The 67,381-nt window shown below is 37.3% G+C and overlaps 1 pseudogene; it reads right to left on the bottom strand.

Annotated features, from left to right (window-relative positions):
• Positions 1-22,540: 22,540 nt before the first annotated feature.
• LOC113689307 (CYP enzymes assisting alcohol dehydrogenase-like) lies at positions 22,541-62,654 on the bottom strand (annotated as a pseudogene).
• Positions 62,655-67,381: the final 4,727 nt, after the last annotated feature.

The raw sequence follows: 67,381 nt of genomic DNA, 5'->3' as shown, positions 1-67,381 counted from the left end.
TAGTGTGGTGACGTCATGCATTAACAATTCATAGTGAAGCAAATAAAGCATAAATTAAAACAAATAAACACATAAGAGCACGTAACACATAACACGTAAACATAATATTTATATGCCAAAATCCTAAGAAAAGCGGATAAAACACATAACACATAAGCCACATAAACATGCAACCTATCTATTACATCGGGGAACGCCTAACTACAATCTAGGAGGGAAAAATATAATAAAACAAATCTAATTATCCTATCTATTACATTTTTGAGGTATTTAAATACCTCTCGAATCATTATAAAAACTAACTAAAACATATATAAGAAAATTTGAATGAATATTTAAATCAAATAAATAAAGCATATAAAAATATATAAACACATAGGAACACATAGGAGCACATAAGAGCACGTAATTGACATTGAAATAATAAAATAGGAGTAACTCCCGTTTGAAGTGGTGACTAAATGGAGTCAAATTGTCCTAATTATACTCACAATGAACAAAAGGATCATGACACCAATTTAATTGAAAAAGAAAATAATAATACAAGCACTAAATTCACACTAATATGTCAGACGTAAAGAAATTTAAGCAAATCTAAAAATTACAAGTTAAGTATATTCAAAAATAGCATAATTAGCTATTAAAGAAAAGAAACAATCATAATAAAGAGAGTCAAAATTCATCGGGGACTGAATTGCAAAAATTGAAAAATTTTTGGGGATAAAAATATAATTTTTCCAAAGTTTAGGGGCCAAAATTAAATAAAAGATAAAATTCAGGGATCAAAGTGAAATTATTATAAGGACCTACATGAAAGAAATTTAAAATGGTCTGGACCGAAGCGAAACTACTCCAAAGATCAGGGGCTAAAATGCAAGCTTCGGTTTCTGATTTGGGAGGAAAAGGGCATCGTGCCTCCCTTTTTATTTTACTTGGGCCGAACCTACCTAAACCCAACTGAAAACCCAAGCCAAAACACACAGGCCAACCCGTCTTTTATCACTCAAACCCAGCCAAAAATACATAGGCTCCAACCTCCTAACCCAACCGAAACCCAAAAGAAAAATAAACCAAAGCCCATCCCCCAAAACCTAACAAAATAACCACAAACCCACCTAAAAAACTCACATTAGCCCAAACCCCTTTTTTCTTTCTTTCTTTCTTCCCTTCTTTTCTTTTCTTCCTCCACTTCCAGCCGTTTCTTTTTTTCTTCTTCTACGGCCAGCTGAAGAAGCTTCAGGCGGCCATGGCGGCCGCCGGTGGCATCACCGCCGGCGACCTCTTCGGTCACCAAAAATTCTCAAAATACACCTTCTCACTCGATTTTTCGCGCAGACTCCATTTTCGGAGTTAGTTTTTACAAGAGATGATCTGAAAGTGTCCAAAATGTAAAATAAACAGCCCAACTTTTATATTTTTAAAACCTCAAATCTTCACCAAAAATCACAAAATTTATGCCAAAACACTCCTTATAGCTTCTACATGACAATTATAATCTTAGTTAACAAGAACACAACAACAAAATGATGCATTAAGTCAAAACAGCCCTAAAAATAAAGCAAATATTTCAATGCCTTTAAAGGCTCAAAACTTCAAAATACTTAAATAATTCAACACTTTTTCAAACCACGTACTAACTACAACCGTCTATTTCACCAGAAATAAGCACAAAAAGTTCACCAGTTTAATTCATTTTTCGTTTTGTCATTTTCACAAACATTTAACGTGCATTCACAGGCCCATTTCTTTTTCCCTTAATTGCATGCATGGCTCACCCCAAAACTTTAACAACATCAGGAGCCACAACAACAAACGAAAGCAAAGGACAGATAAGCATCAAAACATGCATTTAATCTAATTAATTAAGGAAAAGAAAGCCGGAAAAAAGAAAACAAAATGTACCTCAATGAAGGTTGTAGTCCTTTGGCTAGGAGTTTGATGAAATCGGCAAACTCCAATAACTTAACCCACCACTGCCTTTCTTTCTGTGTTTGAGGTTGTGGAAGAAAAATGGGTAGAAGGAGCCGTGAGCAGAGTGAGGGAATGGGGAGTTAGTTTTTTCTTTCTTTCTTTGTCTGATTTCCCTTGTGTGTGTCTCGAGAGAGTGAATTGAGGGAGTAGTTTTTGTGGTCAGGTTGTTTTTGAGCCCCAAAAAGTGCCGTTCCTTTTTTGTCAATCCTCGAGAATAAGGAGGGAACCAAGGGATTTTTGTCAAATGGGTTTAGTTGTGTGCGTGTGTGTGTGTGTGTTTTTTTTAAGATAAATCTACAAAAATGAGACAAAAATATACTTAAAAAAAATGCAAGAAAATAAATGATTCATCAAATAGAAAATACCCAAGGAAACATAAAATTTGACAAAAATTTGGCAAAAATTTGGTGTCTACACTTAGACTCCATTTCCAATTATTCTATAGATCAAAATTTCTTAATCGAAACATAAAATATTTCTCATTAGTCATTTGAGATTGTAAAAAAATCAATGTCAAAAAATAGATACTCTAGAAAAAAACAGAGAAACATACAAGGAAAAAAGATCTCTTATTTATTTGTATATCTTCATACAAATATCACAAATAAATTTCACAATTACGTGCTTTTTACAAATATGAAGAAATTTAAAAAATGAAAAGAAAAATCCAACTATTTCAATCAAATGAATTTAACTATCTCCAAAATAGAGCTTTTCTCTCTCTCATTGAGCGCCTTTTCGTCCCATTGGTGGGAGCTCAACACTCTTTCAAATTCCAAAAATTCAAACCCTCTTTTACTCGCACTAAATTCCAAGCCAAATTCTCAATCTCAAACATAGATTTTCTTAGCTGATAAGCCCGGACAAGAGTAAATGCAAAGGAGTAACTACAGGAACTAATCTTAACAATAAAGATTATAAATGCTCAGCTGAACTGAAGTAGAAGATGCAAGCCGAAACACAAGATTAAAGAAGTAAAAGCTAGACAGTGGTGGGCTAGATCTTCACAAACACTGTCCAACTTGAGGCCAGTTCATACTCTTTCAACCCTTTGTTTAGCTAGCCTTTTTTTTTTTTTTTTACTTTTTTTCCTTCTTTTTCTTTTATCTCCTAGGTTAGCATTTACCTAGTGGAAAAAAGTTGATTTTCTTTTGGTCTGTTTTAGATTGATTAGCTTCTATTCATTATCAAATAGATTTGCGATTCTTTCATTATTAGCTCATTACTATGGCTGAAGAGCTGACTAAGACATTGTAGAAGTTTGCGTTAAACAACCAAGAGTGCAGTATCACATATCTAGATGTAGAAGATTCTAGTCCTAGTAGACAGGAATGTTTGCTAAGTTTGATGGGGAAAATCTGGGCTGAAAAGATAGCTAACTTTACTGGAGTTAAAAACTTTGTCACTAAAGGATGGCAAATGGGGGGCCATGGATAGTGGATAACTAACTGCTAGTTTTGAACAAATGGTATGAAGGAATTGAGGATGACCAAGATGAATTCAGAATTGCCCCTTTGTGGGTGTAAATGTGGAATTTACCAATCCACTAGGTGTCTAAAGAAGTGGGGAAGAAGAGTGGCAACTCAGTATTTCAAGGAGTGAGAGAAGTTATTATTCCTCAAATAGGAGGTAAAGAAGGAATTCACTTGAAGGTGCAAGTCTTGGTTGATACTTTCCGGCCAATACTTAGGGGCACTATTGTCAAAATGAATGGTTTCATGAGATGGATAAAGTTTAAATATGAGAGATGCCTAGATTTCTGCTACACAAGTGGAGTTATTGGACATAGTGAAAAAGGTTGTAAAACCAGAGTTTAAGTGGGAACTGGACAACAGGAGAACCATTATGGACCTTGGATGAGAGTAAACCTTAGGAAAGGATCCCCACAAAAAGAAAGTAATAACTACAGATCCCCTTCCAAAAGGAGTTACTAGGGAGTGTTAAATGGGGAACTAGTTTGAAAAGAGTCAAGCAAGGAGGAATTAGTTCCCAATCAATCTAACGAAAGGGAGAAGGAAACAAATAGAGGGAGCAACAAGGAAAATACCTCTATGCCAAGCAACTAACTTCGAGACAACTAAGGGAAAACTTCAAGCTAGAAGTGAGGAAACAAGAGCAATGTTGACAAAGATTATAGATACAAATTAGGCTCCAAACACAACCAAATGTAAAAAGGAAGAAAGAGACATGATAAAACCCACTATGACTGAGATGGTGCCAATACAAGAGGTTAAGGAGAAGGAACATATGAATGGTAAGAATCAGGAAAAGATGGAGGAGCTGAAAGAACCTATGAGAGATGGAAAATTAGAATACCAAGAGGAGGACATTGAAATGTGGGACTCACTGCTTCTAGGAAAGAAACAAACTAGTGTCACCTATACTCACGAAGGGAACAAGCAAGAAGAGAAAAGTAACTTGATGCAAGAAATGTCATTAGACCGGTGCCTTAATATCAAACTGAGACGATCTCCATTACATATGAATCTCGTAATCAACAAGGTCGGATCATGATGGTGATATTCAAGCTTAGACACTGGAAGACCTATGACCCAACCTAATTCTCGAGGTACAAACTTCTTGATATTATCTCATTCCATGACCTAATGAGTTAGCAAACCAAGGTTTTGGTAGAAAGGCGCCACAATCAACTGCATTTCTTGATTGATAGGCTAGGACTGAACACTCAAAAGAACCTCTAAAGTATTCAAAAAGGAGCTCACAAAAAGCCAAGAGAGAAACTCTCAATTTTGCTAGAAAATTTGACTTCTTCTTCCTGGAAAAACTTTTAAGCTCTTTTTATAGAGTTTACAAGATAAAAACCCGACTCTAACTAGGAAACTAATTGACTATCTCGGCCCCTAGGATTCCTTTAAGCTTGCTGACCTTAATAACTTCAAAAGTGACTAGGAAAGTCACACATATGACTCAAGAACAGCAACTAAATAAATTGGCACACATCTAAAACTAACCTGGCCAAATGCAACAACTACACTAAATGAATTAATCTAAGGACTAGCTTGCTGGACCATTTGAAGCAACGTAACAATCAAATGCTTTTCTTGATTAAGATCTTCAACCCCTTAAAACCTTCAATTGATTCATGAACAATATGAACAAATGTGTTGAGTTGATCTTTAAACTTCTTGGCGCGAACTCTAATAATCGGTCCAACTAGAACAAGGACTTGATCATTACTTGGCTTGCTCAAACCACTCAAAACTTGATCTCTAACATCTCCAATCTTTCTATCATTCCCTTTCTCTTGAGAAGGTTTTGTTTTCAAATCTAGTGCGTTATTTGAATCAAAAGGACATAAATAAAAAATATTGAATGTAGTACTAACACCATACTCGCCTGGTAGTTCAAGCTCATAGGCGCTATCATTGATACGTTCTAACACTTGAAATGGTCCATCACCACATGATAGCAACTTATTATGGCATTGAACTAGGAATTGCTCCTTGAGCATATGTAACCAGACCCAATCATCAGGTTTAAACACCATCTTTTGATGTCCCTTATTAGCATGTTTGGCATATTAGGCTGTATATTTCTCAATATTGGAACGTACCTTCTCATGTAAGTGACTAACAAAATCAGCTCATTTCTTACCATCTAAGTCAACACACACTCATGCACAGGCAAAGGAACTAAATCTAAAGGTGTCAATGGATTAAAACCATTAACAATTTCAAATGGCGAGAACTAAGTAGTAGAGTGAATAGTATGATTGTAAGCAAACTCAACATGAGGTAGGTACTTCTCCCAATTCCTAAGGTGCTTTTTAAAAATGGCACGCAACAAGGTACACAAAGTGTAATTGACCACCTCTATTTAGCCATCTGTTTGAGGGTGACTAGAAGTAGAGAATAATAACTTGGATCCTAACTTAGACCATAGAACCTTCCAAAAGAAACTAAAGAATTTTGCATCTCAGTTAGAAACTACGGTTCTAGGTATGTTATGCAATCTCACTGTTTCCTTAAAGAATAAGTTAGCTATATGAGATGTATTATCAGTCTTATGATAGACAATAAAATGAGCCATTTTTGAGAAGTGGTCAATAACAATATATGGAATCATTGCCATACCTAGACCTAGGTAAATCAAGAATGAAATCCATAGAGATATCTACCCATAATTCTTGCAGGATAGGTAAAGGTGTATAGAGACCATAAAGGCGTACCTTCAATTTGGCTTACTTATATGTAACGTATCGAACCACTATTCTCTCTACATCGTGCTTCATATGTGACCAATAAAAATGTTCCTGCAAAATATGAAGCATTTTAACAATAACAAAGTGTGCCATTAGACTCCCAATATGTGACTATCATATCAACAATTCTCAAATTAAACTAGAGAGTATTCATAACCTATTCATGTAGTACAAATAGTCATTGGAAAAGTAGAACTTACCTTGAACAGCTTTACTACATGCCACATAGATCTCACCAAAGTCATGGTCATTACCATAAAGTTCTTTAATCATTTCAAATCCAAGTAGCTTAACATATCAAGTAGTAATGAGAAAATACCTACGTGATAGTGAATCAACTACAATATTTGTGATACAGTTCTCGATTAACTCGTTTCGAGACACGTAGCACATTTGCCCAAGGATCTAGTAAGGTTGTCCAACGCTTGGGTTGCAGAACCTAAAACCAACACGGACGACACGAATTAGTAGAAGGTGGTAAAACGACAACTCCAACAGATGTGACTACTCCAGTGGATAGGTCGGTAGAACAATCAAGGACAAAATGCAAGATTGCTCAACACCATTGCCAAAACAAGTTAAAGGCTCGAAATTCTCACAAGGAAAAAAGTCAAAAAAACTAAGCAATTTTATTCATCAAATGTCTACCTCAAAACTTTACAAAGCACGCCCTTTTATAGGCTAAGGGCTAATAAACCCTAAGGGAAATAGGAGAGGGGAGTTCGGCCATCTTGGGATCAAGATGGGCCGGCTCATGCTCTTCTAAAGCAACTAATCTAACTCTAAGTAAACACTAAGGCCTAAAGCCCTATTCGTCCAACTCACTTGGAGGCCGGCTTGACTCTTCATGGGCTTGGATCATGGCGTAGATAATTTGATTGTCTCCTTCCAATCCTTCAATATCTCTATGGACTCCGTGTTGATTTTGGACAATTCGAACAAGGGTTTGGAGAGATTCTTTGAAGAAATTGGCCCGTGCACGTGTGACTGGGCCCAATGGCACTCGGACTGGATCAAGGTCCATGCACACATCAATTTGTCTTGCCACCTTTATACTTAATTATATATGGAAAAGACTCAACGAATGCAATCCAACGTGCATGTTTCTTACTCAAGGATTTGCGTTCAAATCTGGATCCTCCTCGTCAAGAAACGGGATCAAATCCGCGACATTGAAAGTCGCGCTAACATTATACTCCCCAAGTAGCTCCAATTTGTAAGCGTTGTCATTGACTCGTTGGAGCACTCGAAAAGACCTATCACCTCTTGGGGATAACTTGCTTTGACGCTGCTTGGGAAATCTTTCTTTTCTCAAGTGTAGCCAAACCCATTCGCCAGGCTCAAAAATCATCTTACGACGGTGCTTGTTGGCTTGCTGGATGTATTGTTGAGTACGTCTCTTAATGTTTGCTCGAACAACTTCATGTAACCTGCGCACAAAATCAGCTTTTTTTCCCATCTAAGCTTGTGTGCTCAAAGGAAGGTAAGGGTACCAAATCCAAGAGAGTCGAGGGGTTAAAGCCATAGACGATCTCAAACGGTGAGTAGTGTATTGCACTATGAACAGTTCGATTGTAAGCAAATTCAATGTGAAGCAAACACTCTTCCCAAGATTTAAGATTCCTTTTAATCAAAGCCCAAAGTAGAGTACCAAGTGTGCAATTGACAACTTCCGTTTGTCCATCGCTTTGTGGATGACTGATGGTGGAGAATAACAATCTAGTGCCAAGTTTAGACCACAAAGTCTTCCAAAGTAACTCAAGAACTTTACATTTCTATCACTAACAATGATCTTAGGCATGCCATGCAGACGGACAATTTTCTTGAAGAACAAATTAGTAATATGAGATGCATCGTCATTTTTGTGACAGGGGATAAAATGTACCATCTTAGAGAATATATCAACCACGACAAAGATGGAATAATTACCCCTTGGTGACCTAAGTAGTTCTAAGACAAAGTCCATAGACAAGTCTACCCAAAAATAGTGAGGATAGGCAATGGGGTATACAGGCCGTATGAATTTGTTTTAGACTTCGCCTTATGACAAGTGACATATCTACCAACCATGCGGTCGACATCTCTATGCATGTGAGGTCAGTAAAAGTGCTCTTGTAACATGGCTAGAATCTTAGCAATGCCAAAGTGTCCCATGAGACAACCACTATGTGCCTCTCGAATCAAAAGATCATGAATGGAAGAGTTAGGGACACACAACTTATCCACATAAAACAAAAATTCATTATGCAAGAAATACTTTCCATGTGGACTCTTCATACAAGATGCATAGACTTCCCCAAAATCATGGTCATGGGCATATATCTCCTTGAGCATCTCAAACCCTAACAACTTGGCATCAAAAACAGCAAGCAAAGAATGTCTACGAGATAAGGTATCAGCTACCACATTCGTTTTGTCAGTTTTGTACTTAATGATATAGGAGAAGATGTCGATGAAATTTACCCATTTGGCATGGTGTTTGCTTAACTTTGGTTGGCCCTTAAGAAATTTCAAAGATTCGTGATCAGTGTATATCACGAACTCCCTTGGACGGAGGTAACGTTGCCAGGTCTCCAATGTTCTTACAAGTGCGTAAAGCTCTTTGTCGTACGTGGGGTAGTTCAGGGCAGCACCTCCCAATTTCTCACTGAAGAATGCACAAGGCCTCTTGTCTTGCATGAGGACAGCGCCAATACTTACACCAGAAGTATCACATTCAATTTCAAAAGCTTTGTTAAACTTAGATAATACTAGAACATGTGCATGTGTGAGTTTGTCCTTGAGGGTAAGAAATGCTTGTTCTTGGGCTTTCCCCCAATGGAATTTGTCATTTTTCTTGGTCACGGCGGTCAATAGGGCGGTAATGGTGCTGAAATATTTGACAAATCGCCAGTAGAAACCCGCCAATCCATGGAAGCTGCGCACCTCATGGATGGATGTTAGAGTTAGCCATTGCTTGATGGTCTCAATCTTGGATTCGTCTACTTTAATGCCTTGTGAACTCACAACATAGCCTAAAAACATGAGTTCATTAGTACAAAAGGTGCACTTCTTAAGGTTGGCGTATAGACGCGCCTCTCAAAGTATATTAAGAACTAGTTTCAAATGCTCCATGTGTTCATGTTCACTGCGACTATATATTAGAATATCATCAAAGTAAACAATGACAAATTTCCCAATGAAATGCCTCAAGACATGGTTCATTAACCGCATGAATGTACTAGGGGTGTTAATCAACCCAAAAGGCATGACTAGCCACTCATAGAGACCATGTTTGATTTTGAAAGCCGTTTTCCATTCATCACCTTCTTTTATCCTAATTTGATGATAGCCACTCCTTAAATCAATTTTAGTAAATATAATAGCACCATCGAATTCATCAAGCATATCATCTAGTTTAGGAATGGGATGACGATATTTAACAGTAATAGCATTAACGGCCCTACAATCAGTGCACATGCGCCAAGTACCATCCTTTTTTAGGACAAGTATCACAGGCACAGCACAAGAATTTAGACTTTCTTTTACCCAACCCTTACCTAATAGGCCATCAACTTGTCGTTGAAATTCCTTTGTCTCCTTGGGCCCATGCGGTAAGCCGGTTTGTTGGGTAGTGGTGCTTCAGGAATCAGGTCTATTTGGTGCTCAATCCCTCGAATGAGTGGTAAACCGTTAGGAACCTCATCAGGGAACACATCCTTGAATTCTTGTAAAAGAGCAACTATACTCGAAGGCAATGCCTTATTGAGCTCAGCAACATCTAAAAGCACATGTTTGCAAATCATGAGAAGTACAGGTTGGTCAGCATTTACAAGTTTGCGCACATCTTTAGCCTTAATTATCATGTTTTGCTTCCTAGTATTTGGTTTAACCAATGCATGATCACGTGGTACACTAGGTGTGCTCACTTGACCCTTGATCGATTGCTCACTAGTGGACGTAGCAAGTGCCAGGGTCGACCGTCTTTTGCTTTCGCTTTTGAAGGTCTAAGTCACACTCCCTTTGCAATTTTAATTTGTTCTCATAAACTTGTGTAGGTGTGAGTGGTGTGAGGACCATACGTTTGCCATCGTGCAAAAGTGTGTACATATTTGCCCTTCCATCGAATGTGATGTGTTTGTCAAATTGCTAAGATCTCCCCATGATGACATGTGTAGCATGCATAGGCACTACATCACACAGAAATTCATCAACGTAAGTACCAATTGAAAAAGGGACGCGTACCTGTTTGAAGACACGTACCTCTCCATCCTCACTTAGCCATTGGAGACGGTAGGGGTGTGGATGTCTAGTAGTTAGGAGACCCAGTTTCTCAACCATAAGCAAGCTCGCCATATTGGTGTAACTTCCCCCATCAATGATGAGACTACACACCTTGTCACCTACTTTACAGCGAGTGTAAAATAAGTTCTCTATTGCAACTGCTCATCCTCCTTGATTCGGGCGGTTAGCACTCGTCGTGCCACCAAACAACCTACTTCTCCTTGTGTAGGAGAGCAATCTTCCTCAGCCGAGTCTTCTTCCAGGCAGTCACCTTTGATCAATCCAGGCATCTCCTCACAATCGTCATCATCGGACACGATCTCACCATTGTGAGTGATTAACATGACCCGTTGGTTTGGACATTGAGACTGAATATATCCAAACCCTTGGCACTTGAAGCACTTAATGTCTCTACTCCTAGTTTTAGGAGTCTCAAGTGGTACCTTAGAAATAGATCTGGATGCATCAACAGCTTTGTTAGAGGTAAAATTGGTATTGTGGTTAGAGGCATTACCTTGAATTCGGTTGGAAGGGATTGGTGTAGCCGAATTTCCAGTTTCGTGGGTTGTTCTCCGTGGTATGTTTCCCTTCCAGGAAGGTGAGTTGGAAGTTTGGAAGGTACGGGTCCCACGCCTCAATTTCTTTCCCCTCTCGACCTTGATGGCTAATTCAAGAAAGTCATGGATGTCCAAATAGTGTTGGAGCTCCAAGGCTTCTTGAAAGTCGGGGTTGAGACCTCTAAGAAACCTCGCCATGGTCGTTTCACCGTCTTCTTGAATATTCGCCCTCATTATGGCTATCTCGATCTCCTTGTAATAGTTCTTCACACTCATGTTGCCTTGAGTGAGAGTTTGAAGTTTCGAGTGGAGATCGCGGTTATAGTAGTTAGGAACAAATCTCTTGCACATCAAAGCCTTGAGTTCTCGCCAAGTCCGGACTCGCGGTTCTCCCATTCTCCTCCTATAGGTCCTTACTTGGTCCCACCAGACTAGGGCGTAGTCGATGAACTCAACGGTGGCAACTTTTATCTTTTGTTCCTCACTATATTCGTAGCAATCGAAGACTATCTCGATACAACCTTCCCATTCCAAGTAAGCCTCAGGGTCACTCTTGCCTTTGAACGCGGGAACTTGAATCTTAAGTCCCTTGAGTTCGTTCTTAGACGTGTCCCTTTTAGGCCTTTCGGCTCTTTCGTCATCTTCACTCACCGAGTAGTCCTCACTGTTTGCTCCTCTAGGTCCATGGTTATTTCGGTTGTGAGATCTGGATCTAGAGCCCCTCGTGAGACTCTTGGAGAGCTTGTCAAAACTATTGTGCAATTTCTCCATTTGTTGTTCGCTAACTCGTCTAAGTTTGTTCTTCATGGCGGTGAACATCAATGAGTAGTCAGTGGGTGGTTACTCTTTTTCCATGTCTGCAAAATGGTTAGTAACAAGAGAAAACAATGCAAGTATAACCTCACTTCACTCCCTTAATGTATCACTCTCTCTCATGTTTATCACTCAAACACTCTTTAAAGATTTCACCCAATACCTTTACTTGTTGGTTTAGGTAGTTGAGAAATGCCGCTCAGGTCCAATAATCGTCACTTCACTCCCTTAATGTATCACTCTCTCTCATGTTTATCACTCAAATACTCTTTAAAGATCTCACCCAATACCTTTACTTATTAGTTTAGGTAGTTGAGAAATGCCGCTCAGGTCCAATAATCGTCACCAACTTTTTTCACAAGAGTAATCAAGTAGACAAGATACAAATGGTAGTAGAGAATGAAGTAGAAAGGGCAAATTTGTAAAAGATAGGATGACGGACAGCAAGGGAAAAAGGCGCCAATGTGAACACAAAGAGAAAGAAACCCTAGCTTCCCAAAATTTAGGAGTGAGTTCATAAAACGTAGGAGAGAATGTAGGGGAGTATCCTAGTGGAAACAAAGAGTTATCCAAGTGTTTTACTTAGTTTCCTAAAGTGATTTTGGAAAACAAGTTAATTTTGGAAACTCTTTAGAAAACCTTTCTTGAACAACTTTTAGAAACTCCCAAATTCCTCTCCAAGTAGACTTGCAAATCAGATTTGGCATCTTCCTTGTCCATCAAAATTTTTCAGATTTTTTCTCCTTCCAAAATTCCCTCACCAAGGTCGGTTACTCCCTCATAAAAACCCCTCTCACAGCCGCACTCTCCCTCACAATCAATTCGGCCCTTTTACTCTCAAGAAGCAAGCAATTCGGTTCTTCCTCCCTTGCGTAACACACAATCCGCTTCGGCTATGAGGTCCCACCAAGAAGAGGTAGGCGATCTCACACAAATTTCTTCCCCACGGATTGCTCAAGACCCTCCCAAGAAATTTACTCCCACTCCACAGAAGTCCTTCACCACCACAAGAGAGTATAGGAAGTTGTTTATTCGAAGGGAGGTTCAAGTTTTCAAGAAACAAGGTGGTCAAGAAATTCAAAAATCTCGAAGGGTGGTTCAAGTTATCAAGGCTCAAGGTGATCAAGAATTTCAAGAAGAGGTAGGTCAAAACTTTTGAACCTTTGCTTGGAGTTAAATTTCTGTTTTGGAGTAGAACACAATGTAAGAACAGGTTTGGCAATAAAATTCAACTTCCCTTTTCTCTTTCTCGTGTCACCCGAATGCTCTTCTTTCTTTTCTTTTTGTTTCTGTTTTTTTTTGTTTACTTAAAGAGAAACACAATACTTGGCCGAATGGAACAATTCTAGATTCGGTCAGCCTCTCAACTCGCAACAATGCACAACCCAAATCCCTCAAGAATTAGCAAGATACTTTTAAAAATTCCAAGAACTTCAAGATAGTAATCAAGAACTTCAAGAAACCCTAAAATCTTGTAGGTTCTCTTCAAGATTCACAACACCAACAAGTTTAACCACAAATCAGATTAGAAAATCAAATAAAATGACTTGGATGACATCAAACAAGCTTGGACAGATTTGGAAACAAAAACTCTTGCGCATAACAAACCCTAGTCGCAAGTAGGAAACCCTATCTGCCACAATTAGTGATTTTCTTGTGGCTTAGGCGATGACTAACGACCCAAACAAACTTGGAGGCTCAACCAGAATTTTTTTTCACGTTCCAAGTGTACACAAGTCGCGATTGATTGGACACAAACAACGAGCAAGACTATGGCAGGCTTGATGACAACTTCCAACCAAACAATAAGGCACGACTTGCGGACAGATTTGTTTGACAATACAAGGCGTACTATGGACAGACATTTAAGCCAAACGTCATTACACTTTGGTTAGGTTTCACGGCAATAATTGGACACCAAAGACGGACAGAATTCAATGATGCAACATGTGAATCAAGTTACGGCCGGATTTGAACACAACTCTGGACAGATTTGAACCAAACGACGCATACGACAAAGGAAGAAAAGTGCGGACAGATTTGTTTTTTTGTTTTGTTTTGTAATGAGGTACAACAAGAACGGACAGATTAGCAACAAGATTCAATGACACGGACAATTTTTTTTGAATAGGCAGTGGACAAAACACACAAATTCTTATGACACAACTACGAAAAACAAGGATATAACGAAAGATACCTCCACCTAAGCTCTGAAGCCAACTGATACGGTCCTCGATCAACTCGTTTCGAAACACGTAGTACGTTTGCCCAAGGATCTAGTGAGATTGTCCAACGCTTGGGTTGCGGAACTTAAAACCAACACGAACGACACGAATTGGTAGAAGGTGGTAGAACGACGACTCCAACAGAGGTAACTACTCCAATGGATAGGTCGGTAAAACAATCAAGGACAACACGCAAGATTGCTCAACACCCTTGCCAAAGCAAGTTAAAGGCTCGAAATTCTCACAAGGAAGAAAGTCGAAAATACTAAGCAATTTTATTCATCAAACGTCTACCTCAAAACCTTACAAAGCACGCTCTTTTATAGGCTAAGGGCTAATAAACCCTAAGGGAAATAGGAGAGGGGAGTTCGGCTATCTTGGGGTCAAGATGGGCCGGTCCATGCTCTTTTAAAGCAACTAATCTAACTCTAAGTAAACACTAAGGTCTATAGCCCTATTCGGTCAACTCACTTGGAGGCCCACTTGACTCTTCATGGTATTGGATCATGGCATAGATGATTTGATTGTCTCCTTCCAAGCCTTCAATATCTCTATGGACTCCGTGTTGGTCTTGAACAATTCGAACAAGGGTTTGGAGGGTCTTTGAAGAGTTTAGCCCGTGCACGTGTGACTGGGCCCAATGGCACTCGGATTGGGTCATTACGTGGGCTGAGATCCGTGTGTGCACACATCAATTTGTCCTACCACCTTTATACTTAATTACATATGGAAAAGACTCAACGAATACAATCCAATGTGCATGTTTCTTACTCAGGGTGTTTTGCGTTTTTAAATACTTAAGAGACTCATGATCCGTATGAATCACGAATTCCTTAGGTTTTAAGTAATACTGCCACACTTGTATGCGCAAACTAAAGTATAAAGTTCCTTATCATATGTAAAGTAGTTTAAAGTCGTTAAGCTTTTCGTTAAAGTAAGCAATCAGCTTCCCTTCTTGAATCAATACAACACCAATTCCTATACCTGAAGCATCATTCAATTTCAAATGTCTTAGAAAAGTTAAGTAAGGATAATAAAGGTATATGTGTGAGTTTGTGTTTCAAAATTTGAAAAGCCTTCTCTTGTACTTCTTCCCAATGAAAGTTCGGTCAATGGGACAGCCAGGGTACTGAAGTCATTCACAAATCTTTTATAGAATCCAGCAAAGCCATGGAAACTCCTAATATTTGCCAATGGACTTAGGCATTGGTCACTCTTGAATCACCTTAACCTTTTGCTCATTCATCTGCATACCCTGTGCACTAATAACATAGTCTAGAAACATAAGTTTATTAGTGCAAAAATTACACTTTTTAATGTTGATGTAAAGCTTCTCTTTTGAAGCACATCCAAGATACCACGCAAATGCTATAAGTGCTCTTTAATACTCTTACTATATGCTAAAATGTTATCAAAATAAACTATGACGAATTTACATAAGAATGGGTGTAACACATGATTCATTAAATGTATAAAAGTACTTGGTGCGTTAGTTAATTTAAAAGGCATAACCAACTACTCATATAACCTATACTTAGTTTTAAAAGTAATTTTTCATTCATCCCCTTCTTTTATTCTAATTTGAAGATAATCGTTTTTCAAGTCAATTTTAGTGAAAATTACTGCACCATAAAGCTTATCAAGCATGTCATCTAATCTAGAAATTGGATGACGATACTTTAACATAATGACATTGATAGCTCTATAGTCAGTGCACATATGCCACAAACCATCTTTCTTTGGAACTAGGATGACTGGAACTGCACATGAGCTAAGACTTTCACTTGCCCATCCTTTGCTCAAAAGGTCATCAACCTACCTACCTTTAAAGCTCCTTTGTCTCTTCCAGATTACTTTTATAAGCTGGTCGATTTGGCAAAATTGCACCGGGGATGAAGTCTATTTGGTGCTCCATTCCACGAAGAGGTTGCAGTCTGCTTGGTACTTCATCTGGAAACACATCTATGTACTCTTGCAAAAGAGAAACCACCTCCCTAGGCAAGTTAGTATCTAAGCCTTCAAGGGGAAGCTTTGCTTCCTTGCACACAAGTACAAGAAGAAACTATTTAGAACTCACTATTTTTCTCACCTATTTGGCTTTTGTAATCAACACACTTTTACTCTTGTTTGTTATCTCTTTAGCTGAGTTATGAATTGGGTTTTTCCTCTCTTCTTTTGCCTTGACTCTCTCACTTTTTTTCCTTTCCTCATTTTCTAATTTAAACTCTCTTTGGAATCTCACTTGATCTTCATGAACTTGTTTAGGGGTAAGAGGTGCAACGGTTATTTTCCTATCTCTACGTACAAAAAAGTATTTGTTAGATACTCTATCAAAAGAAATTCTCCTATCAAATTGCCATGGTCATCCAAGTATAATGTGACTAGCTTGCATTGGTGCAATGTCACACAACACCTTATCATCATATCGACCAAAGAAATGAGAACTTTCTTACTGATGCATACTTCACCACTATTGTTGAGCTACTGTAACTTATACGGTCATGGATGATCAGTCGTTGGCAACTTTAGTTTATCTACCATGAAGACACTTGCAACGTTGGTGCAACTATCTCCATCAATGATCAAACTAGATAGCTTGTCTTTGACTAGACAGCACGTATAAAATATGTTTTCACGTTGCACTTCCTCATCCTTGATCGTGAGGTCAATACTCTTCGGCTACTAATCCAAACCCCACTTGTCCCTCTAAAGCACATTCTTCTCCAGAATCATCATCCTCCTCAATCAAGGTTAGCATGTCTTCATATTCTTCTTTATCGTCCGTCACAATGTCTCCATGAGGTAAGGCCACCATTGTCCTTTGATTCAGGCATTGGGTAGCAATGTGAACTCATCCTTGGCACTTGAAACGTTGATTATCATGTATTTATCCCTTAGGCAGTTGCTCGTTGGATTTCGCTTGATTACTTCCCTTGGTAGGCTCGAACTTGATCTTATTTGCTCCATCACTCCTCGGTTTTGAAGAGAAAGAGGGAGCTGGAAATTTTGTTTCACTTCTTGCATTCACTTGTCTAGTGTTGGGAGTAGGCACGTTATAATTGGCTCAAGTTTGTCCCCTCCTCTTGAGCCTTTGCTTCACTTTGACAGCTTTATCAAATAACTCATGAACCTCCATGTAGTGCTAAAGCTCTACTCTTTCTGCTATCTCTGATCGCAAACCATTTAAAAATCTAGCCATGGTTGCCTCTTTTCCTCTTTTATGCTTGCTTGAAGCATAAGTACCTCCATCTTCTTGAAGTAGTCATCTATATTCTAGCTTTCTTGTACTAGAGTTTGTAATTTCTAGTACAAGTCTCGATAATAATGTCCCAACACAAATCACGATCTTATGATCCCCTTCAATTCGGTCCAAGTAGAAACTTTTGAAAGTCTACTCCATCTCCTACTTAGACATAGTTGATCCCACCATACCACTGCGTACTCGAAAAACTCGATGACGACAAACTTGACCTTTTGTTCCTCAGTATAATCTTGACATGCAAAAATCATCTCAATTTTTGACTCCTATTCCAAGTAAGCTTCAGGATCGGATCTTCCTTTAAATTTAGGTATTTTCATTTTAATTCCCCTGAATGCATCAGATGTTCGCTCTTGTTTCTTAGTCTTTGGCCTCCTTGGACGTTCTTGCTCATCATTAGAGCTATCAGATACCTCCACGTGCGCTTTGCCCTTGGATGATTTGGAGTGGCTGGTAGTGCTGCAAGTCCTACAAAGTTCCTCTTGGATCGGCTCCAAAGCTTGGTTCAGCATATTTCTAAACTTTGCTTCCAAAAGTTGCAGTGAATAGCACGACATCAAAAGGGTGAGAATCACCTCCATCTCCACTTGACATAATGATTGTACCTGCAAAAATGGTTAGTAACAAAATTGTCCTCATTTCACTCCCTCATGTGTTTACTCTCATACTCGTGTGTCACTCAAATAGATAATCACTCTATTGAGCTCACCAATATATCTCATGACCTTGTTTGCACCTCTTTGAAGAAGTTAGAACCTCCTCAAGTATTTATTGGCTCACTTGGGAATGTCGCACAAGTGTAGCACTTGGTAAGGGAGAGATTTTGACTTGTTAAATACTCAATTTGTGCTTGTGAACCTATTGGACAGATTTGATTCTTTAAGCTGGATGCAAGAGAACATGAGCTGACTCTAACGAATCCTAGAAAAAAATTTACCTACCCGAAGTACGCTTGAACAATTTGGACTTAAATTTGATTCAGTATGACATAAATGAAGCTCGAAAACTGCATACAATAAAGCTGGAATTTGCTGGAAAACAACACAATGAACTATTAGTGACGCAACACAACTAATTGCTGAAAAACCTAACACAAGAACTGGAAATTTGGATTTTATTTCTGGCCTTAAAAAATTTTTTTTATGGTTAAGACTACTGGAAAATGAGTGAAACTAACGACTCAAGAAACTATAAAAGATACGACTCAAGAATGAATACAAAAGAGCTACGCGACACTTGATCATGTTGCAGCAATTAAGAAATTAAAGACCAGCGGAAATTCTTGGAATAATTTGGAATTAAACCCTTTTTCCCAACAAGACAATGATTAAACAAGCTATAGTCAATGGATTTCAAGGAAATCTGGACAGCTTGTTTTTTATTGTACCGGTCTAGTCAAATTCGAATGTGAATTGGAAATGATTGGCAGCTGTTTGCTATTATATGTGCCCAGCCAAGTTTAGATTCCCACAACAGGTTTGATACGTAATTCTGGCTCTTTCAAGAATCAAATTCGTAGCTGTATTGTTGGGTTTTTTTTTTTACAGCAACAGCCAAGAACTTTGTACGATGAACGTTAGATGGCTGGAAATTTTTGTGCAGCTTTGTATCGCACAAGAGTTAGTCCCAAACCCAGAAAATCTTCAAGATTCTTTCAAGAATTCAAGAGGTATTTTCCAAAATTTAAGAAATGAAGAAGCGAAAATTTACCCCAAACAGCCCACTGTTTCAACAAAATAGATTTGAGGTTGAACAAGCTTTAAGAATTCTCAATTAAGGCTTCAAGAACTTCAAGATTGTTGCTTTAAACAATCAAGAACATCAAGAAACCCAAGTTTTGATATCAGATTCCAAGAATTTTTGTAAGGCTAGTCCACTTTTTTTCCTTTTGCAACTCGAACAAACAAGAACTCAAGAAGGCAGCTTAGGTTTTATTTAAGAAACTATGAAAAAACACAAAATATTAGAACAAGAAACGAAGATAAAAAAGATAAATTAAATTTGGATAGCACCCAAAAAGATGAAGCCTTAACGGCTCCACGCAACAAACCCTAGGACTCGAATTTTTTTGGCTGGATTAAAATCGAATAAAAACAAGACTCAAACACAAACTATGAATCAAGAATAAGACTCCAAAGCTAGAATTAAAAGAATATTACCTGAATACCATCAACCTAGGTTTGATGCCAACTGATATGATCTCCGTTGCATACGAATCTCGTAATCAACAAGCCTGGACCATGATAGTGATATTCAAGCTTAGGCAATGGAAAACCTACAACCCAACCTAACTCCCGAGGTGCATATTTCTTGATATTATCTCAACCTACAACCTATTGAGTTAGTGAACTAAGGTTTTGGTAGAAGGTCATCACAATCAAGTGTGTTTCTTGCTTGATAAGCCAAGATTGAACGCTCAAGAGAACTTCTAAAGTGTTCAAAAGGAGCTCATGAAAAGCCAAGACAAAAACTCTCAATTTGCTGGAAAATTCGACCTCTTTTTCTTGGAAAAACGTTTAAGCTCTCTTTATAGAGTTTACAAGACACACAACCGACTCTAACTAGGAAACTAATTGACTATCAGCCCCTAGGTTTCCCTTAAGCTGGCCAACCTTAATAACTTCAAAAGTGACTAGGAAAGTCACACAAATGACTCGAAAACAGCAACTAAATAATTCGGCACTCATCTAAGACTAAGCTGGCCGAATACAACAACTACACTAAACGAATGAATCTAAGGACTAACTTGCTGGACACTTGAAACAACACAACAATTGAATGTTTTTTTTATTAAGATCTTCAACCACCTTAAAACCTTCAATTAATTCACGAACAACATGAACAAATGTGTTGAGTTGATCTTTAAGTTTCTTGGCGCAAGCTCTAGTAATTGGTCTAATAAGAATTTGATCATTGCTCGCCTTGCTCGAACCACTCAAAACTTGATCTCCAAAGTCTCTAATCTTTCTATAAAAAATCCCAAGGTATATTTTCCATACATTTTCATGCTTCACCCATATGTGCTGAAAGGATGTTAAAAACAGATTCTTGCAGTGTAGACTCAGATTCAGATACATTTTTATATGGCTATAAAATCTTGCTCAAAAACTTAAAAATCTCAAGGCATATTTCTATACAGTTTCATGCTTCATCCACTTGTGCTAAAAGGATGTTAAAGACATAGATTCTTGTAGTGTAGACTCAGATTCAGATACATTTATATTGCCAGATGTCCCACACAAAATCGAGTTCACAAAATCTCAATTGCCTGAAGCGACGAGGATAAGTCGACCGACATGAAGGGCATCCTGTATCATATGAGCGACATTAAGAATTTAGTGAAATGGGATGTTGTAAATAGTTTTAAGGAGTTGGATCCATGGTATGTGAAGCAAATAAAAAAAGTTACAAAAATTTCTGGTGCACTGGCCCTACTTGTTTTTGCAAGAGAAGTTTGAAAAGGGCAAGAAAACATATTTTCCTAATGATAGTTGCTTAAAATGGCTTGATTCAATGGGAAACAATTCGGTGATGGCAGCCTCAGTCATCTATCATTCAAACAACTACAAGAAATTGGTTCTAGGTTGGAAGCCTCAAGCCGACCATTCATTTGGATCATCAGAGAATTGGCTTATTCACAAGAACTTGAAAAATGGTTAATAGATGAGAAGTTTGAGGAGAGAGTTCAAGGTTTAATTTTCTAAGGTTGGGCTCCATAGGTCGAAATCTTGTCCCATCCATCCACTGGAGGATTCTTGATTCACTATGTGTGGAGTTCGAGCGTGGAAGAAATATGTTCTAGTGTAACAATGATAAGATATCTGCTGTTTGTTGAGCAATTTTTCAATGAAAAGTTGGTGGTTAAGGAATTGGTGTTAGGATTGAACTTGAGATGTGCATGGAATCGGGGAGGTTGAGAATATTTTAGTGACAAGAGAAAATGTAAAAGTTACAATTGATAAGCTATTTGATGAAGGAGAAGAGGTAGAGGAAAGGAGAAACTGGGCAAAGAAATTGAGTGAGTTGACAAAACATGCAGTTCAAGAAGAGGGTCCTTCTTACAAGAATATCAAATTGTTGATTGAAGATGCATTGCAAGAAGCCCTGAAAGGACCTGAATTTCAATCGCATGATCTGCTGTGATTGTTGCTGTTGGTTGTATAATAACATTTTATCTTTTATCAAGGATATGATCATAGATATGTGTACTGGTGACCTTTAGACATTTTGGTCAGGATTATTTAGGTCTTGAATGAATTTACCATGGCTTTAAAGTACAAGAATATACCAAAACAAAGATGTATGTGCAAAAATCTAAAATTGAGCAATTATGTGCAAGTTGCCAATATGGAATCTAATAAAGGATTGTAGAAACTTTTCTTTCCCCAGATCATAATGCTACTATCTGTACTCACCTTTCACTCAACAAATACAGATTATCAAGATGTCACAAAGTTCGTCTTTGTCAACTAGTTAGCCCGCTATTAATTTCTTGATTCTGCACGATAGAAGACCTTTATATCATAGTTCAAAAATAACGTGGAATTACAAATTTCTTAGGATTCAAAATGATGAGACAATAAACATATACAGATCTTGGAAGCTGGATATCTTTGCCTAAAACAACACAAATATCACCTTAGACACATAAGCTAACCCATAGTCTTGTATGGCTTTTAGTTCTTTAAGTAGAAGCTTTGTGACTTTTCCGAACAATCTTTTTCAAATAATAAATGCAAGACCCATAAGGTGGGGATAAGTACTTTATTATCCAATCTTTTCCCTAGAAAAGGTGCAAAATAAGCACCCAATGAGAGATACCAGCCTTTGCCTTGTATCTATATTTACTTGCAGTTTCGTGAACTCGCAAATGGCATCAACCAATTAGTTATGGAAACTCTGGCTATTCCATTTTTAAACTGACTAGTTTTATCCATTTGTTGAAAAAAAAAAGAGTAACAGAGAAGTAAAAAAGTTGTCTCAAAAGTGGCTATGTTTTTTCTAGAAATGGTACACTCATTCTAATTACGATATTCAATTGATCATCGGAAAAGTGTGTTTGACAAGATAAGCATTGATTTTACTAGCCATTGGGATTTTAAAACGTTCAAGAATTAGAGGGTGAAACTCAAGATCTCTTTTATTGCTCCTTTTTTTTTCTAGACTACAATTAGATAAGATTGACAACCCAAAAAGACCAAAAGTCATATTGAAAATTCTTGTTTAGCAATCACAACTGTATGGGAATCTTTATGCAGTCAGGTTCCTTCAGTAGATCAAAGACTTGGTGTATGTCCTTTAGTTGAAGTTCATGCGTTAAAAGAAGGTCGAGTTTCTGTATCTCCTGCAAGGAAGATAGGAAATTTTCATCTAATTTCCCTGGTCAATGCAGAAAGTTTTTGTTTTCTCATCTATCCTCTGTGGGATGGTGGAGACTGGAAAGTTCAATTATTTCAGTTAAGGTTTGTGCTTTTGAATAGGAAAGTATCTATAACTTTTGAAGAAAAAGCTATGCTGAAGATATATGGAATTCCAGTACATTTTTCTTGAAGACGACTCTACCTTGTTGATGCATTTGTCAATCATAACAGGAAGGTCGGACTGGACTTTAAACCCACAAAAAAATTGTATTTGATTGTTCTATGACAAGTATATAGTTTACGTGTTTTTAGTTTGTTTTATTAGTTAGGTTTGGTGTATTTTAACTAGTTTTATAACTAATTAACTAGGGTTTTGGTAAAGATATGCATTTTATGGTTTAAATGGCAAACATTACATTTCTATGAATTTTTATGATAAAAACTTCATATTTTTGTAGATTCAATGAGTCAATCATCAAATGGCATGAATTGAGAAGACAATTGGATGATAATTGGTGATTGGAAGAGGGTTTAAGAAGACATGAAGTGCAAAACATTCAAATGAAGAAATGCAAGTGAAGATAATTTTGACACATCTTTTTATTTCGGCAATATCTTGCACTTCAATGATTGGATTGAGGTGATCTTTTATCATTTTAAAGCTAAGAGATAGATCTACATTTGGTATGAAAACATCGAAATCCAATTCAGTTGTTTTCCTAGTCAAAATGTCGAAGTATAGAAGCACATGTGCATGGTCGAGTGCTGGAACAAGGCTCTGACCAGGTGATGATATTTTGATCATATCTTGGTCCACAGAGCTCTAAATTGGATGATTTTTCAAGCATTGGAAAGTTAACTCAAAGGCCTAACTTTCTGTTTTGCCTAAGAGCTAGTTTGGCCTCTATCATTGAAAGAATAGCAGTTGATGTGGAGTCAGTGCACAGAATTGAATACGCAACTTGGCAATACGCGGGTTGTAGTCGCGTATTCTCAAGTCGCGTATTGTAGCCTGATTTCAACAACTTGCTCAGCCACTGGACTTGTTTTCATACTACTTTCCAGCTATAGTTGGAGAGAAAATTTCGGCTGCACATGCTTCTGATGCAAAAAAGAAGAGGAAAAGAGCTTTATGTCTTGTCAAAAGCCCATCCTTTTGACTCTCTTAACAATTAGATGTTAGAATCATTAGAAGAAGAGAGTAAAAGATATTAGAAGTAGTTCATATGAGATTTTACTAGGAGAACTTAGAAGTTAGTCTTGTCTTGTTCTCTCTAGCTAGCGACTTTTGTGAGAACAATTGGAGGTTTCATTGTACACCATTTTGTTGAAAAAATTGAAGATCATTGGGAGATTCTTTATTAACCTTGGCTAAGCTTTCTTTAGTCTATCTTTTACTTGTGATTCATGATGTGTTTATGCGATGAAGTTATGAGCTTACTTGTTATATCTTATATGAGTAGCTAAATTTCTAAATCTAGGGAGTAAATGAAACTTATGGCTACTTGATATGTAGTGGATATGATTTATACCTGTTACATTTTGTATTAAATTGTTTACTTGTGCATGTTTATCACTTGTTGCTTGATCACCAATAGCAAGCTCTTAGTTGTTATTATCAATGAAAGTTAGTAATAATGATGGAACAACATGAGTAAAGCTTGATATGTAGACTCATGAGAATAGAGGTATACTTAAGTGGATTAACTTGCATTTCATGAAGGAAACAAGAGTAGATCTACTTATTCACCATGAGAATAGGGAAAACTAGACTACATCTAGGCCATTTTATTATGAGAATGAGATTTGGTAATATTGGAAATGAATCCTTAGTTAAACAAGGGTTGTAATAAGAGATAAATCTATTCATTTGTGTTGTTTATACCATAAGTGGAATCTACATCCCTAAACATAAGTATTTAGTGAATTTTCTCCATTTGTTAACTTGCAATTGTCTAGTTAAGATTTGTAGGTAGTAGTAATTATAGATTCTCTTGCTTAAATTGATTGTAGTCTAAATAATAAAGTAAGTGAGGACCTAGTACTTGAAACATCGCTCTCTGTGGGACCAATTCGATATTTGTCCAAAACTATTAAATTGACCTGTATACTTGCAATCCGAACGGGTAAAATTTCGAATTAAACTTGTACTTATATAAAAGAAAACTTTCAAGTTTTTGGCACCGTTACCGGGGAGCGGCAATATTAGGGCCTAATTAACTATATTAATTTAGACATTTTTTATATTTACTAGTTAAATTGTTTATAGTTAAATTAGGATTTTTATCAGTTTTTGTTAATTAATTCTACATAATCTCTTTTATTTTTGTTTGTAGTATATGCACCGAATTCTACGGGTAGTAGCGCCTTTTGATCCGAAAATTGAAAGGACACTACGTAGACAAAAAAGGCGTACACCATAACAAGAAAAAGAAGAGGTTTGGCAACCAATAGAGAAAATTGCAATAAAGCTACCTTTTGAAAAAGAAATGGCAGAAAACGAAGCAAATAGGCGAGTTCTAAGGGATTTCGCTCTACCGGGAACTCAAGGATCCCAAACAAGTATAGTGCAGCCGACAGTAAACGCTAACAATTTTGAAATTAAACCATTATTAATTCAAATTGTGCAACAATCTCAATTTGAAGTGAATGCCGTAGAGGATCCAAATGCACATTTAGCCATATTTTTGGAGATATGTGATACGATCAAAATGAATGGAAGTAGTGAAGATGTAATAAGGTTAAGGTTGTTTCCATTTTCATTGAGGGATAAGGCTAAAATTTGGCTATATTCTCATGCTCCTAATACCTTCACTACTTAAGATGATTTATCTAGGGCATTTTTGAATAAATACTTCCCACTGGGTAAAATGGCTAAGTTTAGAATAGATATCACTAATTTTAGTCAATTTGATAGTGAATTGTTGTATGAATCTTGGGAACGGTTTAGAAAGTTGTTTCAGAGGTATCAACATCATGGACTTTCCGATTGGCTCATTGTATAAACTTTCTATAATGGTTTATCTTTCACAACTAAAACTACTATTGATGCTGCAGCAGGTGGTGCTTTAATGGGTAAATCACCCGAAAAAATTCAAAATTTGATAGAAGAAATGGTAGCTAACAACTACCAATGAACTAATGAAAGAGGTAATCCAATGCGACAAGCATGTATAATTGAAATTGATGCTATCAATATATTTAGTGCGCAAATGAATAACATGATGCAAATATTACGTCGTCAAATTAAATGTAGTCCAAGTTCTTCCTCTAATGTGCATGTTGCTTATTGTTCTATATGTGGAGGAGAACATGACTCTAACGAGTGTGTTGATGTTGAGCAGGATCAATTTGTTAATAATTATAATAGGAATACTCAAAATAATCCATACTCGAATACATATAATTCAGGATGGAGGAATCATCCAAATTTCAGATGGAAGGAGCAACGCAACCCACAAAGGCCCAATAATCCGCTGAGATTCCAACCAAGGCACAACCAGCGAACACTAAGCCGGATTGGGAGATTGCGATGGAAAAATTGGCAAAAGGAATTTCGGTGAGATTCGAACGAATAGAGAGACGGTTGGATCAATTGACCGGAATGTACAGAAATGTGGAGATCCATATTGGTCAAATCGCCAATTCTATTAACAACCGAAATTAAGGAGAATTGTCAAGTAAAACAAAGGTTAATCTCAAGGAACATGTCAAGACCATTACTTTTCGTAGTGGTAAACAACTAGGGCCCTCCGGTGTTAGAAAACAAGGGGAATGAAGAGAGTGTTAGTGGAGGAGATGAATCATTAGAGAAAAACATAAGTGTGAGGGAAGGTGATGAGGAGAAAGTGGAAGAAGAGCAATCAACATCCTTCAATACCGTTCCAATACCTTTGGTAGTGCCATTTCCTCAACGACTCAAGCCAATTAAACTTAACAAAGATTTTGATAAATTTGTAAAAATTTTTAAACAATTGCATATTAATATTCCTTTTATTGATGCTATTTCGCAGATTCCTTCGTATGCCAAGTTCCTCAAGGAGATCATGACACGAAAAAAGAAATTACAGGACCGTAAAACAACAGCATTAATTGAGGAGTGTAGTGCCATCATACAAAACAAGCTGCCACCGAAATTGAAAGATCCGAGGAGTTTTTCTATGCCTTACACTATCGGTAACATTGAATTTTCAAAAGTATTATGTGAGAACCTGAGAAAATTATGTGTATGCCCTAAATTTATTTCATTTTAATTACATTGGTATTAGAAATATTATATATAACGAATAAGTGGTTAAATTAAATGCCTAATTGAATTTTTATAAAAATTGAGAATTTAGAAATATCCTAAAATGGTGTAAAAATTTTATATGAATCAAATAAACATATGATATACATATTGTAATTTGAGCCATTTGAAAATATTATATAGTTGAATAAGTTACATGACTAATTAATTTTCCTTAAAGCCAAATGTGTGGAAATCTACAAGATTGATATAAGCAAAATTTTTCAAGGCACATATAAATTAGAACAAACGAAATTTTGAATCAATGAGTGAGACAATTAAATTATGGACTCATAGTAAACAAATGAACTAAAACTAAAGGACCTAACCAATCTTGGAGATTCAGTTAGACTACCATGCAACTAAGGAACAAGCTACTAGAATTTGGACAAAACAGGAACCGAAGTTTGAACGGTGGAAGGAAAAATAAGCAGAAATTGGCTGTTAGTTGGGCGGTGAACAACTCCTACAAAGACAGCTGCCAATTACTTGCTAAGTTAGGTGATGACCAAAGAGAGAAAGAGAACAACAGTGGCCAACAAGCTGATAACAAAACCAAGCGATGACTGAGTGGAGGAAAAATGAGAGATTCTGCCAATACATTTTGGGTGGTGACCGAGATGAGAAACAAGGCATTTCTTTTGATAGCCAATACCGAGAGAAAACAGAGTACTAAGCTTTCTTCCTTTTCCATACCCAAAACCGAGAGAAATAGTGAGAGTGAGGGAGCTCTCTGATTCCATTCTTTCCTTCCAGTCAACCAAGTGAGTAAGAGAGTGAGGTAGAGAAAAGAGGAAGCTTGGAGCATTTCACCACAAGGAATTGAAGGAGGAGGAGGAAGGGGGCTGCTTGCATTTTTCTTCTTTTCCAGCTTTGATTGTAAGGAGAAAGGGAGGTAAAATCATTATAAACATCTTATTCTTCTAATATCTTTGATTATTCAAGTTGCATGTTAGATTTAGCTTAGAAAAGTGAGTTTTGGCTGAAGAAATCTTGATTAATGATTGACTATTTGCTGGAAGAAAATTCTGGTATGGCCGAGGAAATGAAGCAGGTCGCAGCTTATTATTTAAATTGTGGAGGAAATTTTCTTCTAGGAGTTAAGTTATACGTTTACTCTCTTGTTTTATCTGAGAATCTAGACCAATGATGATATTTAAGTGAGAAATTTTGCAAGAGTTAGCAAGGAAGATTGGTTATGCTGGCCAAGAGAGTTATTCTAGTTTCCTCTAAGAATTTTTGTTGTGAAATCTTATTTTGTGGCTCAATTCACCTCATAACACATTAACTCTAACCTACATGTTGGATTCAGGAGTAAAATAAAGGGATTTGGCAGAAGAAAATCTAGATTAATGACTGACTAAGTGCAGAAAATTCTGTTTAGTGACTGATTAAGTGTTGGAAAAGAAAACTATAACAACCGAGAGGATGAAGCTGGAATTGTAGCTTGTTACCAGAGTTTTCTTTGGAAAAATGATGTTAGGATGCATGCAATATGTTTAACTTAGGTTTTATAAGATGCTCAGCTGAAAAACTCACGAAAAGTTGGAGGTTTGGGCTGGAAATGTTGAAGGAAAGCTGCTGGAATTTCCCAGCTTCAGCCGAGAGAGGAACAAGTGCAGCAATTCTTCATTTTCCAGCTTTCTCTAGTCACAGCAGGGGTAAAACTTCCTTAAATCTTCATTTCCTTCACATGTAAAGAAGATTACTAGTTGCATTTAGTTTTAATAAAGAAACTTGTGGTTCTTTTGAAGATTAAAATCAAACTTTCCCTTGATTTGAGTTAATCTGTCCGAATTGAGTTTATATTGCATTTTGCCATCTTTTGCTTCAAATTTTGACTGGACTTGTTGTAAATACATGCTATATACAGTAGAATATATGGTGGAATGAATGTATGTCGAAATATCTAGAGAAATATTTCATTTTTGGCTCATGAAACCTGAATCTTCAAAGCTGGAAATCCGTTAGCCTGGTAATTAGTTGATGTCAGGTTTTCTCTTCAATTTAAATGGATTTTATGTTGAATTATGGCTGGAATTCGTGCTTTATGTCTTGTATAAAGTTTATAGGGTGATGCATGTGAGTTTCTATGGTGAAAAGCTTGACTTTTGTGGCTGGAATCCTTATTTAGAGGACTGTATGGCTGCTGGAAATTTCCAGCTTAGCCGATAGTGAGTTTTTTTTATTTTAAGTGGGTAATTTGGTGAAATGTAACTATAAAATCATATTATATACTTAGTATAATCCTTACTTAGTGTTTCATGCTAGTTTTTCTTGGAGAAAACTCGATTAATAGGGCTGAAAAGGCTGTAAAAGGACTGCAAAACTATGAGACAGCTGTTAGCTTGTCCAATGGATGTCTAGTTGAAATTCTTGTTCTAAAACTGAAATTTCTTGGAAAGTTTTGTTGGATTTCGGAACTGCATGTCCTCATTTTAGTTTATGAGATTGCATGTTGATTTGGGATGGATTGAATGAAATTTATTGGGAAAAATCCCTCACTTGGACCGAATGTTTGTTGGATGGAAGATAGCTTCTAAATGTTGATTTTAGTGAATTTCTTGATGAAAATCCTACTAGGGATCTTATATCATGCTCAGCGATGAATGCATGTCAAATTTGGTTATTGTTTGATGCATTAAATGAAATTTTGGTGAAGATATATGGCTGGAAATTTCAACTTTGAACCTGAGTGCTGCTATGTTTTTCCAACTTTAGATTTCATAACTTGAAATTTATGCATGTATTCATCAAAAACAACCCTAATCCTCTGTTTTACTCCGTATATTCATGGTTGTCCTAATTTGAAAGGAAATAACTGAATCTTAGAGAAAGAAATGGGAGCTAGTCAAGCATGCAGAACTGTTTTGATAGATTTGAGTTGATTGGATGATTCGGTTGTATTGCTGAGTTTTTCTGGAAATTTTAGCTAAGTCTTAACCCAAGATAATCTATAACAGAATGATAGTGAAATGGACCTTGAATTTGAGGAAGTTTAAGCAAGAATATAGCAAACTAAAGGAAGAAACTTGATTACCTATTGCTGAAAAACTGTTTTGAACCATTTCTAAAAACAAGTACTTAGATTTTAAGTTTAACTTGAATTCTAAAAGTCGAACTTGAACCAAAACTGACCAAAACCCGTTCGAACCATCTTATAACAATTTTACTTGTGAAAATTCATCCAAAATATAGGATATAATCAAGGAAGCTCATAGGAATACTAAGGTGCCAATCTCTAGAAAATTTATCAATTTTGAACTTTGATTTCTAAAATGATCCTTTTGATTTTTAAATGATCCTTAGAACCTAAATCCCAACCATCATTATAAAATGTAAATTGCCATACAACCACTATACCTTACTTTATTTTTGGTAAAATATGGAACTTTAAGGCTTGAAAGATTAAAGCTACCTAGATTTTGAGCCTTTGATGTTGTAGAATAAGATAAATATTAAGAAGATCATCTTAAAACCCTCTATATAAGTATGCATTTAAACATCTTGAACTATACCTATATGCACCTATATATATTTAGCTAAAATCATCATACGAACCTTAACTTCACCATTGGAGAAAATAATAAATAAACTAATAAGTCCATAACTATTTCAAGGACGGAGAAGGAACTAGAGGAGGGTCCAAGCACTGAGTAGTGAATTCAAATACTTTGAATGAGTGTTTCCGAATTTATCTGTTTAACTGTTTATGTTTACTTAAGTGCAATTATGTGATAAATGTGCTTATTATGAAATATTGTTAAGTGATTCATTGTAAAATGTATCTCAGTTGTCCCTCGCCTTCTAAGTCGAAGGTGTATTTTATCGCACTCGGTTTAGTTGAATTTGAAGGTTGATAATTGACTAAATATTATTGTAAATATGCATGAATGTAAGCCGTATACGTACTTTACCGCATCGACTAAATTGGGCCTCAAAATCCTTTGTTCAACGGACTATTCAAGCTAGCAAAGGGCTTGGTCGGATAGGACAGAAGATTTGGGTAAATGTTTCGGTATACTCGAGTATTACCATGAAGTTAGGAGATTATTGAACTGATTATTGAATGTAGGGGATTGTTTATTGCTTTGGATGACATAAGGAGGCGAATTGGTGTAGTGTACAATGACATTGAAATGAGTGTGCAATGATATTGAAATGAGTGTCTCTTGACACTGAAATGAATGCTCAATAACATTGAATTGACTCCCAGGAGGAGTGCGTATCTTTTTGAAAGTGATTGTACAGTGAAATGTGCACTACTTGCTTAATTGTGCTGATTTAAGTGTTTATTAAATGTTACTTACTCGGCAAACCTCACTGAGCTTTAACTCAACCCTTTAGTTTTGTTTTCCTTACAAGAGTTGGTGGTCGGGGATCGAACGAGGGATCTTAGATAGATAACGAGAAGACTTTTGTGATTGTAAATCCTTTAGTAACTTATTATGGTTGGAACTTTTGTAGGGAACTTGGTATTGTAAAAGTTTTGAGCGTTTGGTTTTGGTTTATAAATATGTTATCTCTGAACTTAATGTAAGATTAGTGAGAGTTTATCATATGTTACTCTGAAATTAATGTTAGTGAATGAGTCCTGATGAGAACCAGGCAGGCGGTCCGCTATCTTCTAGGGTATGCCCTAGGAGAGGGTTGGGCCGTCACATATTATGTGACTTTGGTGCAAGTGTATCTTTATTTCCTCTAACTGTGGCTAGACAATTAGGTTTTCATGAGCTCAAACGAACTAATATTACCTTACAATTAGTTGATAAGTCTATTAGATATCCACTAGGAGTTTTGGAAAATATGTTAATCAAGGTGCAAAAAATTTATCATTTCGGTGAATTTTATGGTATTAGATATGGAGGAAGATATGTCTATGTCAATTATCTTAGGTAGATCATTTTTAACAACTGCGATACTATTATTGATATAAAAAATGGCAAGCTTAAATTTCAAATAGGTGAAGAAGAGATAGTATTTAATTTGAATGAAATGAAAAAATATCGTTCTTTTACCGATCATGCATGTTTAATTGACTCAATAGATATGCTGACCAAAGAGATGTATCAAATCAATCTTGATGTTGATCCTCTTGAGTTTTACTTAATAAGTGCAGGAATGCAAAAGGAGAATGATGAAGAAAGTGAAGCATTGGCCCAATATTTGGCTGCACAATCTTCTTATAGAAAGAGGTGTGTGTATGAAAATCTTGGACAAGGAAAGGGACTTCCACCACCTTCAGAAATAGAAGCTCCAAATCTTGAACTCAAGCCACTTCCTAGCCACTTGAAGTATGAGTTTCTTGGTGACAATGAAACTCTACCGGTGATCATCAATGCTTACTTAAAAGACGAGCAATGTAAAAAGTTGCTACAAGTTTTAAGAAAGCACAAGAAGGCTATTGGATGGACCATTTCCGACATACAAGGAATTAGCCCTTCTATATGCATGCTTTGCATTCTTTTGGAGGAAAATTAAAAATCGGTGGTTGAAATGCAAAGAAGGCTTAACCCGAACATGAAAGAGGTGGTAAGATTAGAAATTATCAAGTAGTTGGATGAGGGTATAATCTTTCCTATCTCAGATAGTGTTTAGATAAGTCCAATTCATGTTGTCCCAAAGAAGGGTGGAACTACCATAGTTAAAGGGAAGAATGATGAATTTATTCCCTCTAGACTTGTAATAGAATGGCAAGTATGTATTGATCATAGGAAGTTAAATGCAGTCACACGAAAAAGATCACTTTTCCCTATACTTTCTTAATCAGTTATTGGGGCGTATTGCTAGTTATGAATTTTTTTGTTTCCTTGATGGATTTTCAGGTTATAACCAAATAGCGACAGCTCTCGAAGATCAAGAAAAGACCACCTTTACTTGTCCATATGGCACATTTGCTTTTCGACGAATGCCATTTGATCTTTGCAATGCCCTGCCACATTTCAACGTTGTATGATGTCAATTTTTTCTGATTATTTAGAGAAAATTATAGAAATTTTCATGGATGATTTTTCTGTATATGGCTCATCGTTTGACCTTTGTCTTTATAAGTTGGATTTGATTTTGCAGCGACGCAAAGAGAAGAATTGTGATGCCCCCACTTCTCTCTAGGGTGAACCTAAGGGTACCCGCGGAACACCTGCCTAACTCTTACCAGGACTCGATACAAGTCGAATTTAAACTTAACAATACACCACCAATAATGAAAGCCAAAATAAAGAAAAGTCACTTCCTTATATAAATATTCAAATCTTACATCACAAGATTCTCAAAAGTTCATCAACTTTTCCAAAAAATACAACCACTAGAAGTCGACTAATTGACTACATCCAAAATTCTAATCAAAAGTAATCAAATCGGCTTCTCCAAAATTCTTTCTATTTCGATCTCCTGTTAAGAAAAATAAACTAATGGGGTGAGCAAACACTTCGTGAGGCCAAAAAAATCATGCAAACACATAGTTCAAATAACAATAACACTTGTATAAAAGATAAAGTTAGAAAGTTCATGTAATTCACAATAAATAATAAAACACAATCAATAAGGATACGAGAACTCTCAGGAGTTAGATTCCACTTGCTTTATCGAGATTCGATCCAATACCACCCTGTGATGACACTTCGTCAACCGGGTAAGTATTAAGTCCGTAGAACTTCCCTTAACGTCAAGTTTCCGTCCACCGTTACACTCCTAATCGGGCTCGAACGTCGATTAGAAAAAGCAATACTATTCGAGTATGCCAAGCAAAATCTCTCCAAAAGATCATGCTTTAAAAATCTATCTCATGGTTCACCAAACTGCTCGACCAAACCTTTGTCGACTCGAGTCACAAGGTTAGTCTATGAGTTTGGGCGTCCCCCACAATTATAAGTATAAGTCGATGAAATTCACTTCAATCGACATCGATTCAACACAAATATCATTATAAGTCGATGATATTCACTCCAATCGACATCAATTCAATACAAATATAATATTCACTTCACATAATTCAATTATAAATTCACTTAAAAGAGAACGAGTGCGATAAAGTACACACTCGTCTTGACAATTTCAAAATACTCAATTAATAAGGAACAATTCAGCATATAGCAACAATTCATGCACTTGACACTCACCAAATCAAAAGTAAGTGAGCAAATAAAGTCTTTAGTAGTCTGCTCCAAGGTTTCCTTCAATATCCTCTTGAGCGCCTGAAGAAAAACGACAAACAATCACTCTCATACATTCACAACCACTTATTATTCAAGGAAAAAAGTGCATTTGCTTAGACGTAGGACAATGTCTCAAAAGAGTTTCACTCTATTAAATTTTCAGATTCAAAAGTGAGAGTTTAAAGTCACAAGGGAGAACTAGTATCTTCCATGAAATCGGATTTCAAACGAACTATCAATATCAGAAGAAAATGAAAAGTTCTTAAAAACTTATTTCCTAAGAAATTAAGAATTTCAGCTTTGCGCGATAAATTTGGTAAAATCAGATCTTGAATTTGGTATGTTCAAAAATGAAGATAGAACCAGTCTTGATTTTCAGCGATGTTTGAAAATTCGGTAAAATTCATAGGAAATGAATCAGTTTTTGAAATTTATAATACAATAAGGGTTCCAAACAAAGTTTCAAACACACAAGTGAAACTAAATTCAGAGTTTTGAGTAACAAGATATAACAGTTTGAAATTGGTTGATTTTCGTGACTTGAACAGTGGATTTCCAGTTTTGAAGGGCAATATTTGGGGCATTATTTGGGTATCGAAATGGCATTAAAATTATCCCAAATTTGGTACACTTAAACTTCCATATATGGACTACCTCTATATCAAAATTTAGGCAAAACTTGCACGGGAAGGCAGTTAACAAAACGGCCAAAGTTTGTGAAATTTTCAAAGCTAATTTGCCAACCCTATCTCTCTTTTTTTTTTCAAAAGTTTTGTCCAACAAAATCAGCCCCAATTCGCTCCATTTTTGAAACCAAGATTTTAGAAACATTTAATGAACAATTTATGGGTAAATGACTCTAAAATTTTCAAAATATAACATCCCAAAACAGATTTGGCCATTCGGTCAACAAGGAAGGGAAAATTTTTCAGTTTCCAGCTTTGTCGCAGTTTTGAAATCAAACCATATCTAACTCTATACAAATCCAAATTGAGAATGATTTATGGCGTTGGAAACTAGGTTCCAAATGCTACAATTCATCAGAAGACATCATTTTTAAAAATCTTTTCACAAGTGGGACAAAATCGAGCCAAAAGATGCAGTTTCCCAGTTTCTCTCTGACAGACTGGCAAAGCAGGACAGTCCACTTTGCCGAGTCGCTACGGATCACTCAAAACGAACTAGTAGGGGATTTTTATACCGTTGGAAAGCTATAAATGGCTGGTTTTGAATGCCACTAACAGAACACAATTTTGACTTTTTCACAAAAAGTTATGTTTGGACAAAGAACCACTGTTTGGTTACCCTGCTAGGCGTTTTCCAGATTTGAATCTTTACCAAAACTCAAGTTTTGTGCAACCATTTGATACGATTTTTGAAAGACACTTTCTACACACATAATACAACATATATCCATCAATTTAGCAGTCAACCAAGCATCAAAATTTTGAAACTAAAACAGAACAACATGACCAGAATTTCGGCCAGCTTCCTTTCGTGGCTTTCCTTTGATTTCTCTCCACTTTCTAACCAAAATCATCTCATTCATCACATAAAAAACCATAATCAAACAGTCAAGCCTCAAGTCAGCTACCTAGAGGTCTCATCAAGACAGCTAGCCTATGATTTAAAGTGAGATAAATGGTTCCTCAAGTCCCTTAGCCTATAAATGCGATTAGGGTTTCAAACCCATGAAGATTAACCGTTAAACTTTGGATAATTGGAAAGATTAAAGAGATGAAGTGATTACCCTTTAAACCTAGATGAATACCATATTTTTCCACCAAAATTTCTCCAAGAAACTCCACAAGATTGCTTCTTTCTCCTAGCTAGAGTGAATCTCCAAGAGGTTTGATGGTTGGACGTTGATTTGCAAGCCAAATCGAAGCTAGAAGATGAAGTTCCTTTCTTCCCTTTTCTTCTCCTTTGGGTTGGCCGAATGAGGTGAGAGAGATGAGGGTTTGGTGTGGTGAAACTTGTGAGGGAAGCTTGGATGAAAAGTGGTTATTAAGTTTGCCAAAAAGTCAACTCTCACTAGTGTCGAAATAGTGATTCGTACGACCAATTTTTTCCCTTGTTTGTTACACTCATGCACTAATCCTCTAAGGTAATTCTCCTAACATTGTAATTACTTATACTTGAGTCTAGTATTAAATCCTCAAATTTCTAATTAGTCTCGCGGTACGACTTTCGAGAAACTATCGACACGCGCGCGATAAAGCGAAAATTTGAACTCACTCACCTCCAATCCCTCAATTAATTTTTCTTAGTCTACTATTAATCATTCTTAATTCTCCATGATTATTGCACTCTTGGATCAAATATTATCTCGAAAAATATGTATTCGCTATTCCTTACCAAACGAGTCGTAGAAAATTAATTTTTGCTAACGGAACGTTTTAAAAATATTAGTGAGACCTTGTTCCATGTAAATAGATTTAAAATGATTGAAACAAATTATTCGGAGAAAATGGGTGAATAAATAATTAAATAAACCAATAAAATAGAGTTAAAATAAATAAAATTCGGGTCCTCACACGAATCTTGTGCTTAATTGGGAGAAGTGTCATTTTATAGTTCGAGAAGGAATTGTTCTTGGGTATAGGATTTCATCTCAAGGAATAGAGATGGACGGAGCCAAAATAGAAGAGATTGACCAAATGTTACCTCCAACCAATGTCAAAGGGATAAGAAACTTTCTTGGACATACGGGTTTCTATAGATGTTTTATTAAGGACTTTTCCAAGATAGCTAAACCATTATGTGATTTACTATGTAAAGATGCTCCATTTCATTTTCATGATTATTGTTTAATGGCTTTTGATAGGTTAAAGGAGTTGACCTCAACACTGATTATAACGTCATCGGATTGGTCGCTATCATTTGAGTTGATGAGTGATGCAAGCGACTATGCAATAGGAACTGTGTTAGGTCAATGAAAGGAAGGAAGGTTGCATGTGATTTACTATACAAGTAAAGTGCTCAATGAAGCACAAATTAACTATGCAACCACGGAAAAAGAACTTTTGACGGTGATATTTGCCTTAGATAAATTTAAATCTTATTTAGTAAGATCTAAAGTTATCATTTATATGGACCATTCAGCTCTTATATATTTGCTCTATAAAAAAGATGCAAAATCGCGCTTAATTCGTTGGATTTTCTTATTGTAGGAATTTGAGACAAAAACGATCGGAGAATTTGGTGGCGGATCATTTATCGCTATTAGAATATATCCCTATTGATGATCAAGTTCCAATTAAAGAGAATTTTTAGATGAGTTTGTTCTTGCACTAACCAAGTCCCCATGATATGCAGATTTTACTAATTTTTTGATAAGTGGGGTACTTCTGAAGGGTTTGAATTTTCATCAAAGAAAGAAATTCTTGCATGATGTTAAAAGTTACTTTTGGGAGGAACCATTGCTTTATAAACATTGTGTTAATGGTATGATAAGAAGATGTATTCCTGAAGAGGAGGTACGTGATATTTTGTTTTATTGTCATAATTTAGAAACGGGAGGTCATTTTAGCACTTCTAAAACCGTAGTTAAGCTTTGGCAATCGGGATTTTATTGGCATACCATGTATCGAGATGCTCGGAAATATGTTAAAAGTTGTGATGCTTGTCAAAGAACCGAAAATATTTCTAGAAAATATGAAATGTCCTTAACTACTTTCTTAGAAGTTGAGTTATTTGATGTGTGGGATATTGATTTTATGGGACCATTTCCTAACTCTTTCAACAATAAGTACATCATAGTGGCGGTCGATTATGTGTTTAAATGGGTGAAGGCAATTGCCTCACCTATGAATGATACTAAGGTGGTGCTTAGATTACTTAAAAATAACATTTTTTGTCAGTTTGATATTCCTAAGACCATAGTAAATGGTGAAGGAAAGCATTTTGACTCTTTATTGTTTAAGTATGGTTATAAGCACAAGACATCACTACTATACCACCCACAAGTAAACGGACCAGCTGAGTTAGCCAACAGAGAGATTAAACTCATCTTGGAGAAAACGGTGAATAAATCAAGAAAGGATTGGGTGAGACGTCCGGATGATACATTATGGGCGTATCAAACGGCATTTAAGATACCTTTGGGGATGTCGCCGTATCGATTAGTATTTGAAAAAGTTTGTCATTTGCCTGTAGAGATTGAACATAAAGCATATTGGGCAATGAAAGCGATTAACATAGATTTACGTCTTGCAGGTGGGAGAAGACTACTTGAACTGAGCGAATTTGAGGTGGGGCAAAAAGTGCTATTATACAACTCACGCCTTAAGTTGTTTCCGGGAAAACTAAAGTCAAGGTGGTCGGGACCTTTTGAAGTCACTCGAGTGTTTCTTTATGAAGCCGTTGAAGTAGTTAATGCAAGAAACGAACGATTCAAAGTCAATGGAAAAATATTGAAACCCTACTTGGGGGGCAAAATCGTTCCCAAAGGACATATGTCGGTGACTCTTCTTCGACTTAAAGATCCAAATCTTTTAAGTCGAACCAATGATTATAAACAAAAGTGCTAGCTGGGAGGCAATCCAATGTTTTTGTTAAGGATGTTAATTTGGTATGATTTTATGTTTAACGCATGTAATTAAGTTAGTTTATTATTTTTGTGTGATAGATTTGGCAAACGGAAGCAAGGATGGCCATTCGAGTCGGAAAAGGCGAAGTTTGATTGACGAACTCAACCTCACAATTTTTTGTTAAAGGTGTTTTCGATCCGTTAAAAAGGGGTAAAATGCATGTTTTTATCATTTTACATGTGCATGTAATGTTAAAATTGGCAAAAGAATGGTTTAAAATGCATTTTGAGTTCTTGGGGGTAATAATTGAAAAATTGGTTAAGTATGAATTTCTGCAGAAAACTGTAGAAAAACAGAAAACGAGACCCAATACGTGACTAGTATGTCGCGTATTAAAGGCCACGTATTGCATTCTGCACCTGCAAAGGAGAATACGCGATCATCATAAATACGTTACCCTATGGTCGCTTATTCACTAATCGCGTATTACAATCCGTATCTGCAAAGAAGAATACGCGATAACCAGAAATACGCGACCTACAAGTCGCGTATGCACTAATCACGTATTACAATCCGCACCTATAAAGCATAATACGTGACTCATAATACACGACTTGTAGGTCGCGTATTGACTTCTCGAGCATAAAAGCAGAATACGCGAACTGCAGTTTTTCATTCTTCCACTGCCTTCTACTCACATTTTCTCTTCTCTTCTTACATACAATTCATAAAACTCCATTTTGCTGCATATCTTGGCTAAAAATCACCCACCCAACACCTATTGACTATTATATATCCTTTCTAACCGATTAAAATCCAACAAAAACACCTAAAAATCAATTTTAAGGATATTGAAGACTAGGATTTCTAGTTGTTAATTTCTTCAATTAGAGGTTAATTAGTGGATGCTTCATAGGGTTTTTCATATATTTAGCATTACCAAATATTCTTCTACGTGATTGAACTAAGTTTCTTCATCAAATTTTCGTATTTTAGAAGTTCATATTTTTTAATTTCCTGAGTTTTCTGACATCTTTTAATTCCAAATTTTTGATGATATATATTATTGTTTCTGGCCTCAATAATGTTTATTAAGGTTGTTTAAGCATGTGTACATGTTCAAATGTAGCAAATTAATGATTAATAGTTCTTTAAAATTTTAAATTGCTATATTTGGCTAAAATTAGAAAGTTGGCGTGAAATATTTTCAAACCATTGGTGATCAATAATTATGGTATAAAATGATTGGTTGATGATGTTTAGCATGTGCATTATGTACAGTGAGAAATTTGAATGATTTTGTCAGTTATTAGGATAATTTTCGCTTAAACATGATTATAACTAACTGTGCATTATTGTTGTTAATTACCGATTGCTATAATCATGATTAACACTAATTTCATTGATTGGGATATGATTGTTAACTATTTTGAGTAAATTATGATGTTTGCAATCTTTGGCAATTTTACAATCATGTCTCTCTTGTTATATAGTTGGACGTTTTTGAATACTCAATTAACTCTTTATGACATAGGGATATGAACTTATGGTTATTTGCGCCGATTTTGGCTATTTGACATGCATTATTATCAGTGTGTGAGATATGTTATAGTATATGGATTGATTGAATTTTTGTAGGTACTATGACAAGAGGATAACAAGTGGTATATTCTTCCTCGAGTAGTGAAGAGATTGAAGAAATGGAAAATAGTGAAAAAGTAGAGGACATTGAAGAGGAGCCACGATCCCCTTCACCTCCACCTGCTCCTCGACATCAACGGGGGAGAACTGCGCGACATACCTAGCTAGTGATATTTGATAGCGCACGGTTTTCCACGCGGCAGCACCAGGAGTGGTATAAAGCACATGCTAACCTGGAGTTCTTGTTCGAAAAGCATGTGAGCTCCGAGGTTGAAATTGCATTTCAAATTGCGGAGGCGTTTGACTAATTTGGTTGGGCGCCGATTCTCCAGTTGCCCACTTACTACTATCTGGAGCTAGTGCGCGAGTTTTATGCCAATATCATCAACAAAGCAAGGTATAGTGGCGAATTGGTAGAATCTTGGGTCCTTGGAACGTGCATCTCCTTGTCACGGCAGCGTCTGGCAGCAATTTTGGGTTATCGCGACCAAGGTCCAACAATCGATCTGAAGAAGGGATTCGTCGCTCCCAATAAGAGGTGGGATCCATCACATGCCATGGCAAGGTTTGGTCTAGAATACCAACCTTTTCATTCTTCGAGGAAAGAGACGATAATTGCTAGTGTTTTTGACGTTCGCCATCGTTTCATTATTTATATGATGACAAATAATGTGATAGCTAAGAAGACGGGTCATAGTATGGTCAGGAAAAGTGATATCTACTTCCTTGACTATATGTTCCATAACTAGGAGACCTCATATGCCCATATTCCGTTGCCAAACATCATCATCAGCTACATACGGTCTACGGTGAGGCGTCGGACAACCTCTTTCAAATTGGCATTCCCTCGCCTACTCACATTGGTGTTCGAACGGATGGGGGTTAATTTAACTGGAGTTGCACGACAAGTTGTTTGCCCGAGTGCCAAGTTAACTTTTACCTCACTACGAAGCATGGGCGTTGACGTGGCAGCTGTCCACCATCCACTTACGAAACGGCATTCCAAGGCACGGCATGGTGGCGGTGAGGCTGGTCCATCCATCTCTGCTCCACCACCACCTCCTCCAGTGCATCATCCTCAATCCAATTGGCAAAGGCATTTCACTCGCTTAGATGACATCGATTACCGGTTGGGGAGGATGGACACTCGCATTGAGCGTATTGAGACTCACTTGGGCATTCCTCTACCTCCCCCGCGAGATGACGAGAGTGACGCCTGAAGTTCTGCCGGATTTAGTTTCTTTATCTTTGTGTTCCGTTTTATTTTCTTTGTGGTTGTTGTCGTTTGTTCTAACTTTTTTGCAAGGGATGTTTACCTTGCATTTATTATTTTGAATATTGAAACGTGTGGCAGTTTTTAGTAGATAGTTGATCGGTCGATAGTTCATGATTCAAGGTTGAATTAGATAGCAGCCATCTCCATTGGGGGAGTACCTTGTTCTTATTTTTGTTTCTTTTCTTTTCCCTACACATTGAGGACAATGTGTATGTTAAGTGTGGGGGGACAATTATCTGTTAGATGTTACTATGTTTGGACATGTTATTGGAAATATTTCTTGTGCTTAAATGTCATCTTTTTTGGGCTTTCTAGCAGGGAGTTTCGTCCAGTTTTAAAGAGAAACTCTATCAAAATTTTTTAAAATCTTGTTCAAATTTGCAAAATTGCTCCAAAAATGTTTCAAATTTTTTCGATTTTATCTAAGGGGTAACAAGTTCCATACCATTAGTAATTCAAATTCTTTCTACTTTTGATATAAATATATGTGATTTGGATACTTGTTTTCTCATTTAACTTGAAAATAACTATTATGTGATTATAATTTGTGTATTTATAGGAAGTATATCTTGCAAAGTGGAGAAAATTATGGCTATATTTTGAAAATTTGATGAAATTTCTTCTCTTTACTTGATTTTATAAGTTAAGTGATAAATATGGTCAATAATTGCAATACTCTTCTCATGATTATTCTATTGAGGAAATGTTATTATCTTTGCTTTGAAAAAAAATAGAAAGTAGAAAAAAAATGAAAAAAGAAAAAAGAAAGAGAATAAGACTTGTCTAATGGTTCTTGTGCTTAGTAATTCGAAGTCTTCATCTACAAATGTTGACTTTTACGTAAAACGATACTGGAATTAAGAGTATGCAGAGCAACTTGAGTATGTGAAGTGTTGAATAACCGGCAATCTTCATCTAAAAATGTCGATTTTCACGTAAAAATGAACTTTAATAACTTGAGTAATATTTAGTTATATTATATGAATAAATCCCTCTAAGTTGAATAAGAAGATGATTATGGGTTTAGGAAGCATTTTATTGACCATATAAGTTACTTGTTTGTAAAATTGGGTAAGGATGAGGAATTGAGTTGAACTAGCCAAAATTATGGTATAATTTGCTCTCCATTACTTGATATTATGAGTACGAGGATTAATGGCATAATGGTTATTTATCTTGTTTTGAGGAAATGAGTTGAATGGTGCACATATGTTTACTTTCAAGATTTTTGATCATTGTTGGTTAGTATTTCTTATTGCTTGAGGACAAGTAATGGTTCAAGTATGGGGGTATTTAACAAGTATATATTTTATGTATTTTTAGTGTGTTTTATTAGTTGGATTTGGTGTATTTTAACTAGTTTTATAACTAATTAACTAGGGTTTTGGTAAAGATATGCATTTTATGGTTTAAATGACAAACATTGAATTTCTATGGCAAAAATTTCATGTTTTTGTAGGTTTAATGAGTCAATCATCAAATGACACGAATTGAGAAAATAATTGGATGATAATTGGTCATTGGAAGAGGGTTCAAGAAGACATGAAGTGCAAAACATTCAAATGAAGAAATACAAGTGAAGATAATTTTGACACATCTTTGTATTTCGGCAATATCTTGCGCTTCAATGATTGGATCGAGGTAATCTTTATATCATTTTGAATCTAAAAGATAGATCTACATTTGGTATGAAGACATCGAAATCCAATTCAGTTGTTTTCCTGGTCAAAAAGTCGAAGTACAGAAGCACATGTGCATGGTCGAGTGCTGGAACTGAGCTCTAACCAGGTGATAGTATTTTGATCATATCTTGGTCCACAGAGCTCTAAATTGAATGCTTTTTGAAGCATTAGAAATCTAACTCAAATAGTTACAACTTTTATATTTTGCCCAAGAGTTAGTTCAGCTTCTATCATTGAGAGTATAGTAGTTGAAGTGGAGTCAAGTGCATAGAATTGAATACGTGACTTGGCAATACGTGGGTTGTAATCACGTATTCTCAAGTCACGTATTATAGCCTAATTTTAGCAACTTGCTCAGCTACTTGCCTTGTTTGCACACTACTTTCCATCTATAATTGGAGAGAGAATTTCGGCTACACATGCTTCTGATCCAAAAAAGAAGAGGAAATGAGCTTTATGTCTTGTCAAAAGCCCATATTTTTTACTCTCTTAAAAATTAGATGTTAGAATCATTAGAAGAAGGGAGTAGAAGATATTAGAAGTAGTTCATATGAGATTTTACTAGGAGAACTTAGAAGTTAGTCTTGTCTTGTTCTCTCTAGCTAGTAACTTTTGTGAGAACAATTGGAGACTTCATTGTACACTATTTTGTTGAAAAAATTGAAGATCATTGGGAGATTTTTCATTAACCTTGGCTAAGCTTTCTTTAGTCTATCTTTTACTTGTGATTCATGATGTGTTTATGCGATGAAGCTATGAGCTTACATGTTATATCTTACATAAGTAGCTAAATTTCTAAATCTAGGGAGTAGATGAAACTTATGGCTACTTGATATGCAGTGAATATGATTTACACTTGTTACATTTTGTATTAAATTGTTTACTTGTGCATGCTTATCACTTGTTGTTGCTTGATCACCAATAGCAAGCTCTTAGTTGTTATTATCAATGAAAATTGGTAATAATGATGGAACAACATGAGTAGAGCTTGATGTGTAGACTCATGAGAATAGAGGTACACTTAAGTGGATTAACATGCATTTCATGATGGAAACAAGAGTAGATCTAGTTATTCACCATGAGAATAGGGAAAACTAGACTACATCTAGGCCATTTTATCATGAGAATGAGATTTGATAATATTGGTAATGAATCCCTAGTTAAACAAGGGTTGTAATAAGAGGTAAATCTATTCATTTGTGTTGTTTATGCCATAAGTAGAATCTACATCCCTAAACTCAAGTATTTAGTGAATTTTCTCCATTTGTTAACTTGCAATTGTCTAATTAAGATTTGTACGTAGTAGTAATTATAGATCATTATCAGTTTCCCTAATCCCTGATAGCAAATCACCAGGAAAAAAGTAACTTGGAATTAGTAGCAGTTTGCCAGTTTCAAATACTATACTCTATGGTTGTGTTATGGGACAGTTAATTACTACTTTAGTGGTTTTCAGAGCTTCGCTAACCAAGTCAAGGACCTCCGTGCATTCAAAGCTATTTGTCCACTCCTCAACCATTAGTCATCTCTTTCACCCTTTTTGAGATGGATTCATCACCAATGGTTTTGGGGTCTATATAATGATGTTATTCCAAAAGCCTCCCCAGTTTCGCGCTTGTTTTTGTTGATGTCAATGCCTATATTTTGTGCTGTTCCGTGCACTCGAGCACCCTGAACTGCTTGTGTTGCGTCCAAAAGTTAAGTTCTAGGGGAATAACGAAACAGATTGAAGAAGGTTCCATGTATTTATCTATTAGTGCATTCAGGAAGTTCGGTGTAGAGTTTGGGATGACAAATCATATTACAATCTTTCAGAAAGTTTGTTATTAGACCAGATGTATCAGTGCACCCTGGGACACACATGTAGGCCTCACAAATTCTCTTTAAAAAGGTTTGTTTTAGATTGAGTGAACCAAACTCGCATATTTGTCTCATGATTGTCGCGCCCCATTTTTAATGAAAAATAAAAATCACGGGTTTATAAAATTGAATTTTGATTAATTTTGAGTGAAAAAATGAGTGTTGGTTTGTAGAGAATGAATAAAAAAAGGGCTAAAATGGGGTTTAAAAGTGCGACGATTTTGACCCAAAATAATAGTTTAAAAAGAATTTTTAATAAAAAATAGGAGTCGCCACTTGGTATTGAGTTAAGGTGTACCAAGTCACCTAAAATGAATTTTAAGTAAATAAAACCCTTTTTAAACGACTCCAACTCTGCAAAAATCAAGAGAAAAAGGGTTGGGAGTCACGGTTGAAGGAAGAGAAGGCAAGGATAAAATCCAAAACACCCTTTCAACCTAACTAAGGCTAGTTGCGTGATTTAGTCAAAAATTTTCTTAATTTAATTTAAAAACTTATCACATTTGGATGTTGCTATATAAATGCAAATCTAGACCTAATGTATATCGGAAGGGTCAATATGTCTCTTCAAAACTTATTGGTGCAAATCGCATTAATTGCGATGTCCAAAAGTGACTCTTTGAAGAGGTCACGGAATTTACAAAAGTGAGACTCGAAGAAAAATAATAATATACAAATATACATGACCTAAGAGAATGCATCATAATGGATGTGGGGAACTAATATTCGTGATTTTAATTTTTCCCTTTAATTGAGGGAATACGAGCGTGCTAAGACTAGAGAGCCATACTCGTTCATATCCCATGTTCAAGGGGTTTTCTCCTATCTAATCAAGCAAATGATCTAATCTAATTTTAATTTTATTAAATGGAATGTAAGTCTACATGTCATGTTTCGCACAAGAAGATAAGAGAGATATATATGTAGGGAAAATATGGGATAAGGGATACATATATAGGGGAAGTATCATGCAAAAATAGTAAGGATCCTAAAAAAGTAGAAAATATGCATGAAATGTAGTGATTTGTCACACAAACATGATCTAGCGCGGGACGGCCCCTAAGGGTCTAGCATTGGACTGGCGCATGTCTACAAGTTCTCATTAGCATTGTACTAGCGAAAAATAGAGGAAATAGGGCCACAACTAGCGTTGGACTAGTGTGGTGACGTCATGCATTTATTATAACTAAACAAATCAAGTAAACATAATAAAAATAATTAAACACATAATATCACATAAAACACATAGCACATAAGCATGATATATAGATGCAAAAACCCTAAGAAAGCGAGTTAACACATAAACACACAAGCATGTAAAACACACATACAAATAAAAACAAACAGAGACCTAACTATTACATTTGGGGGCCCTATCTACAATCTTAAAAAACGGGAAAAAGAATAAATAAAATAAAATGGCCTAACTATTACAATTTCACATTTAATTGCCTCTCAAATAATCAAATTTAAATTAAAATAAATATACTAAATAAAAACAAATAAAATGACTAAATAAATAAATAAAATAAAAACATTCAAAAGGCATGCAATTATTCACATAAAGTCACATAGGAGCACATAGGATCAGGTAAAATCAAAATAAAGTGTAGAGTATACCTCCCTTGAATTGGTGATCTAACGAAATGAAATTTCTCTTATTTATCCTCCAATACAAAAAAATGATTAAGGCATCACTTTAATCAACAAATAATTATAAGAGATGGAAATAAATATGAAATTGAATCAATTAAAGTATTTAAATGAAAGTAAACAACCCATATTTAAGCAATTGAAAGCAAGTGGGGACTTAATTGGAAGAATTAAAGAAGTTTGAGGGGTCAAATTATTATTATTACAAATGTTAAGGGTCTAAATTAAAATAAAATAAAATAAAGGGCTTAAGATGAAGTCTACCAAAATAAAAACTAAAATTCACAAAAATAAATCAAAACCCTCTCATCAAACCCAGAACAAAATATTACCCAAATTTTAATTATTTTACTAAAATCCAAATAAAGCTATAAATCTATCAAAAATTATTAAACTTCAAATTTCTTCCTAAAATTCCTAAACAATCTATCCAAAAATCATATTAAAGTATGCCAAAGCAAATCAAAATTAAAAGGGGCAAAATTGGTTTTATTTTCTCAAATTTCGGGCCAAATCAGAATTATTTAAAAGCATAGGGGTCAAAATGTGATTTTTAGAAAATTCCCATGCAAAGCTTCGAATAAGCTTATGCTTCTGCAATTTCCCAGCCACTATTCTTTCTGTAACTTTTCTCATTCAGCCGAAACATGGTCATGCTAAGTTACTCAAACCAAACCTACTAATTCATCAACCAAACCCAAGTGCAATAACTTCAACCCATTGTTAACATTACCCAAAATACAATTACCTATTTCCATCAGATTCAATAATGCAACTAGTTATGAAAAATGCAGCAAAGATGAAAAGAAAGAAACTTGCGGTAAACATGTACATGGTACACCAATCAAACAACAAGCAAACCACAAACTTCAAGCAAACCAAGAGCTTCAGCAACAAAATAAATGACCTGTCAACATTGCTACAACAAAGTAGAGAGCTCCAACCCTATTCCAACAACTCTCGGCCCCTTATAAGAGTTCTAATATACTCAACCAAGAATTGACTCAATGTATCAAGACCACAAAGCTTTCTTTTCCCTTTCCAACATAAGATTCTGACTTCTAAACAGAAAGGTTTCGCATAAGAGCATGAAAATCTGGAAGAGTTGCTACAACTTTCTTATATGGTTGGTATGAAGAACCCATCATCATCCGGAATGAATATAACATCAAAAGCCATCATTTAATCTTATGTAGCAAAGAAAAAATGAAGCCCTTTTTCGTGAAATAAAAAGGCTCGATTCAATAATACGGCAACCAGCCACAAATACTCCAAACCCAACACAAAATTATGCAACTAAGGTTTCAAACAAGAGACCTGCAAGATAACAAGGGAAGAAAAATGAAGATTTTGATGCAAAGTCGCGAGATTAGTAGCATGATTCTTTCATTTTTCTCTCCTAAACGTGTCAAGGACTAATCAAGATGAATGGTGGGTTGGGCTGGGCGAGACACAAGTGGTTGGGGCTGGAGTGCAGGAGGTAGACGTGAGGGGCATGGATGCATTACTGCTCGACAAGATGGAGTGGCAGGGGGCTGGTCATGCGACAATGGTGTCGAAAATTCAGCTCCGAAATTCATTTGGGGTCCTTGCTAGGGTAGGCGATGAGGTAGGGGAGTTGAGGGCTAGAAATCTTAGAGGTGCTCGGTCATTGAGCCCAGTGCGTGGAGAGACTACAAAGACGCTGCGATGTCAGGAGCTGCAGGTGATGCATGCGCAGTTGACACGGCAGTTGGAACATTCAAGCAAGCTGGTACAAAATTGGAGGGTATCATCGGCACTTGATCCATTGGATAATCAGCTATTGGAATAGGTGGGTAACACAAGAGGGTCAGAAGAAGTGGGCAAGCTCCCAAAAACATCTGCAGTAGGTGGGGAAACTCAAAAGAGGTACGCACTACGTTCCAATGTTAGGTCCCATTAATTTTCTGGTATGGAATATACGGGGTGCGTCAAAGATGGACTCACTCCGATATTTAAAAAAGTTGAAATTTGATTTTAATGTGAAGCTTCTGGTTTTGTAGGAGCCTATGTCAGATGAAGAGCGGTTGGACTTTGTGAAAAGGTTTGTAGGTTGTAGGTCGGTAGCTTCATTTGTGGACTGTAAGATCTGGGTTTTATGGGACCTTGCTCTTACCATATCATTTAACATGTTCGCAGATCAGTTAGTGGATATGGAGTTTAGCACTTCCGTTGGTACAATTTTTCTTTCGGCAATCTATGCCAAGTGCACAGGGGTCGCTCGGCGACTTCTTTGGGAGGCCATGGAGGGGTTGGCGTCGTCACGCCAAGGACCCTGGATATTGGCTGGTGATTTTAACATCATATCAGAGGCCTCAGAGCGGCTGGGGGGAGGTACCTCCCTCGAAACATGGAAGAGTTCAATTAAACGATTTTAACTGTGGTCTTGTCTCAATAGATTTTGAGGGAGCGCAGTTTACATGGACGAATGGGACTATTTGGCAGCGATTGGATAGGGTACTGATGAATCGTGAATGGGCTGAGTTGTATGATGTATCAAAGGTATTGTACCTTGCTAGGGGAAGATCGGATCATGCACCCCTCTTGATTAAGTGCGATTCGGGGAGACAGATGACCTCGGCCTTCTAGGACCTCAATGTGTGGCCACGCCATGCCTCTTTCCATGGAGTTGTTGAGGGGGCATGGGTATCAGGTGGCCCGGCACATACAATGTCAGAGTTCTACCGTAAACTGGTCACGGTTAGGGATAAGCTGAGGGCATGGAATAAGGAGGTGTTTGGACACATTGGCACTAGGGTGGCGGATCTTGAGAAAGTGATGTGTACAGCGGAGCGGCAGTACGACATGGAGAGGACAGTGATGTCTAAGATTGCCTACCATGAGGCTAGAACGGCATACATGCAGCAACTGGCAATTGAGTGTGAATTTTGGCGTCAGAAATCGAGGATCAAATGGATTCAGGCGGGAGATGCAAACTGATGAGCAACCTTAGGGGAAAACCCTCCTAGAACCTCCCAACCTTGTAATTATCAGAGTTGGATCGTTTTTCCCAATGGAAATTGAACTCGATTGATCTCATGAACTCAAGACCTCTGACACACAAAGGCAATCAGCAACCTTAAGCAAATAATGATGGATGAAGAGACACCACGATTAGGGAACAAACTAATCGATAAAGTCAGATTTGAATCCTAAGCAATGAACTCAAGAATTCAAAAGTAAGTTCGATTAAGAACTTGAAGGAAAATTCCTCACGATTTCTGGTTGTAAAAAATTCTGTCTTTTCACGCATACAATAGGTGCCTTTTTATAGGCTAAAACTAGGGCAAAAATCCGGCCCACATAAACCTGAAAGAAATTCGGTCCGCATAAAGAACTTAAAGAGCCAGCTCTTTAAAACTTTCCGATAAGATCCAATAAGTAATAAAATACTTAATGCCTAACAACTACTAAACTAGACAGTCTTAAAACAACTACCAGCTAAACTAACAAGTATGAGATCATTCCTTCACTTCAAACGTACAAGTGAACAAAGTAACGTCATGGTCCATCAAATTTTCAAACCTAACTTGCTCCTTGCTTGTATGGTGAATGATCAAGGCTTGTAAAGCTTCCTTCACCTTCTTGGATCTTGATCTTGTCATCGGACCGTCAATGTTGTCCTTGACCCAAGGTTGAAGTTGTTGCGTACCCGTATCTGCATCATTCCCTCCCTCCTCGAAAGGATTCATCCTCGAATTTTCAAAGTCTGTATCAAAGTCAAAAGGAGATAGGTCAGATACATTAAAAGATGCGCTTATGCCATACTCACTTGGAAGTTCCAATTTGTATGCGTTGTCGTTGATCCTCTCTAGTACTCGAAAAGATCCGTCGCCTCTTGGATGTAACTTGGTCCGTCGAAATGCTGGAAACCTTTCCTTCCTCATGTGCACCCAAACCCAATCACCGGGTTCGAATACAACATGTTTTCTACCCTTATTTGCATGTTGTGCATATTACGCATTTTTCTTCTCAATTTGAGTTCGAACTCTCTTATGCAAGGTCCGAACAGCTTCTGCCTTTTTGACACCATCTGCGCTTAAACACTCATTAACAGGAATAGGGGATAAATCTAGAGGGGTTAGCGGCTGAAATCCATAAATAATTTGAAAAGGGGAATGATTGGTAGTAGAATGAGTGGTTCGGTTATATGCAAACTCGGCAATAGGCAAACATTCTTCCCACTTCTTCAAGTTCCTTTGAACAATGGCTCGAAGTAGAGCACCAAGGGTTCGATTGGTTACCTCAGTCTGACCATCCGTTTGGGGATGATTAGAAGTAGAAAACAGCAACTTAGTTCCCAACTTTCCCCAAAGTGATTTCCAGAAATAGCTTAAGAATTTCACATCCCTATCACTTACAATAGTACGCTGTACTCCATGCAATCTAACCACATCCTTGAAGAATAAATCAGCAACATGGCGCGCATCACTTGTTTTCCTACAAGGGATAAAATGAGCCATTTTAGAAAATCTATCCACTACAACAAAGATACTATCCATACCTGTAGAAGATCTTGGTAAACCAAGCACAAAATCCATGGATATGTCTGTCCAAGGAGCATGAGGTACGGGTAGAGGAGTATACAATCCATGAGGGTTACTCCTTGACTTTGCCTGCTTACACTTTAAACACTTATCACAAATGTTAGCAATGTCACGCCTCATTTTAGGCCAATAGAAATGCTCATGCAAAATGTCAAGAGTTTTATCAATACCGAAATACCCCATCAACCCTCCGCCATGGGCTTCTCTAACAAGTAATTCCCTAAGTGAACAGTTGGGAATACATAGGCGATTTTCTTTGAACAAGAAGCCTTCATGCCTATAAAACTTTTGAAATGCAGCATGTTCACAAGCTTGAAACACATTAGAAAAATCAGCATCATGTGCATACAAGTCTTTAATGTGCTCAAAACCAAGTAACTTAGTGCTCAGGTTAGTGATCAAAATATACCTTCTAGACAATGCATCCGCAACGACATTATCTTTTCCCTTCTTATATTTAATGATATATGGAAAGGAATCAATAAATGCAATCTATTTCGCATGTCTTTTATGCAACTTACCCTGCCCCTTAAGGAATTTAATTGATTCATGATCAGTATGTATCACAAATTCCTTAGGCATAAGATAATGCAGCCACACTTCAAGAGCACGCACAACAGCATACAATTCTTTATCATAAGTAGGGTAATTAGGAGCTCCCCCACTCAACTTCTCACTGAAATATGCCAAAGGCCTATTATTTTGATGTAAAACAGCCCCGATGTCAATCCCACTAACATCACATTCAACTTCAAACATCACATCAAAATTAGGCAAAGCAAGAATAGGTGCTGAAGTTAACAAATTTTTAAGTTTATTAAACGACTCTTCTTGCTCTTTTCCCAATTGAAACCCCACATTCTTTTTAACTATCTCATTCAAAGGTGCTGCAATAGTACTAAAGTCTTTAACAAATCTCCTATAGAAACTTGCAAGACCATGAAAAGACCTTACTTGAGACACATTGGTTGGAGTCGGCCACTCCATGATAGCCTTTACCTTGGCGGGATCAATACTTATGCCATTTGCACTAACAATATAACCAAGAAAGTTAACCTCAGGAGTGTAAAAGACACATTTTTCCAGGTTAGCAAATAACCTATTTTCACGCAAGGCACTTAAAACAAGTCGCAAATGCTCAACATGCTCTTCTAAAGACTTGCTAAAGATCAATATATCATCAAAATAAACAACAACGAACTTTCCAAGAAAATGCCTTAAAACATGGTTCATTAATCTCATGAAAGTACTTGGGGCGTTTGTTAAGCCGAAAGGCATCACAAGCCACTCATAAAGACCATACTTCGTTTTGAAAGCAGTTTTCCATTCGTCACCTTCTTTTATCCTTATTTGATGATAACCAGATTTTAAGTCAATTTTAGTGAAAATGATTGCTCCATGCAATTCTTCTAACATATCGTCTAGCCTAGGAATGGGATGACGATACTTAACAGTAATTTTATTAATTGCACGACAATCTGTACACATTCTCCAAGTCCCTTCTTTCTTAGGTACTAAAATAACGGGAACTGCACAGGGACTAAGAGATTCACGAACCTGGTCCTTTTCAAGGAGGGAATCGACTTGCCTTTGGATTTCCTTTGTTTCCTCCGGATTTGCTCTATAGGCTGGTCGATTTGGTAGAATTGCTCCAGGAACAAAGTCGATTTGATGTTCAATACCTCGAATTGGAGGTAATCCTTTCGGTAGTTCCTCCGGAAACACATCCTTGAATTCCTGCAAAAGAGAGTAGATTGCACTAGGAAGAGAATCGGTTATGCCTAGTGTGTAAAAAGAAGAATAATCAGCTTACCTGTACAGAAGTACTACGAGAAGACTTTGTGCATTCAAAGCCATATCTACCTCACGCACACTTGCATAGAAGTTCCTTTTTTTCACCTTCAAGCTCTCGGCCTCACTGAGTTTTTTTCCACTCGAATTTCCTTTTTCACTCAACTCGGCCTCTACTTTCTTTTTTTCCTCATTCTCTCTCATTCGGCTTTTTCTTTGTTTCTTTCGGTTGCCTTTTCTCTCTCTCTTTTCTTAAATGCAATTGTTCTTCATACACTTGTGTAGGTGTCAATGGTGAAAGAGTGATTTTGAGGTTGTCCATAATGAACTTATATTTATTGGTAAGTCCAATATGATCAGCCTGTCTATCATACTCCCAAGGACGTCCCAACAAGACATGACTAGCTTGCATAGGAATTACATCACATAAAACTTGGTCCTTGTACAGACCAATAGAAAAAGCGATTAAAGCTTGTTTGGTCACCTTGACTTCCCCCCCCATCATTTAACCAAGATAGTCTATAGGGTTTAGGGTGATAAGTCCATGGAAGGTGTTTTTGCTCAACAAATTCAGCAGCTACGCAATTAGTACAAGAGCCACTATCAATGATCATGAGACATACCTCATTTCCAATTTTGCATCTTGTATGAAAAATGTTGGTCCGTTGGAGATCATCTTCTTGAGCTTGTGCATTTAGCACTCTCATAGTCACCATAGTTCGAGCCACGGGGTCCTCTTCTATTTCAACCAGATCATCATCCTTCCCCTCTTCTTCAAGCGATGGCATGTCCGCATATTCCTCCTCCCCTTCGCTTTGCCACATTCCCTCTTCATTCATATACATGATGCTTCGGTTAGGGCATTGAGCCATGAGGTGGCCAATTCCCTTGCATTTGAAACATGCCCTTGGCTGGTTGGTAGATGTATTTACTCCTGAAAGAGTCGGCCATGGGGTTGGTTTAGAAGAAGTTGCACTCGGGTGGGACGGTTGTTCCATCCGCTTGTTTTCCCTCTCTCTATTACCTTGTCTTGGCCAAGCACTGGATGTTGGCAATTGATTTCTTTTCCAAGGGGTGGAAGAGGATGTAGTGATTCGGCCACTAGGTCTCTTTAGAGGTAAGGCTTGCTTTTCCACCTTCTCTGCATACGACACCGTTTGTTGAAGTTCAAAGTGGTCTTGAAGCTCAACCTTCTTCCTGATTTCAGGATTTAATCCATTAAGGAACCTTGCCATGGTTGCTTCCGGATCCTCTTGGACATTGGCCCTTATCATCGCTATCTCCATTTGTTTGTGGTACTCATCAACCAAATTAGAACCTTGAGTGAGTCGTTGGAGCCGATTGTACAAGTCCGTGGTATAATGGAAGGGTACAAATCGTTTCTTCATCACTTGCTTCATTTCAGCCCAAGTGTCAATTGGTGGTTCCCTATTTCTCCTTCTTATGGCACATACTTGCTCCCACCAAATGGATGCATAATCTTCAAATTCAATAGCCGCAAGTTTCACCTTTTTCTCTTCAGAGTAGCTGTGGACTTCAAACACTTGCTCAACTCGCCTAACCCAATCCAAGTAAGTTTCAGGATCATTTTTCCCATGAAAGGTAGGCATCTTAGTCTTGATGGAACCAAGATTGTCATCAGTTCTCCTAGGTCGGTCTCGACCTTCCCTCGCTTCCCTGTGGCTTTTCCTTGATCGGAATGAGGTGTTAGAATGATACCCCTCATCATCTGCATCTTGCTCAACACTCTGAGCACTTGAAGCTCTATTGGGAATATCTCCAGTACCTCGCATCTCAATGGCAGCCAACCTATCGGATAGTTGTGTCGTCACAAATTCTTGTCTCTCCACTTGTTTTTGAAGAGCTTGGAGCACCAGTTTGAGTGACACGTTGGTTTCAGACGGCTCAGGCATGTTCCCCTCTTGAGACATATTGTCAAACCTGCAAAACAAGTGTATCCTAGTCTACCTTGCAAAGCACTCGTGTATCACTTAAGAAAACACACTCACTCTCAATTTTTCTTCTCAAAGTTCTTAAAACAACTCAAACTCTCAAAAATTCCAGAATTAATTACCCTATAAGCAAGTAATAAGACACAAAGCAGAATTTTGTAAATCCTAGAAACACTACCCGAAGCTAGAACCTCTTTTTTTTTTTTTTGAGCAGCTGTTTTTTTTTTTTTCTGAGTTTCTGGCCAGTATTTGGGTGGTAAATGGTGTTTGTGACGGTTTAGGTTTGGTTTTGGAAACTGATTTGGGGGTGTTTGGGGCTGGTTAGGTCGTTTGGGGTTGTTGGAATTCAATTAAGGTTGGAAACTCAAGAATTGGAAACCAATCAAGATTTGGAGACTCAAGTTTTTTTTTTTTTTTTTTTTGGGAACCAATCAAGATTTGGAGACTAATCAAGAATTGGAGACCAATCAAGAATTGGAAACTCAAGATTTGGGAAACTTGATTTCCTTTGTGTGAGAGCCAATTCCTTCTATTCTTCCTTTTTTTTTTGTTCTTTTTTGTTCTTTTTTTTTTTTTTGCTTCGCCTCTTCAAGGAACACAAATTCAGGTCACACCAACAAGTTCAAGAAAAACGGATGAAGGTTATGCAAATTTCAAGAAGGCCCTAGTTCTTGATTTATTGTTCAAGAACTTTCAAAACAAGACTTGGTGGTTCAAGAACTTCAAGAATTTTGTTCAAGGAACTCAAGAACTTTCCCAAATTATGTTGTGGTGTCTAGGGTTTGCAAGAACAACAACCAATATTCAAGAAATAGGCAAAACAGAATTTCAGCAATACTCAAAAGAAAATTCCAGCAATACTCTAGCAACTTGGACACTAAAAACAATATAAGGTACGTGACTCTTTTTTTTTTTTTTTGTCTTTAAACCCTAACAACCCAAACAAAAATATAACAGACTCAAGAACAAAAGTTGGACAGAAAACACAAAAAGACAATACCCAACAGGTTTTTTTTTTTACTCGGATGAACAGTAACGTGAACAGTACGCTACAGTACGATGAACAGTATTTCGGAACAGTAACGGTGAACAGTAATCGCTACAGTTTTTTTTTTTTTTTATTTTGACAAAAGACACAAACTAATAAGATATGAACAACTTCAATTGAAAGAGAATTAACCTGATGCTCTGATTACCAACTGATGAGCAACCCTAGGGGAAGACCCTCATAGAACCTCCCAACCTTGTAATTATCAGAGTTGGATCGTTTCTCCCAATGGAAATTGAACTCGATTGTTCTCATGAACTCAAGACCTCTGACACACAAAGGCAATCAGCAACCTTAAGCAAATAATGATGGATGAAGAGACACCACGATTAGGGAACAAACTAATCGATAAAGTCAGATTTGAATCCTAAGCAATGAACTCAAGAATTCAAGAGTAAGTTCGATTAATAACTTGAAGGAAAATTTCTCACGATTTCTGGTTGTAAAAAATTCTGTCTTTTCACGCATACAATAGGTGCCTTTTTATAGGCTAAAACTAGGACAAAAATCCGGCCCACATAAACCTGAAAGAAATTCAGTCCGCATAAAGAGCTTAAAGAGCCAGCTCTTTAAAGCTTTCCGATAAGGTCCAATAAGTAATAAAATACTTAACGCCTAACAACTACTAAACTAGACAGTCTTAAAACAACTACCAACTAAACTAACAAGTATGAGATCATTCCTTCACTTCAAACGTACAAGTGAACAAAGTAACGTCATGGTCCATCAAATCTTCAAACCTAGCTTGTTCCTTGCTTGTATGGTGAATGATCAAGGCTTGTAAAGCTTCCTTCACCTTCTTGGATCTTGATCTTGTCATCGGACCGTCAATGTTGTTCTTGACCCAAGGTTGAAGTTGTTGCGTACCCGTATCTGCATCACAAACACTGCTTTCTTCCATGCAGCAGTTCGACAAAGGCGATCCTTTATATTGCCAGGATACACAGTGCGACGGGGCAGTGGTTGACAACTGCTACCGATATCAAGTGCTCCGCAACATCGTTCTTTGAGACGTTGTTCACATCGAATAGGGATACCGATCGGCATCCTGTATTGCCTTTCGCTCTTCCACAGGTGTCTATGGGGGACAACATGAGCCTCTTGGCTATGCCGTCAATGGAGGAAGTTCGTGAAGTAGTATTCTCGATCAGTCCGGATAGTGCCCAGGTCCAGATGGGTTTTGGCTCCGGTTTCTATCAGGCATGTTGGGGGATACTTAAGAAGGAATTGGTGGTTGCTACACAAGATTATTTTAAGGGCGGGTGGCTACCTCAAGGGGTTACCAGCACATTAATTGTGTTAATACCGAAACTAAAAGGGGCATCTCGATGGCAGGACTTTTGGCCAATTAGTCTGTGTAATGTTAGCTCCAAGATTATATCTAAACTTGTGACCAATAGGTTGAACAAGCTTCTGCCCCAACTGATTTCTTCTTGGCAGTCCGGCTTTGTCCCGGGGTGCCAAATCAGTGATAATGTTCTCTTGGCGCAAGAGCATGCCCAGGAACTTGATCGTCGGTTGGAAAGTCCGAACCTCATGTTAAGGTTGGATATGGAAAAGACATATGATCGAGTGGAGTGGTCGTTTCTGCTCTTTATGCTTCGGGCTTTTGGTTTCCAGGAAGAAGCGGTTGATCTGATCTTCCACCTAGTTGCAAATAATTGGTTCTCTGTGCTTGTCAACGTCAACAGAATTTTTTAAATCAACGCGAGGGGTCAGATAGGGGGATCCGATCTCTCCGGCATTATTCGTTTTAGTTGCTGAATTTTTAGGAGGGGGCTTCATACCTTGTTCCAGCAGGGCCGTCACAGATTTTTCAGGTTGGAGAACCTAAGGTCCCGTACCTGGCATTCGCGGATGATGTTATTGTGTTCACGAGATTGTCATGGGAGACCTTAGAGGCAATCGGAGATTTCTTCAGGCAGTATCAAAAGTATTCGGGCCAAAAGATTAATGCGGCCAAAAAGCTGTTTTGTGTGTCCATCTGGGGCGACTCAGGCGCAAGTGGATCTGGTCTCTCATATCCTAGGGTTTCCGCGGCAGTTCTTTCCTCTAATATATCTTGGGGTCCCCATTACTCGAGGCAGGTGTTAATCATTGCTCTTTGATGGGATTATTGCAAAGGTCCAAGCGAGAGTCTGTCACTGGAGTACAAAGATCCTCTCCTCAAGGGGCAGGCTAGTTCTGTTAAAGCACATATTGAATTCGATGCCGATGTATCTTTTGTAGGTTCTTAAACCTCCTAAGGCGGTCTTGGTTGCGTTAGGGCAAATATTTAACTCTTTCTTGTGGGATAGAGCACCTGACTATAAGTGGATTCATTAGGCATCGTGGGAGAAATTGTGCTTCCCCAGGGAGGAGGGGGTTTGGGGATTAAGTCATTAGAGGATATGGGTAAAGTATTCTCCTACAAGCTTTGGTGGAGGCTGCGACAAAGGGGATCTATCTGGTCAGACTTTATGTTCTCAAAATATGTAGGGGATCAACATCCACTCTAGGTGGAAGTAGCACGACCGACGGGGACATGGAAATGCCTAATGGGCATACGGGAGATGGCTGATGCTCACATTACTTGGAGGCTGGGTTCGGGTATAGTGAATTTTTGGCTGGACAACTGGTGTGAGCTTGGACCCTTACGTTCCTTGTTGCTGGAGAGTAGGGACAAGCCTCATTTTTTAGTGGTGGAGTTCTTGGGACGGGATGGGTGGAATAGGGACCGTCTCTTGCAATGGCTTCCGAGCCACCTTGTGGATGTGATTGTGGAGGTGCCTTTCGACCTCGATGGGCAGGATCAGATCATGTGGACAGGGTCGGCTACAGGGTGCTTCTCACTAACCTCTGCATGGGAGCTATATTGACAGCATCGAGGGGCCTTCTCCATGCATGGTATGGTTTGGAATAGGGGTGTGCCGCTGAAGATGTCTATATTTGCTTGGAAACTGTTGCATAATTTTGTCCCCTTAGATTCGGTCCTCCGTTGGAGGGGGCTGGCCATGGTATCCAGATGCTCCTGTTGTCTCAAGGAGGAGGAGTCGGTGCCCCACCTGTTTATCAGTGGTCTGGTGGCAAAGGAGGTTTGAGGGCACTTTGGTACCATGTTTGGCATGCCACGCTTACCATTCGATGAACTTCAGCTTCAATGGAGGAAGTGGGCCACATTGCGGCCTCGCATCCCGATGCACCATATCCGTTATATCCTCCCTATATTTGTATCATGGTTCCTCTGGCAGGGACGAAATAAGGCACGGTTCGAAGGACAAGAGTTTTCTGCTCGGAGGGTTGTCTGGGAGGTGGTTAATTTCATTTATGACTTGGGAAGAGCAAAGAAACTTGAGAAGGCACAGTTCTATGGGGATCTGGATAGCGAGTTGGCGAGCTTCGCATCTTCGGTGACTCGAACACGGCAGGCAGTGGTGGTAACATGGACGAAGCCCCCTGCTCAAAGGTACAAGCTAAATACGGATGCTAGTGTGGTCAACAGGAGGGCTAGTGGAGGAGGGGTACTGCGAGACTCGAATGGTAGATTGGTATTCGCTTTCTACAAAGAGTTTGGGAAGAACGGGGTGTTGCAGGCTGAGGCATTAGCTGTATTGGAGGGGTTGCGCCTGTGTGCGGCAAGGGGACTACATGGGGTCTTGGTGGAGATGGATTCAGCAGTTTTGGTGTTGCTAGTCAAGTCATTGGCACTGGGAGGCTGGTCATATTGCAATGTGCTAAGAAAATTTCGCAGGCTACTGGAACAGGTGTCCTTTTCATTTCAGCACATTTTTCGAAAGGCAAATATGGTCGCGGATAAGTTAGCTGCTCTGCTAAGGTACCCGAGTATGGTCTTTGACTCTCTCTATCTCCTTCCACGGGGGATCCGTGGCTGTTTGGCTTTGGATGCTAGAGAATTTCCATCATTTAGGCTAGTGCACTCTTAGGCGGTTGGGCTCTTCCAGCCTATTCTCTATATCTTTTGTAACCATCTCCCGTTTTTGGGGTTTTAATAAAGGTAATATTTTATTAAAATAAAGATGAACGTTTAACTGGTGTACATGAGGATCTAAAGGATAACGGCTCCGTCACAACTCAAACATCAACCACAGCAAAAACAACTCAAGATCACAGGTTATGCACTTGGATTCTCATAAAATGGTGTTAAAGCAACAAAAGGGAGAAGCTAAAGTTACCTTGGAACCTTTGTGAAGAAGGTCAAACGTGAAAATCCTCTCAAAAGATCACGCCAATCCGGAAATGAAGCTCAAGAGGGTTGCTGCAGAAAATTTCAGTGCTGACGAGCGGGCTAATTCAAGCAACGATTCGGACATCTTCCCAACGTGATTTCGAAAGAATCTCTGCACGAAAGTTGAAGCTCTACCTCCATAGATATCCTAGATGTCCTAAAACCTCAAAAAAGAAACCGATTCAGTGGAGAAATTTGCCTCCCAAAATGGCAAAAAACCAACCTGAACCCTTAAAAAAATTCTGCAAAAAATGCTCTTCTTCCTTCAGTTTTCTCTTTTTCCTTTCGTTTTCTTTGTTGGTTCCCTTCTAATCCTCCCCAGATTTCCCCCTGTTCCTCTCTTTCTCTAGCTTTCTCCCTTTTCTTCTTTCTTTTTCCCCCACGAAACATTCTTCCTTTCTTTGCTTTCTTCCTTTTTCCCTTCTTCCTGTTCTATCTTGTTTGGCCCGAAGATTTCTCTCTAGTTTTCTCCCTCTCTCAGCCTCTCTTTTTCTCCCTTTCTTTTCCAGGTAGCCCCCGAAACCCTTCCCTTCTCCAGTTTTCCCTTCCTTCTCGGTTTTTCCTCTCCTTTTTTTCCTTACCCGAAGCCTCCTTTCTTTTCTTTTTCTTTCCTTGTTTTTTCCAAATTTTTTTCCAAGCTCCACCTATCCTAGCCACCTATCCCCTTACGTGTTGTGGTGTCAAAGAAATAAGGACACTTGTCTCATTTGCATGCACTCCACCTAGCTATTGTGCATGGCCTCCACCTATTTTCTTTTTCTTTTATTTTTTTGGTTTTTCAAAACAAGTTTAGGGAAACCAAAAAATATTAAATGCATTACTAATTTTCATTTTATTTTGAAGCACTTGAATTAAAAAAAAATTTTTGTGAGAATTTTTTTTTTTAGAAATTTAGTGCAAAAATGTCTAAAAAAGAAAAATGATGAACCTAATTTACTAAAATAAGCAAAAATAAACACTAACTATCATTTTACAAATTTAATCAACTAAAATAAAATAAAATAAACACAAGAATAAATAATAATAATAATAATAATAAAGCTAAAATTGAATTAAATAAAATTAAAATTTTGGTGTCTACAACGATACACCTGTACGCCTAGTCTAAAACAACACAAAACATAATCTTTAGTTGGTGTAACACTGGCAAGCTAATGTTGCACTTACTCCCAATCCAACAGTGCCAAGACCAAAAACAGTGACCGTAGAACCTTTTTCAACCTTGGCATCCTTCCAGGTTGCTCCAAACCCGGTGGTGAAGCCGTAGGACAGGAGGCTAACGTGCGGCAGAGCTACTCTTGAATCTATCTTGAGGACATAGTTGGCATCTATAACGGTATGCTGGGACCATGTAGAGCAGCTAAATAATTGATACAGCATTTGGCGGCCTCCTTAACTAATAATGGACATTCTTGATGTACCGTCCGGCATTAATCCAGTGGAAGCTTGTACAGGGTATGCTTGGCATAGGTTTGTCCTTCCCGATGTACAGTTGTTGCATTCTCGACACTCTCCCAAGAATGTAGGAATGACTAAGTCTCCCACTTTGAGCTGAGAAACTCGTCCACCAACACTCTCTCTCTTGCTGGAGAAAGGCACAGTCATAGAAGATAAAAGCAGTTAACTATGGATCTCTTCAGGCGCTTTATAAAATTTATAAAGCTGAAAACTGAAATATGAAAACTGGAACTTAATTGCTAAAGCGAAATGTGAAAAGCAAAAGAGTGACTGGGTGAGAAATCAATTACCTGACACCTTCATGTCCTAGAACTCGAGGGAATAATAGAGGTTGGAATGAGCATTAACAAAAGTGATGAGAAAGCAAGAGAGTTGAGTTAAAGATCAAAACAGAAGACCGCCAAAAAATGGTGGGAGTAAAGAGTAGCAACCGTTAGAAGGCCCTTGTAGCATAAGATATCAGTGTGGCAAAGGCTAGCAAATAACATCTAAATCCTAATTTCACCTGATCTTGGAGGTTCTACCTCAATCTCTTCTACCCTGGGTTCCTCGCCTGGTCCCTAGCACACAACTCCTGTTTTTCCCCCCAGTTGATCAAAACATTTTCCAATGCCAAAACAAGTGAAAGTAGCATCAATCAATTAAGCCTTAAACGGAGTACTCTAATATTTGGTGATACAGAAAGAAAAACAGCATAAGAGACTAACAAAGTTAACAATAGGCAATTCCTTGTATTATCCGAAACAAAACATTTAAAGAAAGAAAGAAAGACTTAGTTAATGTGGCTAGGAACTAATCAATCATTAGTGAGTTCACCTTTGCAAGTTATGACGTCGGAGCTGCTGCCGGTCGACATGATCCATCCTCTAGCCTTCCTCGATATTGTGTGCTATGTTTTTTGACGTGTAGTGCTAAGCAGCTGAAAGAACAATAATATTATATCCCAACCCCAACAACAATTGTAGCATATAGTAGTAAAGTTTTATGATAGAGAGAGTTACTGCACCCATCAGAGGATAAGACGGTGGCAATAATGATGGAGTGCAGAGGAGTTCAAATGGATTAGTTTTATTATTATGTAATCTATACCTATATCAATATCGATAGTCCTATATTAGTTTAAAGGGACGTGTGCTGCAGGTTATGAGTATTAAAAACCTAAAAGGATTCATTTTCTGAAGCTAAAAGGGGAAGATTCTACCATTCCTTCCCTGACTACTAGGGTGATCCTAATGATTAAACTAATCAAATTTGATAACTTGTTTAGAAACCTAATTAATATGTAATCCCTGAATTTTATCACCAAAGAGATCATCTAAACTGTTGTGCAAAATGGTAATTTCACACCATGCTACTTTTTCTTTTATTTTTTGGCATGAATCATGCTCCTTTTCGAGTGCATAACTAACCGTCTTTTTAAAACACAAAAGATATGGAAAGATTCTTTTAAGTATTTACATGTTCAGTCAATTCGGTCAATACTAAAGATACCTGAATTAACCAAGGGTTAAAGTGTATTTGCCCTTTCTCAAAGCACCTAAAGGTTTTTCCACCATGATTACATTACCAAGAAATTAGGTAAGGCATGATAATTGATAACCAGAGCAGTTAATGGCAGATATGTGGTTCAAGAAGGTCCCAACTTTCACAAGTTAAGTCCCAACTTTCACAAGTTAAGTACAAAGCAAAACTTATAATAATATTTATATTTGCATATTCCATGTATTCATATGGTAATTGATTATTGTCCAAATTTAAAGAAAGCCAGTTGTACTGCACTAATATTTGATTTTCATGACTTAAGTTTCCAGAATTGCAGCATCCTAATTAAATAGAAGTACTTTATTGAAAATTAGAAGTTAATTGGCTAGATCTACAGATCTTCTTATTAAGGAGTTGGGTAATAATTGACTAGAAACTTACTAAACTTAGGGATTATGTTTGTTCATAGTTCTGCCTTTGTTCCTTGAAATTAACAAGCTTTGGTTAAGTTTGATCAGATTCCCCAAAACATCCAAAATATTTAAGAAGATATCAAATAGTAATTTCTATTTTTCTAGTCAATTGTATGAAAGAACTCGATTTACATACGTATGCATTGTTGCTTCCCCTTTTGGGATTATCTTGTTTAAACCTCAATAAAGTTGTAGCTGATATATTCTAATGTAAATGTCGTCTTTGATTTTTTTTTTAATATTGAATTTTTATATTGAAATCATGTTGCGAGATAAACTCAATTTCGAATGTTTCACTTGGCTTTTATATAGTTGCCTCTGAGAAAAAAAATGTGGTAAATTACATATAATCCACCTGTGGTTTTGTATAATGCCAAATGACTCTCTTAAGGTTTTTAAATAGTCATATAATCCTATTGTGGTTTTATATAAAGTGAAAAATAGATAAAATGTACAATTAATTATGGTGGTTATACAAGGTGCGCTCCAAAAGCGAGTGTGATAAAATTATAATGTCTATTTAACCCCTTATAATTTGCATAAATATTCATTTTATCTCATGTGATTTTTGCATTTACTTACGTATCCCCATGTGATTTTATATAAGGTGATTAATTCGTTGTTTGATTCAACGCTTCAGGGCACTATTAATATTTTAACTAATGACATTATATAGGCCATTTTTCATCAAATTTCTAATTTACATGAAATTATAGGAAGTGAAGTGAATATTTTGAAATGTTAGAGGAATCATGTGACAATAGATAAAATCAAGAAGGTTACGTTGACCTCTACTACATTGCCTAATTTTTCAATCATTTCATGAACATCAGCTTAGAGTGCAAACAATGCACCAAAACAAAGATCAGTAATGCATTGTACTTGCAAAAGTCTAACATTGAGCAATTATGTACAAGTAGCTAAATCTAATAAAAGATTTTAGAAACTATTATTGGGGGGCCGTCCTGAGAGGAGGGGTTGTGGAGGTTTCAAAACTATAACTTAAATGCTCCCATCTATACTCACCTTTTCACTCAACAAACACAGATTATCAAAATGTCAGTAAGTTCATCTTTGTCAACTAGTTAGCCAACACTGTTAATTAGGTCTATTGTTTAGCATACCTTTGTATTAAATACAAAATGTTCTATTATAAAAGCTTGTGCCTAAAGTCTTTCAAAAGGCATCCCTTCACAAAAAAACCATTATCGAGCCAAAAAAATTGTTATCAAAAGAGTGTAAAATGACACAGTTTCACCAAAAAGTTTGTTAAACGGCCCATAGTTAGCAAAAGTCCATCAAATGAAACCATTTACCAATATTAATAGAAAATATACCCGTAAATTTCATTTTGGCCCCTAAACAATACATGATTTTCTACTTTAATCCCTAAATTTCAAAATAGGATACTTATATCTCCAAACTACTAAATGCTCCCAATTAAGTAAAATCGTTGATAGAATCCACAAAATCATTGGGATTTTCAGTTCAGAGCATGTAAAACATGCGCCGTTAGTAAGGTTAAGTAAGAATGAACACTAAAATGGTCAGTACATAAATGTAAATTCGCCCATTAGGTATAAGGGCCAAAGAAATTGTAGACACCAAATTTTTGGTGCTTTATTATTTATTTATTTACTATTCATTTTTTATTTGTTCTATTTTTATTTGTCACAATTAGTTTTATTTACTTTTTAGTTTTAGTTATTTTAGCCATTTTAGCGTAGAATTTCTCAAAGGAAAAAGAAAAGCGTTCAAAAAAATATGTTTTAGTTGTTTTAGATTTAGTTTCATTATTTAAAATTAAAAATGAAAAAAATGATGAAAAATTATTATTAAAGAAAAAAAAAAGAAGAAGAAGAAGAAAAAGGAAAAAGTCAATCAAAGGACAAAGAATAAGACACATAAGTCTATTTTGGGATTTGAGATCTTGGCCCTTGATATTAGGTTTAGTCTTTGGAGGGGCCTTTTAAGAGGCCAAAGAGCCGCAAGCATCAAGGGAGGTCTTCTGAAGAGCAAAAGAAAGAAACCGGAGAGGGGGGTCCATTGACCGAGAAGGGGGCAGAAAAGAAAAAAAAACAGAAAAGGAAAGGGCGGCCAAGGCTTACGGTGGGGAAAACAGAGAGAAGAAAAACCAAGGGGATGACGGCTGAGGAGGCTATGAAGGAAAAAGAGGGAGCTAGAGGAAGACAAAGGGGGGCTGAAAAAAAGAGGGCCGAGAGAGAGTGACGGGGAGCTTTGGGGGAGAGCAAAAAAAAACAGAGAAAAAACAAGGAAAACACAACAGAGGGTTTTTCGGCAGTGAGTTTGAGAAGGAGAAAACGGGCGGCGGACACAGAGCGTCGGCGAGGAACGCGAGCAGGAGGAGGATCAGCGGGTATTGAAGAAAGCTGAAGAAAAGGGAAAGAAAGAAAGGACGGAAGGCTTCACCTTCAAGACTGAACGAAGAACAAGGGAAAAGGAAAACGGGGAGCCAAAGGAAAAAATAGAGAGCAAAGAAAAAGGAAAAGAAGGAAGGAGAGTTCTGGCAGGAGGCTAACGGCGGCTAAGAGGAAAAGCCGAGGAAGCGCAAAAGAGCTACGGGAGTAGGAGAGGAGCAAAAGGAAAAGAGGGCTTCGGCAAACAAAAAGCAGAGAAAAAAAACCAAAAAAAAACAGAGAGCTTGGCCGAAAAGAGGAGGAAGAAAATTTGTTTCGGCAGGGATGGAAAAGGGCAGCAAATAAACAAGGGAAGAAAGGACTGGTCTCCAAGAATTTTTCTAGAGCAGCAGGGAGGCCCTTAGTTCCTCTTTCCAAGCTTAAGACTATCTTGTAATGAAGTAGGGATATAAAGAAGTAAAGGCGTGAAGTGGCAACAAAGGGAAAGCGTGATCAAGCAGAGAGGAAAGAAGAGAAGACGCGGATTGAAGAATTCAGACAGCAAGTGGGCACAAAGTAAATAAAGGCGTGATAACAAAAAGGGAGAAGGCACCAGGAGACAGCAAAGGCGCGAGCAAGAAAGCACGCTCATTCTGGGTTCACGTCCTTCTTGCTGCAAGTGGACAGCATAATCTAGAAGATTCACTCACACGCAATTTCTATGTCATTAGCTAGTGGGCAAGTTAGTTAGGATAGATTACTATAAATATTACGATCATGCAATTGTTATTGGGAGAGAAAATTCCCGAATTGTAATCAGAAGGAGAATATCCTTTCTGTTATCCTTTCTTTAAGTTTTCCTGCATTCTTTCTCATCTTCTTCTCTTTCCTGCCAATTTCCTTTTCTGTAAGCAAGTTGAAGTTGTTCAATAAAAGTCCAATTGTTCCTAAAATTCATTCAGTTTGAGTATAATTCGTGTTCTTATCAATTGAGTACATTGCAGATACATTCCTCACCAAACACCATTTTAGGTTCTGTACCACAACAGTGGTATCAGAGTTGTGTTGCGAGCCATAGGGATGACAAAAAACCAGGATGAAAATCTGAGAAGAGAGGTCGTGGAATTAGGGAGTGTGGTCAGGACCTTTGCCAACAAAAGTGAGGGAGTAGAACAGGCCATGAGGACAATGGAGTTCAGACAGGATGCTACTGAAAAACTACTGAAAGGATTGGATCAGAAATATGAGGGCCTGATGAACATGATGGCTCA

The sequence above is a fragment of the Coffea arabica genome, chromosome 5c (genome assembly GCF_036785885.1).
Source record: "Coffea arabica cultivar ET-39 chromosome 5c, Coffea Arabica ET-39 HiFi, whole genome shotgun sequence".
NCBI classification, from domain to species: Eukaryota; Viridiplantae; Streptophyta; class Magnoliopsida; order Gentianales; family Rubiaceae; genus Coffea; species Coffea arabica.
Note: the sequence above shows the minus strand (reverse complement) of the source record. Positions and strands in the feature narration are given on the sequence as shown.